The following is a 72,089-nucleotide window of genomic DNA, read 5'->3' on the forward strand; positions in this document are numbered from 1 at the left end:
CTCTCTTCTTGTCAGTTTGCATTTAAAGAAAATCCAAACTGGATTGTAGCATTGTTTGCAATATTTCAACTCAAGGAAAAAAATTACTAAAAAATATTTCTAAATATGTTCTGTGGTTGGCATAGATGGGTAACCATCAAGTTTTTGCTTGGTAGTGTGCATCTGAAAAGAAGGATTAGAACCACAGTGAACAGCAAAATACCTCAGCATCTCTTTAATGCAATTTTAAAATTAGTTTTCTCTTCAGATTTTTGTATCTTTTCTGCAACAACAACAAAAATCTCTTCGTCTTTCTGTATAAATGTTTGTATTTGCAGGAACTTCAGACAATATTCTAAGAAATATTTCATTGCATGGGTATGAATTAATTTGGACTGGGTAGAACCAAGGCCCATGTAACTACTCCTCGTTCAATGCTTGTTCTGTCAGCTCAGGATCCAGTCTCTCATCATCCTCGGATACATCCTCTGGTCATCCTATTTCTTCTCTCATTTCATTTTGTACTTAAAATATATATTTTTAAAAGGAGGATGGAAGAAGTATGCAGGATTTCAGCTCAGGTACACTTCTTTCAGCTCTGGAAACATTTTCCCAGATTTAGATTGATCTTTCTTTTCCCCATTGCATCACACTAACAGTCTTACTCACTCTGTAATTGAACACTGCACTCTTTCTTTAGGTCTTTAACAGCTTGTGATTTCTTGGCTTATAGAATTCATTCCTTTTATTTGTGTTTGTATTCAGGACCTTTCATTTTTTGCTGTTGACTTTACACCATTTCTGTTATTCCAATCCCAGGAGCCATCCCTTACCCTGTGTTTATGATGGCTCATAACCTTGTGCCAGGCTCTTTCTGCCAACAGCACAGATGAGACACTGTACTTAAACAGGCCCTAAGGAGCTGCTTTAGGAAATTCCCTTGTACTGTCTGCTACTCCTCCCTCCTCTTTTAACTAGTTAGTTTTTCACCTAACTCAGACATCTAAACCTAAAGGTATAAGGTCTACTCCATTTGTCGAGAAAATGAAATAGAGTTTTCCATCTGAGCTAACGAGTGCACTTATACCCAATGTTATACTGAGTTTTAGTGAGATATGATCTACTTTATTTGCAGAGAAAATAATTTCAAGGAAAGGCTCTGTATTAAGTTTGGTCTATTCTACCTTTGGTGAGGACATATTTCAGTTTTTTCTATCTTTTATTTTTCATTCACATGTGTCTACATCATCTTTCTTTCAGAATTTGTATCTTTGGTTATGGCTGAAATTGAATAAAATGTTTGTCAATAAAACACAGACACTGTATTATCTAGTCCTATAAATATGATTACCTATCACAAAAGATTTTGAAGTACTGGGATTTCTTCTGTAGCTGTAAATAACTTCTGCCTGTGAATGGATAATCTCTTCCCTCAAATTCTGATTTTGCTAAAGACAGTCCAAGGCTCTAGGTAGGGATGAAGTAACTTCCCAAATATTAAAAACTATGGGGTAATCTGTCACCTCAGTCTGCTTTTGGCATGCTGTGTGCTGTCACAAACCCTTTGGGTAAAACAGGAGAGAGGGAGAATCCCTAGGGATTAGCAAAGGCCCTAAAGTGTTGTTTGCCACAACCCAAGCATTAGCCTTCAAAACTGAGCTATAATGTAGTGTAGTCAATTATCACTTCGGTGTCTCCAGGAGTTTCAGTTAAAAGTAGAATTTGAGTCCCTTTCCTGCTCCACAGAACCCTCCAAAACACAGCCAAGTCTCTCCACCTCCCCACAGCAGTAGCTGTGTTTCAGTAGTGAGCAATGTACAACCTCTAGAGAACAATGTAATACTATGCTGAATAAAAGTCACAATTGATCATAAGGGACCTATGGCTCTATCCATCCTATAAATGTCACATAGCATCAAAGTTTACATGGAAAACAATGAGACTAGATATACGTTCCAATTTGTTGAAGTTAAATGCTTGTCTGGTTGTAGAAAATACCTAGATTATGACAGATTTAACTTTTCACTTTTGATCTCCACAGGGGAATGTAAAACAGTGATGATTCTTTTTCCAATGCTGAAGTTTCTAGATCCTAAATTTCCAGCTGCCCGTACTGACACCTTTTGAAGGACTCTATGAGAACAATTTAATCATTTCTTTCAGCAGAAAAACTGACTCCATTAGATTGCAGTGGCCCAGAGGACCAAGGGCAGCTGTTAAAATGCAATCACTGCTGAGCTCATATAAATTGTTATAAAAGTTCTTTCAGTGTTTCTCTCTTTAAACTTGCTAAAGTACATCCAGTAAATGCATCCAACCTCTCCTTTAGATGCTTGCTCCTACTAGGGTTATGAAAGAGGGTCTCTCTGTAGCAGTCTTTGTGTTAGTCTTTTATCCTTGGTAATGTTCCAACAGCTCTGAAAATGGCAATTATTAATTCACTGTGAAAAAAGCACCACTTCTTTCTTGATATTCTGATTCATTTTATTCCAGTTTCTAACCTGCTGTTTCTGGCAAAAGCCTTTTTGATAAAGTGAAGGCTGAGTACTTTTGAGGCAGACTTTGACAAAATTAGGTGTCATATGTGACGAGTTTCAGCTCGTGTTTGTTTAAGCTAGGGGGTAGACCACAACGAGTCCATTTGGTAGCTCATGTTTACATCGACAAAAGAGTATTTAGCTGCTTGACTCTTCTCTAGAGACTAATCACCGCTGGGAGTTTGGCACCTCATAGCTCCACTGAGCAGGCCAAAGCATACACAAGCATTGCACTCATCTCACTGAAATCACAAAGCAGGGCTGGAAAGTGCTTAAGAAGTTTCTGACAAATGTAGGCTATTACCCCAAACTGAGTTTGTTCCCCTCATCAGGCTCTCCAAGACTGTACAAGCTGCATTACAGCCTGACCATATGGATGGGTTGCAAAACTGTAAGAACGGCTGTGAATTTAGGCAACTTCCTAAGGAAGAGGTTTTCTTTGTCAAGACTAATTCTAGGTTAAATTTGAGATAGCTTATGTTTCCCTTGCTGGGTAGGTAAGATACCTGGAATTGCCTGGTACTTACCTGAGGCTAAGAAGCATGGCTGGATGATTGCTAGAAAGCTGCTGACACACAGTAACTTGCTCATATACTCAGAATTGCAATTGTTATCTATTCATTTGGAGTTTGACTGAAATAAACATAAAACTATTTTCACAGGAACTAATGGGCTACCTTCAGGTAAAAGTCCAGTGATGAATAAAGAAGATTTCTTAGGCACCAACTTTGACTTGGGAAATTCTAATTCTGGCACTCTCTAACACCTGAAGTGATCTTAGGCAATCATTTTCTCAGATCCTCAGATGTACTCATCACTGATTTTGAGGTTGTAAATAACTGGCTTTCAAAAAATCTGAGCAGCATGCCTCTGTGCCCAGTGCCAACTCTGTTAAGCAGGCTGTGAGTAAAATCTTGTTACAGTAGTCCTGCAGGAATAATAAGGTGCTGCGTTGCTGTGAATAGCTAAGAGAGATAACCAAGCAGAGTATTGCTCAACTGAGGAGTACTTGATAGGAAAGTTTCTTTGTAATTTAGAAACTCTCAGAGCGAATCCAACTGGTAAAAGCAATTCTGAAATACTTTAAGTTTCCTTCCTTTGTATCTTTCAAAATTCAAGTGCTTGTGTTATTTGTATCCTACCTCAGTTTTTGATAGAGTGAATTCTGAGACTCTACCTGCTTAATGACTGCCTGATTGTATTAAAATGTGGTGGTGAATTCTGTGTGCCTCTGCTCAGGCTCAGAAGAGCTGTTCCATTGTAGACTTCTACACACAGGCTATAATATCCTTATGGTATATCACAGGGTTTCTGTTTGCTTGCAGGTAAAGGAAAACTTTTACATTTCTATTCTGAGGTTTACTGATAATCCCAGTGAGGCAAAGGGCATTCCTGTATATAACTTTGTTCAAAAACAATTGCATAGCAGTCCTGACACCTGTGGGGATTGATTTATCAGATCAAAGCCCAGAACAGATCTCATTCTTTGTGGTTGCTTCACTCAGTCAGAAATAATTTGTAGAAAACCTTTAGGGTACCTTAAGTGGAGCACAACTGCATTGATTGGGAAGATATGCATGCTTCTGTGAGCATACTTGTGCAGATTTCAAAGTGCAAGGTATTCAGACCAGCAGGGTTTTCCTGGAGGAATACCAGTGAACTACGTGGGTGTGCACATTCCTGTATATCTGGAGAGGCATCTATGGGCTGTGAGCACAGTAAAAACAGAAAAACTTTCAATATTGTTAGTGGAAAATGAAAGGCAAAAAGTAGGAATCTAGCATGAAGACTATTAATGCTGCTTTTAGTGGGTAACCAGGAAGGCACAGGACAGGACAGGGTGTTTCCTTTCTTCTCTATTGATCATTGCTGGCTTAAACAGTGAACATTTTCACAAGAGAAAGGAAAGGGCTGGTAACGGTGCATGGGACAGTCTGTCTATTTTAGTAATAGAAATCCACGGTCGGGTGGAGAGGTTCCAGATTTCCTCATTTGTTGAAGTGTTACAGTACACCTAGAGGAGCTGGCAACAAAAAGAAAGAAACTAGCAGGCACCATTCATTTCATCCTGCCTTGCACCTAGTTGCCATGGACTAAAGGGAGCTATTGTATCAATTTTATTAAAGGAGGGAAGTTCTTCTGCAAAACTCATCAGTTTTTGAGCTTTTGGGGGTTGAGAGGCGAGAGGTACTTTTTAAAGGATGGGGAATCAATTTGTAATTGTGTAGCTATTTTTCACTAATGAAAGGTATGATTTATAATGATAACTATGTACGCAGAGCTTGGAGTGAGTGATTAAAAGACTCTCTAAATTGACATAATTACATTTGACCTTTTTCTAATAGAAACATTGTCCAATAAAATAAAAGCATGGTTGTGATATGAAAGCATTGCTTATAAAAATTTCTGATTCACAACATAAGAAAGCTAAAAGAGAAGTCTGAATAGTAGAAAATACAGAAAATGTATATTTTTCACAGGAATGCCTCAAATATGAGAATACTTAAATTACTACTCCAGCACATTTGATGTACATGATGTTCACTTTAGAAACTTCTGATTTCCTTAGTAAATGGAAATTTAATGTAAACAAAGCAGACAGATCATAGGCAATAATGGCTAGAAATAGCATTCTTAATATTTTAATAGTGACATTCCAGAGATGTTTACCTTTGTGAAGATAAGCAGAACATATACAAAAAATGAATGAACAACAATCTGCATTCCATCATTAAAATGAACTTTACAGATGACTTACTCTTGGACTCTGAGACAAGTTCTTTTTTTAGAGCACAGTCTGCAGAACCAGAAAATAAAGACAAAACCAGCCTGTTTGCAACCTCTCAGGGACCAAATACCACACAGAAAGTGTTTTGTATTTTTGTATTTATTTTTAAATGCTTAGTTTAGTTATTAGAACACCAGTTCTTTGTTCTCCTTCTCAAGTATTTCACATCAGCTCTGTGGTTTAAAGTGATACTTAAAATGTCTGTAACTTCACTACACTTACAGAGAAGTCATGCCAAAAGCCTTTTGGATATATATACTGTGCCTCTTTTATACCACTGCTGCATGATAAAGAGGAAGCAGGACACTTTTGAAGCATCTGCATTATCATTCTCAGATGCTACTTTCATCCATCCCACCCATCACTGCAATCTTTACACATCTGGGCTGCTGTACACCAGAGCAAATTAACCTGATATCTCTTGGCATTAAGGCCCCTTTTATTACATTTTATCAATAAATATAAAATTGTATCAATAACTGTTTCAAGGAGTCCAGACCTTGGTAAAGTATCATCCAGAGGATCTAAGTCTGGTCAATGTTATTTCGCAATGTCACGGAAAGTCAAAGTCAACAAAAGCAATGTGTGAATGAGGAAGTGAGAAATATCAGACTCTCAGAGCTCCAGCCATATTCTAGGTGAGATATAAGACTGAACCCCTCGTCAGTGATCATTAGGCAAGTATCTACACTGTGCTGGGCAGCAGCTGTCAGTGTGGCATAGATGACAAAATTGTGCATGCACAGCACCAACCACCATGCCTGAGTGACCCTGCAGCCAACTCGGGCGTAACTCTGAAGATTTCCCCCAGGGAAATGGAAAATTCACCCAGTGAACATGATCCAAAGAACTGCCCTCACAGTACAGGTGGAGCTCAGCAGCCTCCAGCTGTGCCTTTTGGTTGGACCAGGAGGAGGCAGCAGGGAATACCTTGAGACCTTCTTAAGAGGAATCCTGTTCCAAGCAGCCAGCATCCACAGGGAATCTGAATTCAGCTTGAGTTTAAGCAAGAAGTGTCTTGTGTCTTGTTAACACTCCAGATACAAACTACCTTGCTTTTTGGTTTATCAGCTAAAGAATTATACTTAACCTACAGAATTACAAAACCTACATTTTACCATGCAGAAGAAACCAATTTAGAGCAAATACAGAACAGTATTTTGTCATCTAGCCGAAAGCAAGAAGAGATATAGACTGGGCTTCAGCAACCTTCTGTGTTACAGCTCAGCACAAAGAAGCAAAAAAATTTCAAAAGAGTCGACATGAAAATATGGAAAAATTTGATAGTGTCCTTTGAGAGTATCCTGAAGACTATACTTCCTTCCTTCCTTCCTTCCTTCCTTCCTTCCTTCCTTCCTTCCTTCCTTCCTTCCTTCCTTCCTTCCTTCCTTCCTTCCTTCCTTCCTTCCTTCCTTCCTTCCTTCCTTCCTTCCTTCCTTCCTTCCTTCCTTCCTTCCTTCCTTCCTTCCTTCCTTCCTTCCTTCCTTCCTTCCTTCCTTCCTTCCTTCCTTCCTTCCTGTTTGTTGTTTGTTTGTTAGCTGTTTGCATTTTTAAAATTTTTAAATTTTTATTAGCTGACAAATTCAGGAGAGAATATAAATTCTAACTTTGTTTTGTCAGTGAAAAAAGACTACAATACATAAAAATTCCGTGTGGAATTCAAAATAGCCTGTCCTCAGGCCTCATCTGTCTGCTCCCTTGCTTGGGCACACAATGTGCATACCAGCAGACTGTGCTCCTCAGTGGCTTTGGATTAATACTTTCACTAAAATAACATAATAATGCCTTAGGTGTCAATGGGTCACTTTAACCAACTTCAGTAAGTGAAAGAATGAAACTTGTCATGTTCCAAAATAAAACCGAAATTCTTTGAACTGCTGGCAGCACTGTAAGCCAGTGCAGTTCATAATGGATGTGTATGCAAAGCCCATGCAAAGGCAGGCTCTGAGACGTGCCCAACTGCAGTGTCAGGTAGCAATGCTGTCACACTGTCTCCCCTGCCTTCAGTATCTGTGTTCTGCCTCTGAGTATCTCACAGGTCTGTACCCAACCTTAGGAGATTCCTGGAGGCTCCCAAAGAGAGTTGTCTTTCCAGCTCTTGTGTTTGTGCCTTTGACCTTCCTTATTGCTTGCTGTTGCCTTTCTCCATCTGTGTTTGTGTGTGTGTGCCCGTGCACAAACCTCTCACACAGTCTGGCGAGGGCTGTGCTGTGGAGCTTTCATGTGGAAGGAGCTGCCAGGAGTGCACCAATCGAGCAGGCTGGCAAGGGACAAGAATTGGCTAACCCCAAGTGTTCAGCTTTTTTATGGTTTGCTCTTCCACCTCAGGAAAAAAACAGACTATGCATTAAGAATTCAAACCTCCTCTAATAGACTTCCTCTTTTTTTACCTCGTCTTCATGGACTCAGGAATAGTCCACAACCACAGACAGAGAAACATGGGGCTACATCTGGCAAAACTGTAAAAAAAAGTCCTTAAAACAATGTTGTATCCATTATATAGGGATACAAGTGTGACAGTTTGCAGAGAAGGCTAATATATTTTAAAAGATCCATTTGTACTGTAAAGAAATCAAAACACTAAGAGCACACAAGCTTCACTTTTGATACACAATAGAAGGAACACAAAATTAAGTATAACTGCTCTAATTTAACTGTGGGAGTACTTTAATTACTGGACCAATTAATTATAAAAATCTGGATATTAATTGTGGTCAGAATAAGATAGGTCAGAAATAGGGAATTATGCAAGTTGCCACCTCTTGAGAGACACACAAGGAAAACTTACTGCTTGTGGAAATCTTAGAGTTTATATCGAAATTGATTTTCATGTACTTAGAATCTTCTTGACAAATTTTCTGCTGATTTTGTGTATGTACATTTTCCTCCTGATAGAAAATCATGTGTTTTGTTCACTTAGAATGGTTAAATGGGAAGTACTTTAAGGAAACGATAAAGCTTTACATAGAATCTTATGTGACAATATAGGTAATTTAGGACAAAGTAGATAATCTTGATAGATCCACACTTTTTCATTTTAATTTATTTTGTGTTATGACATAATATTTGCATGTTCTCACACTGGATCCGAATCAGATTTCTGATGCATTCAGGCCTGAGTTATTAATTAAGGAGAATTATTAAACATAGCATTATTAAAGTAGATCATAGCAAAGTGAGCCCTAGGACAAGGAAACTTGCTATGATTTATGTACCTTCTGGCTTAAGTTACTTTTTCTTTTCCAGATTATCATGTGAAAGTTTTCTCTGACTCCTTTTTTTTTTTTTTTTTTCTGTGCAAGCTAAAACTTCACTTTTGCTTTTGAAGATTCTCACCATGGGACCATTTTTTGCTGTAATTTGGCAGAAGTTCTTTCTGAGTAGGAGGCTTGGACTTGTTTTCAGGAAAACTGAGATTTTTTTTTTCTTTTGTTAAATTTTGGTATTTTGCTAACCTTTTTGATGAGTACATAGGGACTTTCAAGAATAGCTTTTCTCATGGAAATGGAAAAACTTCTGTTCTCTGCCATACATGGGAATGGGAAGGAAGAAAATTATTCTTTTTGAAAAACAAGAAGTGAAGAAATGAATTTCTAGAACTGTCTGGATTTCATATCCCTGAAAAGTAGTTGATTTTAGTTTTATAAACTTCTTCTCAGACACTTCTTATTTTTCTAAACTATGCTCAGTCATTCCTAGAAAAGACTAACACTTCCTAGTAATTTAAAAATTTGCTATCAGTCTCATGAATTAAAACCTGAACTAGTGATAGCGTATACAGAAATTCTGATATAATTACATTATTATTTTTAATGCATATACTAGAAAATCTACCCAAAACAAGGAAGTAAATTCACGAAAATATATAGATGGATGTATCTAATTATTGGATGCTCTTCTTGTTGTTGAATCAGAGGTTAGGCTTTCCGTTTCATTCCTCGACAATGTTATGCTAATATGGCCTTAGAGATTTCTTGTCTTTCAGCTGTCTCTCCTGAAAAAATGCCTGTTGAGGAAGTTATGAAAAATGTTCTCTAAACCATATTGGAATATTTCTATGCGAAGTAAAATACATGAAAGAACAGCCTGTGGTACAATAACTGCATTAAAAGAAAAGATCCATTTCTGTGGCACAACAGAATGAAAATATTACAGTTGGTGATGGGGTCAGAAACAGATAACCTTTGCTCATAGACAAATTCCTTGTCCAAGTAATTGCACTCTGCTTAAATTTCTGTCACTGGGATCATGTGGAAACTCATTCTTCAAAAGCTCAGCAAACTATAAGCCTTCTCTAAGACCTTGTGAAGGGTGATTTTTCTTTTGACAGCTTGATTTGCCTCAGATATGAACAGAGATTATTCTCCTTCACTGACCAAGACTTGCTAGATGGGATTTCAAATTCAGATGACAACAATAGACTAACTTTCCAGGTATGCCTCTTATTTTGGAATTAAGAGCATTACTTTTACCTATCATAACAAATGATACCCAGAAGAGTAGGGTATATCAAACTTTTCCTTTATTCACTTTCCAGATAACTCCTAGACTACTAACACTACTTCTGTCATTCTGTGTGTTTTCTGTACAGTCCTGACTCAGATTCCTGGAGTTCACAAAAGACAATTTTAATTTGAACTTGTACATTGTTCAAATTCATATAAATTTAAATGTATTCAAATTTCCTTCTGAAAATGTTTAAACTGTCTGACTTTATTTCTAGAGGAACAGTAAAATACCTGAATAATACTGATTAGAACTGAGGAACTCCACTCTGAGGCACTGGAGCATCAACACCTTGATCTACAGTTAAAATACACAGCTTAAGCATTCTTAGCTTAAACTAAATATCTTTTCTAATATAATTTGTAGGTTTCCAGCAAAACTGTCCCAGAGAAGCTTTAATTTCAATGCATTTTTAAAAAAGTAATTTAAATCAGGACATCAGGGTTATTCCAACATTTCTGTAGAATGTGTAATGAAATCATTAATGTCTAGATAGATATCTGAGGCAGTGACAGAACATTTCATTGACTGTATAGTAAAAAACAGAGTTTTCTTCCATTTACACTGTTAGAAATTTTCTATATGATGTAGAAGAAATAATGGCAAGATAACTTCAAAGAAAACAAACGGAATAATTTCTAATAGACTAACACCTAGTCTGTTAGAAAAAGTAAATTTTTTGATGTTTGAGGCTGGGATGTGGAGGCAAAACTGTAATTCTGCAAATCCTACATCAGTACAAGCTTGTACTATTGTACTGAAGTACTACATCTGAAAAAATACATTGTAAATGTATCATTAGTAATGCATTAAATCTGGCATCATCGTGTTCAAACCTTAGTGCTAAATATGTAAACTTTTATCTATAATGGAGTGGAGCATTTTTAAAACATGACTGACTTCTAAAATTACCTTCATGCATTTATGCTTGGATTCATCCTTTATTGGTTATCTAAAGTATGTGCTATTGACTACTTTCTAAATATGTTCAGAACTTGTTTCAAAGTCTTTGAGTTTGGTCTTGAAGCTGTTGTGTGAAGCACACAGCACTGTCATGGGGAGCAGGGCCTGCTGCCTGGGCTTCATTTAGGTGTCTGCTCTCTCTGGGCACAGCAAAGCTTTCTACAGTCTCATCCTTCTTTTTTGTTTAATTGTGATGAGATATGTTACCTGACTTACCATAATAGAGCTACACTGAAAAATCCTTGTGGTACTTAACTGTTTCCAGTCATATGACATCTTATTGGAAGATGTTCCTAAACTTTTTCAACATCACTGTTCCAAAGAAAAATAAAATATATTCATGGTGTTACAAGAGCTCATATGTTTTACAATTATCCTTCAAAGCTGTTTGTACATTTTGCCCAAAATGTATTGCTTGGCATTTTTAGCACATACATATTGCTGCTTTTTTTCTTTTCTGTAATTACTTCTTCATGTATAGTCGTGAATATAAGTTCTATTATGGAACAATGATTTTCCATGCTGCAGACTTACAGGATGTGAGAGAGGTTCTTACTTGTGAACTATGATGTATTTCAGGAATGTTGGCTACCAGCACAGAATGTGTTCACCTTGGAGCTGGAGGTTTTCTGCAGAACACATCAATAAAATGATCTTTTAACAGCTGCCCGTTCCAGCACCCAGGTGTGCTGTACATGCATCCTGTTTTGCACACACTGGAATAGTTTCAAGTATCTGGGTTCTTTATTGAAATCATGGCCAACCATATTAAGATATAATTTCAGGTAATTATAAATGGAACTGCCTGACTAAAGGCCATGCTGCTGTACAAAATCCATTTTTTCACACGAGATCAGTCAACTCCTTTAGTTTAATGAACCATTTGTCAGCAGATTTCTGAAGTGATACTGGTTCTGCAGGTCCAAGTAGTTTTCTGCCAAGGAAATAATTTCACCGTTTCAGATTACAAAAATTCTTAACCAAAATGTTATTTGGGAATGCCAGCCTTATCAATTTCCTGCATTCTGCTTGAAACACATCTACTGTGCACACTTTATTTGCACCAGAGTGCAGCAGCTCTCTCTGCTCTGTCGTTTGCAGCTGGCCAGCCCCATCTGTGGTCAGTGGTCCAGGATGTGTCTGAAGGAAAACATCCTGTGATTGGGTCAGAGCAACCCCCGGTACCAGCACAGGCTGGGGATGGACAGATGAGAGCAGCCCTGCCCAGAAGGACCTGGGGCTGCTGGAGGAGAGGCTGGACATGACCCAGCCATGGGCACTCCCAGCCCAGAGAGCCAAGGGTGTCCTGGGCTGCATCCAAAGCAGCGTGGGCAGCAGGGCCAGGGAGGGGATTCTGCCCCTCTGCTCTGCTCTGTCAGACCCCACCTGCAGGGCTGCACCAGCTCTGGGGTGCCAGCACAGCAAGGACAGGGACCTGCTGGAGAGAATCCAGAGGAGGGCCATGAAAATGATCAGAGAGATGGAGCATCTGTCCTACGAAGGCAGGCTGAGAGAGTTGGAGTCACTCATCTTGAAGAAGAGAAGGCTCTGAGGACACCTCATTGTAGCTTTTCAGTGTTAAAGGATGCCTAGAAAAAAGATGGGGACAGACTTTTTAGCTGGGCTTGTTGGGACAGGAAGAGGAGAAATGGTTTTAAACTAAAAGACAGTATATTTGGACTATTATTCCTTTTAAGGAAGAAATTTTTACCATGAGGGTGTTAAAACACTGGAACGTGTTTCCCAGAGAGGTGGTGGATGCCTCATCCCTGGAATCATTCAAAGTCAGGTTGGATGGGTCTCTAAGCAACTTGATTTAAATGAAGCTGTCCTTGTTCATTGCACGGAAGTTGGACTAGATGGCCTTTAAAGGTCCCTTCCAACCCAAACTATTCTGATTTTCTGAATCTATGATTTTATGAAATTTATCTGCTTGGCCAATAACAAATTGAGCTGGAAAACTTTCTGAATCAGTATTTGATTTTAGACAACTGTTAAAATATTATTTTAGTGAGCCCAGTTTTCTGAAGAAGTATTGCTTGAACTGAAAACTGTTGTTCATGCTTAAACTTGAAGCAGATTGTGTTCTTGCAATACTGTGCCCTTGAGTTTAGCATCACAAGATTAAAAAAACAAACAGCAGCTTTGGACCACTATGACTGAGATTTTGAGTCATTGGCAGCCTAATTTTGTTTAGCAAAGGAAAAATGAAGCTTCTTGATGTGGTTTATATATTTTCTACTGAAATACAGAGTTGAGTAAGGGGAAAGATTGAAAATTTTCCAGTAAGATAGGTCTAATTAACCATCACTTCATAACTAAGACATGAAAGCAATGCCAGAGAATGGTAGCTCTGAAGTACATGTTATTTCCAAACCTCGTCTTAGGATTCACAGCTGAAAATTCCTGTGACAAGCGTGACCAGACATGGCATGGACAAACGTTCGCCAGGCAGGGAGCAACAGCAGCTTCCTCAGCAGAAGCATCGGGTCAGAGGAAGTGAGTCACAACTCTCTTTCCAAGGATCAGTCTGAAACAAAAGGGCCAGCAAGTGAGGTTGACAGCTGCAGCTATTAATGTCAAGGGCCCAAAACATCTTCTGTTTCCCAGGATGGCACATTGCTTGTGTTCTTTCTGCTTCTGATGACTCACATCTTTGTCTTCTGAGGCTTACAGGTTATCTGATAGAGCCTAGACACAAACCAAATGTTTCAAAGCAGCTGGAAAAGTGAAGATCTGCTAGATTTGATGTTGCTGATACTTACAATTGCTTGGTAAGGAAAACAAAGTTAGCCAAAGATACATCTAATCATAATCACAGAAGAAAATCCCATCCTCTGTCGAAAACCACAGCACCCCAAAGACTAAACAACCCTCCTGACAGTCTCCTTGCTACGCAGTATTGTGTGAAATGCTGGACTTCAGTACCAGACAATCCTGAGCCTTCTGTATTTTGTTACCTGCCAAGTGAGAATGAATGAATGAATTTCAGCTTTTTGTGTCTTAAGTATGTTGTTCAAAAATATTTAGATTTAACCCTGCTGAAATTTTCATTATTTTTACCTTTTCATTTTAACTTGTAGATTTGTAATCTTTTAGAAGGAAGATATAATAAATATGAGATGTTTGGTCCTGAATGAACAAATGTTTTACACTGAAAATAATAGATTTTTCCTTCTTGGTTCTAGTTACTACACTGATTTCCTGTAATAAGTGAACAAATTGATCCAGCTCACAGTACAGTGGGATATGCTGGCACCGTTCAGTGACCATTCAGAGTTAGCATAAAATGCTCATATTAGTTGTGGAGACAGCCCAAAGCAGAGCTGGTGAGACAGGATGGAGAGAACCATGAGAGTGACTTCCAGCCATGACTTCAAGAAATTTCTATTGAATTGTTGTGATCAGATTTATTTTGTTTTTTTCACAGATGAGTTCTTTCAACTTTATCTAACATTAGGTGAATATTTTAGAAATGAGGCCTTCTGAAAAACAAACCCCAAACCAAAGCAATCAACCACACAAAATAAACCAATCAACCAAAAACCATAAAAACCCTCCCATGTGGTTTTAAACCCTTATATTTGTAAAGAGTATGGAATGGCTGTAACTAATACAAAAGTACTTTCCTGAGCTGGTCATGTGCTGCAGTTCTCAGTACATGTGCCAATGGATATTTTTTCATCAATTTAGCTGTGACCTAATATTCCCATAACTTTGTTAACCTTACAGGTCTTTTAAAACAGCTTTCCCAAATATATTTATTTGGAAAATCCACACTCTTTACAGCAAAATTAAAAACTCTAAATCCAGATGATTTGCTCTAGCTTTCTGTTTTTCCTCATCAGCCCAGGTAGTTTCTTGACTGTAGCCAGCAGTTCTAATAACCAGGATTCATTCTGTAAATTGTGTTTGAGTTAAAACTTTAAAGTGCTTCCATTAGCCATGTATCTCAGGAAATATTTTGAATATAAACGTCTGAGATTTTTGATTTGGATTTTTTTTTTTCAAATTAATGAATCCATTCATTTGGGATTCTCTTTTAAGTCTTCATATTTCCTTTGATTACAATGGCTCAGTAAAAACCTATAATAATGGCTTTAGTTACAGACATAAAAGCTAGAATCTTAGTGCTATCACAACATTGATAAATGGGTGGGGGCAGCCCCAGAGCTCCAGTCAGTGCAGGTAAAGTGTACTGATGTGCTCTAGACACTGACATCACTTGCTTTAACAGAATATGTTCTGTTAAAGTCTGTTCAAAGTCTGAAGAATCAGAAAATTATGTGTGTCCTATAAAGGTAAGAAAGAACCTGGCTTTTGGATGATTAGTGACTAAGCATTCCTTACTTACCAAGCTTAGAAAAGAAGGCCAGTTCAGGGAAATATATTGGGATTTTTCCAAACCCTTTCCTTTCCCAGGACCTCTTAGGCACTCTGATATCTTTGCCACCCAAGTTTTCCATAAGGTTTTCTCATTTCCCAGTGTTTAATAACAGATCAAATGAGTAGAAAACCTGTGACAGCTCAGTTTGGAGAGGAGACAGATGAGAGAATCATCTGGGAAACTTTCAAAGAATTATGAAAATAATGAAGATGTGACAGACATGGTCACTGATATGTACAAAGCAGAGGCCTCTCAAAGGAATAGTAGGAGACTGGTTTCAAGTAAACAAAAAGAATTTTAAAAACACTTCTTTACACTGTAGGTACTAAATTACTGGCCACTGACACCACAGACTATTGTGTGGATACAGAGAGCATTAGCTGGTTCTGTAAATGGCCAGTGCATATGTGGAATATGGGGAGAGGTGACAGTGTGGATCCTTGCTTTATCTACTCTGGATGTTGGGAGATTGCAAGAGAAATGCACCCCACAATATGGCATGGTGACACCTCTTCTATTCATACTCACTCCTGGAGCCACAGCTGGGGAAGACTTCTTTGCTTTGCCCAACACGGCACTTCTTATGGACTGATTCTTTCATTCCTCTCCTCTCCTCTCCTCTCCTCTCCTCTCCTCTCCTCTCCTCTCCTCTCCTCTCCTCTCCTCTCCTCTCCTCTCCTCTCCTCTCCTCTCCTCTCCTCTCCTCTCCTCTCCTCTCCTCTCCTCTCCTCTCCTCTCCTCTCCTCTCCTCTCCTCTCCTCTCCTCTGTCCCACTACAATTAATCTTGAGGACCATAAAAACTTGAGGTCGATCATCTGGATTTAAACTCCTCAATTAAGTTAAAAGGAGCATGCACACTTTAAGCATTGACAACATATCACAGAATGATAGAATGGTCAGGGTTGGCAGGCACCTTAAAGATCATCTGATTCCAACTCCTCTGGCATGGGTAGGGACACCTTCCACTAGGGCAGTCGAAGGTTATTATTATGTGATCAGATGTCCACACTGAAACAGTGCTTTGTGACCAGCTCTCACTGCTCTTAGTTCTTCCCTAACTTCATACAATGACTGCTAAAGTGACACAATGACCTGCTGGAGCTGTGTTCCAGGTAGGTTCTTCAAATCTAACTCTATTCACATATCCATAATTATGTGAGACAAATATTCATGACAGAGAGCAGATAAAAGGTGCGGGAAAAAAGAGCAAGATATATTAAAGGAAGACTTGTGAACTGCAGCAAAAAAGGCAAAATGAACTCTGTTCACAAAGAGCAGAGTCAAGCAAAATAAGGAGGATGATGGAGCAAGCAACGTCTACCTGAATCCATGGGAGATCTTTTCTTTCCAATAAGTGTCAAAGTGTCTCTTCCCTACACATTCTGGCTCTGCATAGTGGAAGCTTTAGTCTTTTCTCTCTTTTAACCTCAGTCTTTGGGAGGTAGGATTAGACAGTGGCCATCATGTATGAGCTAAACAGTCGTGAGATAGGAACAGGACCTATATCCAATCCTTGTTCTCATTATGACAAGTGGCAAGTTTTAAAAAGTACCCCTTCTTACAAGTATTTTACAATAAATTACGCTAGACTAAAATGAAAACTGATGAAACAACTATTGCATTAAAGGAAAGTTTATTTATGGGTTTCAGATAAGAATAATAATTCCATCTAATAATTTCATGCAGAGCACAGTCTGTGCAGCATCCTTTTTTTGGGGAAAAGAATCCCATCACAAACCAACACCGAGAAACTCAAAGAAACAGGAAAAAATAAAAGTCTTTAAAAGTGTTGTATTTAATATGGACATAGCTTTTAGCTTATTTAAAACCATTTTATTAACTTGCTTTGATTAGATTGAGGAAAAATTGATGAGTGTTTTTTCAGTTTACTCAGATGGGTAAGCGAATGAATGAACCAGTAACATGGCTGCTTACTTTCTCAAACTGCCTTCTGTAATGGGCCAAAGTGGGCTTGCTTTAGGCTGAAGGAAAATATTTGCACAAAGAATTAGTGGTCAGCCACTGCATGCAATACCAGGAGTCAGCCATCTGGATTTTGCATCAGGTGCCCAAAGAAAGAAGAGAAAAATTCTTTGTCCTACATAAATCTCCGGAGCAAGTTTCATCCAGATCCTGAGTCGGATGTTGCTTTGGATGCCACGGAAAGCTTACCTTCAGTTGTTTGTTAGTGTTGCCTGCTTCTGGATTTGCAATGATCCTGACATTCTGTTCCTATGGTTGGTTAGGGTGTTTGTTTTCTCTTCATTTGTCAAAGTAATAATGTCAGGAAATACTAACCTTCAGTGACCTACAGACATCTTTAAATCTTTCTTGTCAAGCCATACACAATCTCAGAGAACAAAGAACCCTCTCTTCAGCCCCATGCCTTTGCCAAAATATTTCTATGTTTTCTGGGAGGGACCGGCAAGATATTCAAGGAGAAACTGCCAGATAAGACGAGCTGTCACTAAACACAGATCTCACTGATTCAATCAGGAGGGAGGATTTCTTTTGTGTCAGGTAGAATTGCTGCTTTCAAATCAAAAGTTTTAATATGTCAGGAGCTATTGTCCAAGAAGTATCCACTAGAGACTAAGCACTGAATGGGGACAGTCCACTAAATCAATTAATGCTGCTGGACTCTCTGGCCATCATTCCACAGGCACTGAGGGGCCACACATGGTAAAATAAAGTTCAAGCACTATAACAGAGATTCCTTACTAGGATGACAACACAAAAGTATTTTTTTTCTAATAATATTACCAGAAATAGCTGAGTTGTTATTTTTATCTTTTTTTTAATGCCTCTAAAGTTATGTTAAAACCATATGACTTGCAGACATGAACCTTAAAGACTAATTGCTGCCTTTTTCCAAATGCACTTTATTGAAATTACCAGTATAACTAGGGAAAACATGGAGTCCCTGTTCCTTGAGTGGATATACACACTTTTAAAAAATTGCTAATTTATTTCTTTCTTCCTTTTCAGAGATAAAGTGCAGCATAAGGCAGATAAACAGTGATTAGGAGGCAAATTTTGTGTAAGATTTTGCATTGCTTAAGGAGAGATCACACAACGCTATGGAGTTTGCACACAACGCTATGGAGTTTGCACATCTGTCTGCAAATCTAATTTCACACTTTAAGATCAAGCTGTACTTCAAGATTTTATGTGTATAGATATACATGTTTACATATTTATTATTACTGTTTTGATTTCCAAACTGATAATCTCCCTGGAATGTTAATTGATGACATTCTTGCTACTGCAGCCTTCAGATGATCTAAAAATGTAATGGATTTTGCACTGTTCTCATGTATAACCAGCCACAGAATAGAAGAGATATATGACTGTGCTTTCTAAGCCTTGTAGTACAAATATCAGAGTTTAGAATAATCACAAACATAAAGTTAATAATTTATTTTCTTGAGTACAGCTTGAAATCTGGCTGCTTTTCTGGAGCAGGTAAATAACTATAAAAGAAAAATGCATGCTTTGTCAAGGACCCAAGTTAAAGTATTTTCTTTGAAATATATTGCATAAAAATAGTAATTTTCATATTGTACAGTTAACATTTTTTTTTGGCATAGTGCCAGTGCATAACGTTTCCCTTGGAAAGGCCATCAGTCTGAACACCTATTAGAAATCTCTTTCCTGGATTACTCACACAACTGAACAGTTAGTTTTCTTTTGTTTAGATGGGTACCTGCATTTTCAGTGTTTATAAATATAATTCAGGGCTGGCACAATTGAGTTTTCCACAACTAATTACTTTGTGGTAGAGTAAGAAACGTGGTTTATTTAAAGAATGTACTCTGTAAATGAATCCTAACATGGAAAATCCTAATATGGAAAATCAGTCTTTAGAATGGCATCATATGCTGCCACTGAAGTAAGACAAAATGGTTTTCATGCCAGCTTTATACTGTGAATTTATTACATCTCAGTTAACTGAGATTTCTTCACCATTCTGTTTCCATGTATGAATTGCAGGGCAATCCTGTTTTCACACCTGAGGAGCAGAATGACATTAATTTAATCATCCAATTCTATAGATATAAAATATCATTTGATCCCTTTTGCAATGGTGCTTCCAACAGTTCCCAGCAGCAGGTAATCAGTGAAAGATAAGAAATAGCAAGGTTCTGTAGGATATTGCTTTACATAATGATTTCTCAGAAAGATCAAACACGCCAGATGTTGAACTAATACACATTGAACTATTTCTTTTTTTTGAGAACACTTAAAAGATTAGGCTGCAGAAATAATTTACATTTCCTGTAATCTCATTTGCAGTGTATAAAGTAATGCTAGAAGCTCATTTTGAGCTGAACACCCAGAAGCAAAACTTTACTGCAGTATGTTTTCAGGTCAACCAAGGATGAAAGAATAAGGAAAGCACGCTCCTAGAAATAATGCTCAATACTGGGCAGGTCCCATCTTGTAGATTTCTTCCCTCAACCTAACTTAGAAGCAGTTGAGGCAAAGAGAGACAGCAGAAGATTGCCTGTTTTGTTCCTTATAATTACTGCAGTGTGGTTTGCTACTCTGTGACTGGAATATACTGTCCTGTCCGACTGTCTCCTGAGCTCGGGCATTCTGTGGAAGCGTGATTTCTTTGCCATGAGCACTCAGCTGTGAAAACATGACAACACAACATAGGACACGTTGATTTTGGAAATTACTGTCTATGATAATCACATATCTTGTTCTACATGCAGTATCTTGTTCTATACTCATGTTAGTGAAGTAGACAATTTCAGTCACTGGAGGTGCAGTGATGCTTTGGAATTACTGATGCCTAACTACATAAATTTCCTCAGGTATGCATTTCCCTGAGCCCTGTCACTTTGTGCCTCATGTAGACATTGACTCTATGGTTTCTAGGCAATAAACATGATTGAAAATCACAGGCAAAGAAACATACATTTAGTGGGTGAGAATACATGGAATTTTTTCACCATTACATGGCTATTTAAAAAAATCTGCAGCATGAGTTGTAGTGTTTGTTTTCTATTTGTTTCTGGCTCCCATTCATTTGTGTGATCACAATGAACAAATTCCTTGTTCCGGGAAGACACTTCTCCCAAATCCCCCAAATCCAACATATTCTTGAAGAAATTGAAAGAAAAAAATTAAAGCCACAGAGATGGGAGTTTCAGGCTGCTGAAAACTAAACAGTCTGAAATGCTACCAAAAATGTCCCCAGTATTTACAAATACTTACAAGGAAATATTTGCCTACATGAGAGCTCAGAGGATGTCCTTTTTTTCTTTTCATGTCTCCTCTAAGTTAGGTAAAGACAACATGGAGAAGGAAATGCATGTTTTGGAAGCTGAAGCAAGCAGAGGCCGGAAAAGTTTTAGCAGCAAATCAATGCCTGGGGAGTAGCTGGCCAAGCAGTCTGGCCCTATGAATTACTGGATGAAATGTAAGAATGGAATGATGTTGGTCCTGGAACCTAGAATTGACTGGGAAAACACACCTGGGATGAGGGTAAGGTCAGTCAGGGAAGGAAGGCAAACAAAGAGACAGGAGAAGAAATTGAAGACATGAAATGGTAAAAAAAAAAGGAAAAAGGAAAGGAAAGGAAAGGAAAGGAAAGGAAAGGAAAGGAAAGGAAAGGAAAGGAAAGGAAAGGAAAGGAAAGGAAAGGAAAGGAAAGGAAAGGAAAGGAAAGGAAAGGAAAGGAAAGGAAAGGAAAGGAAAGGAAAGGAAAGGAAAGGAAAGGAAAGGAAAGGAAAGGAAAGGAAAGGAAAGGAAAGGAAAGGAAAGGAAAGGAAAGGAAAGGAAAGGAAAGGAAAGGAAAGGAAAAGGAAGAGAAAACACCAAAAGTGAATGGGATGACCTGAAGTGCAGGGAAAAGGACTGAAGCTTGCCCAATTGATCCTCATTGAAATCACAATATTTCATTCCCTTTTCTTCTTCCTTTTAGGAAAGGGAATGAAATCTTACAATTTAAATGGGAAGAAGTTGGAGAAAAAGAGGATTAAACAAATGAAAGTCAGATTTGAGTTGCAGGGGAAGATGTGTCATTCTGCCTGCCTGGTGTTGTGATGCCTGCTCCCAGCTGCCTCAGGCTCCCCATTTCACAGATGGATCTAACTTTGATTTTCTCTCCTAAGCCACACGGCTGATTTGCAGCCTTTTTAGTGTCAGCAGGAATATCTAAGTCTCATCTGAGCCTTAGTCCTTGCATATAAATGTTACTCAGCAACCTTTTGGAAGCTGAAAGGATAGAAAGCCATTCTCCAGGGAAATGCGTAACTCCCTTTGTCAAAGGACCTTCTTTTGTTAATTTCAAGGCTTCTGGCTCCTTTCCCAGTCTTTCTTCTTATTGATGACAAATTATGCCGAGGGCTCTGCATATGAGGTGCGTCACTTGTGACACTTTAATTCACTTCCTTCCTCCATCCCCTGCAAAAAGAAAGAAGGATTCTTCTACAGGTAAAAGGTATTGGGGGAAGTGGGGTGGGAAATTGTGTGGTCTTGTAAGCAAAGTCTGAATCCAAATAAATGGGATAAAATTAACATTTTACAGTCAGATTTTAAATTTCAATTTTAATTTTTTATATACAGGTTTACAACTTGAATTAACTTGAATTAACCCATGTTATGTGTGCAAAAAGGCTGGGATTTGGTGAGAAGCCCCAAAATGCTGATATGAACCTTACTGCATACTTCATATTGAATTTAAATACTTGTGTCCATTTATGTATAGAATCTCACCTGTGCTGTAAGAATGAGCAAAAGAACCATCACAATCAAGCAACTACCTTGATTATATAAAAATACTAGTGACCCAAAATTTCCTTCAGCATTTTACAACAGAGGACTTCATCCTTAATTCTACAAGCCACTCCTTCCCTGCTGAGGCTTATCTGGTGTTGGTAGTGAAAAACAGCAAAATGCTAAATGTGAAAAGATATGACTGCATCTACCAATGTGCAGTTTAGACCTATATGGAATAAGGTAACTATTTACAGAAAAATGTTCATTGTGAACTCTGTATTTTTAATTCCATGTTTGTTTCTCTTTTTTTTTTTTTATGACATCCCTTTGGTGCTATTTATATTCCTTGAAAATATTTTTATTACCCAGAATTTTTTTCTTTATAATGTGTTATCTTTTCCATTTAAAAAACCATTAAAACAAACATTCTGCTTATCATCTAGTTTGTAGTGCAACTTGGAAAATACAAGAAGGATATTGTTCTCTTTTCACACATCCCCTTCTCATTTTCCTGCAGTATACTGGAAATCTGTGTCAGAGTCTGTGTATTTGGCTCACTTTCAGGAAAACAACATTAATATGTTCTGGTATGGAAAGCTGAAATGTATCTATGGCATGAATGAAGTAGTAATGAGGCAAACTCCTGAATAATTAAAGAGGAAGGAAATCAAAGGGACTTGCTCTGAGACTGTAAGACATTCTCTATTTGTCTTGGTGCTTGAATTATCTGAACATATCACAGAGACCTGCAAATATCCTGATCATTTTTGCTATTTTAATTGAGTATTCTACATACCAGAGAATGATCACCCATGTTCCACCATGCAGACTATATTAACAACTTCTTAAATGCATCTTCTATTTGCAAAAGTTCTGAATGCACAGTTGTTCTTAAGAGTTCAATTAAAGAGCTTGCCTGTAAATCAAGAACAAAACCAACACAAAAAGCACAACTCAGCTTCTGTGAAGGTATGCTGCTGCCAGCAATAAATGTGGAAAAAGCCATTAAAACGGTTATGGAGCCCAATAAAGGCTCAGGATTATTGGACTGTTTGCACTGGCTGTACATACAGTTTCAACAAAATCAATGCCTACATCAAACAATTAGGCTTCAAAGAGTGTTTGATTACAAAGTAGGTGAAAAACTGTAAATTTCAGTGCACTGCTATTAGTGTGAATTTTCAATTTCTTTGCTTGGAAGAGTGAAGCTTGATTATCTTTTGGTTGAATTATGGCTAAATTATTTTCACTCCTAAAACAAGGTTTTAATTCCAAATCCACATATTTACATTTAGAGGTTATTTTCTGTAAACACTTATTCAAACACTCTTACACTGCTTTTTTTTCCTTATCAATAAAACACTTAGCTAAAATATTGGGTAAAAATGGTCATGCCTGATCAAGAGGAGCCTACTGACCAAGCCTTCTTGTTCCATCTACAGGAGGCATTGTGCTCTTGGGCTCTCACCCTGCTGAGGGACTTGAACCACCTAGACATCTGCTGGGACAGAAACACAGGAGCTTCAGGTAATTCAGGAGGCTCCTGGAATGCATAACTTCTGGTTATTACCTGACCCTAGCAGAGAGGGTGCAACCTGTTAGTCACAGACATGAGGAGCTAATTGGGGATGTCAGGGCTGGAGGCAGCCAGGGCTGCAGGGATCATGTGCCAGTGGGGTTCATAGTGCTGAGGAATATGGGTCAGGTAAAGAGTAACATCAGGCCCCTGAACTTTAGGAAACAGACTTCCAGCTCTTCAAGGAGATAGTCAATAAGATCCCATGTCAGACTGCTCTCAGTGACAAGGAGGTGTAACAGAGCTGGCAGATTTTTAAGGAAGTCTTCCATAGATGGCAAGAGCCTACAGCTTCCAGGAGCAGGAGATCAGACAAAGAAGGCACCAAACCAGCATAGCCAAGCAGGGATCTGATGGTCAAACAAAAGTGCAAGAAACAAGTGCACAGGCTGTGGAAACGAGGACAGGTAAACCTGGAAGAGGAAAAAAGGTGAAGTTTGGCTGTGAAGGGATGGAGTGAGAAAGGCCAAGGTGAAGCTTGAACTGAACCTTGCAAGGGATGCAACAAATAACAGGAAGGACTTCTACAGGTATGTTAACCAGAAAAGGAAGATCAAAGGTTTACCCACCTGATAAGCAGTGCTGGAAAGCTGGTAACAAAAGACGAGGAGAAGGCTGCGGTACTCAAATTTTTTGCCTCAGTCTTCAATGACAAGCTCTCTTCCCAAACCTCTTGAGTGGGTGGACAACCTAGTTTAGTGAAAGGTATCCCTGACCATGGTAGGAGGGTTGGAAATGGATGATCTTTGATGTCCCTTCCAACCCAATCCTGTATAAAAACCCATTCAATAATTCTATGATTAGGACATATATGGAATAAGGAAACAAGACAATATAAGAGGGATTCAATTGCCTAAATGAAGGTGTCCAGTGTCACTTAGGATGTGTTTTACCACTCAAGATAACTACACAAGTCTGACATGGTACTTAGGGTGACTCTGACATCCCTATGCAGCAGCAGGAGAAAGTGCACAGTGCCTAAAAAGACAATGTTTGGTAAGGAAATCTCATGCTGTCAGTCCTGTTAATGTACAGCCCCTAGTGCTAGCACCTTAATTCTTGACATTTTTCATAGGCTTCACACTAGCCAAAAACTGAGGAACTGAAGGATGGTACCAACACAGCTTTACAGGTTAGCACGAGACAATCCTCAAAGCAGAATGGGAGAAAACAGAAAGAGTGCTTGCTTTAAATTCCAGATTATAATATAAATGATCATCTGGAATGGGTGATAGAAGGAGCTGATCCCTGTTTTCAACACTGAATGAGAGATGGCAGGTGGGGCATAATACTTAATGACTTATAAACTCCAAAAAGTATAATATGACCAAAAGCACGGATGAGGAGAGTCTTTATGTAGGAGCATTCAGAAGAGTCAAAATGAGGAAAAAGACTGCATTTGAAAAGGAAAAAAAAAACAAAACCGTGATACTTTCATGCTGCAGACAGAAAATTAGAAGCTGAATGAGAAGTTGTGCAATTTTTTGTTTCTAAGGTACTTTGGTGCATGTTTAAGATGCTGACTGGACTTAGAGATCTGACTGAGATCTAAATCAAAGATGCTGCCTACAACTCAGGCAGATGCAGGCAGGCTGGCAACATTTCCCTCTGGGAATGAGAGGACGGGGAAGTATGTCAAATGCTGCTTAGTAAATCCCTTAACAGTGCACTCAATGACAAATTCCTAAAGATTAAACGCTTTGATATTTGCAGCCCTTTACTTTTGCAACAGTTTTATTGGACAGTTATAGCTGTGTAACCCTTCAGCAGGGTTTTACGTGGCAGCCATGCCTAAGGTGTAATCCTTCCTCTCTATGCTATTCTGCAAGACATTTTGTAGCTTCACTTGCACACTCAGCTCAGGTTTTTCCCATATGTAACAAGGAGGTAAAAGAAAACCAAAAAAGTTATTTGAGACCAACAGAAGTTGATTTACCTCAAAAGGTTTTCTATTCTCCAGAAGATAGCACATCTAAGATAGAATGACATGGGTGCTGAGTCAGCCTGATGGTTTTCCAGTTCAGCACAGGCACCTACTGATGCTGTAACACCGCTGCTGTGTAGAGTGATCTTTTGGTTACCTCAAGAATTTTAGACACTTGTCTCATGCATTTTGCAGATCTTATTTGTAACAGAGGACTCTCAGGAGTCAAAAAGCTATACACATTAGCTTTTCGGCTTCAGACAGAAGTTCACTATTGCATTCTTTTGCACTGAATAGAGGCTTTTACAGTGTAAATGTGGCATTATCTAATTCTTAGGGTTACTTCCAGCCAGCCAATAAAACTGTGAGTAACTGTGTAGCTGTTAAGCAGATATTTAATTTCATCTTGAACAGGTTGGTGTTTTCTCTGTTTTTATCTCCCACCAGGGTAAGATGAAAGAAGTCTGGAGCCATGGGATGTGTACCAACTCACTTAGGTCTCTCTTTAACCTGAATCTCTACATCATTGAAGTTGTTGCATTTGATCTTCTCATAACATCTTTGTTGCTTATTCTGGCCTTATGTTTTCGTTGATGATTGATTATACACCTTTCATTCAGAAAAACTGCAATGCACTATTTTATTTACGTTAGAGTTCTCAATCTAAGCACCCAGCTGAATGCAGTCTTTTACTGAATGCTGAGATTATTCTAAAGCACCGAATTATCTATTCCATTTGCTCCACTACTCCTTCCTCTGTGCCCAGCCACGTGGACACTTTCTCACTTCTGTCAGCTCTGCCTTACACTGAATCCCCAGTGAAAAGCTAATTCAGCTTCTGACGGGATATAAAACTCATCCAGCAAAAGAATGAAATTTTTTTAATCTGGTTTTATAAGCCGAAGTGACTCAACAATAAGTCAGAGCTGGCGCAAAGAGTAGGACAGGACACTGCACCTACAAACAGGTCCTAACCTGATGAAGGGAGATGAAGAAGCTGAACCACCCCTCTGGAGATGTTTTGATTGCTCAAATGTTTTAGATGAGCTCAGCTGTCTAACAGCAGACAAAGGTTAATTAATGGCAATTGTCTGAGCTGGACTTGTCTTGGACTAGAGTTCAGAGACATATGCCCTTTAATGCAAGCAGCCACGTGTGCAGCTTCTGCCTGTTCTTAAGAGTAAAGCAAGTTCACTAATGCTGCTTCTTGTTAAACCCTTCAGGCTAGTTCAACACCTTGGTTTAAATGAGAAGTTATCAAAAACAGCCCCTCCTGCATCAGTCTATTTAAAAAGAAATTCTTGCTGTTATTGACAAATCCATCAATATGACATGCTACAAAAGCAACTCAACGTGATATAGCTGTAAGTAGTGTATTATATTGGCTGCATATTTGGGACTTCATTGAAATGGAAAGATCTGGGAGAGTGTTGCCTGGATAGGGTAGTGAATCACTCCAATAGTGAGCTCTGCCTCATTTGTTGCCTCATTTCTATCGTGCAGAGAGCAATGTAAACAGAGAGAAAGGAAGCATTAAAAGAAGTGTATTTCTGTAGGTTGGTGGTTTGGCTACTCATCAAAACAGTGTCCTGGGATCTGATTCTTTCTTGCTGGTCTGCTGATGCAGATGGATACTGAGGATCAGTTGCAGATAGAAGTCTCAGGCACAGAGGCTTGGACACCAAACTCCCCAACCTTGTCCATGGCTGGGATGGATTGCAAATTCTTCATTCTTGGCTGCCTACAAGCCCAAGTTCATTAGCATATTTGGAGAGTCCTCACGTTCCCTGGCCCAACCCAGCTCAGCCTACTGTCTGAGGATGAGCACACTCTCCAGGCAGCGTAGGCTTGGGTGCCCTTGGGCAAAAGATTCCAGTGTTTGCCACCTGGGTTGTTGCAAGGCAGTGAGCAGTATTTGGGACAAAGTGGATTCAGTGCAAAGTGCCTCTGACAAAGACTGTGCATCAATCTTCCTCATCCTGGCACCCCTGTCTTCTCTCTTATCATATGTTTGTGATTCCCTAGCTGTCCTCTTTCCCTGGCCTGAAACTTTTGTAACAGCAATCATGACAGTGCATTGCCAAAAGCAGGTTCAAAAGAGACACCTCTATGACTGGCCTCATCTCTCTACATGCTGTGTATATGGTGCTCAGTAATGGGATAAGAATAGTGGGATATCTCAGGGTGGGGGGTATTAGTGTGGTATAACCTCCTCACGGGTAGGAAGAAACAGAAAAGGATAGGCCAAGACAGAAAGGAGCCCCCAGGTTGTCCAGGAGCGCTAATGAATCACACAGGGCTCACCAGCAATGACTGTGAGACAGCACAGGACTCACTGAGTGCTGCTAGACCAGATCTGAGCAGGCAACACACCAAATACATACAGGCAAAGGAGCTCAGTCAGCTGAGTCAAAGGTCCTTCTTTCTTCCTAAAACATAGGGTATTTTTGTCTCTGGGTGTTCAATTTAACAGCACCCCTTCTACTCCACCTTTTTACAGGTAGTACAGCTACACATTGGTATACCCACAACCTACAAAGCATTGTGGTTACAAGCCTTCTTATGGGAGATATAGAGACAGAAATAGAGCACAATTGAGACAATATCTCTAGAGGAGAAAATTCAGGAATCAGAGGCACGACAAAGTCACTGTGACATAAGAAGTTAGTAGCTGTCGAGTTTGGGTCTGTAGCTGCTGGTGTCTGTCTCTGTGAATGCTCCCAGCCAACTCCTCACATGTCAGACCCTGTGTGAGAAGGGCTCAAACTGTGGTTCATCCTTCTACAGCCAAAGCTGTCTGAGTTTCTGAACAGGGATAATTGTTTTGCCTTAACTCACAGATGGAAACTGGGTAATCTACAGTCTAGGCCCTGAGCAAGGAACTCTTGTAGCACTCTGCAGGACCTACCTTTTTGATAAATCTCTAGTCTTTGAAAGGCTGTGTGTTCATAACACTTTGTGACAAGCTTGTCTTAGAAATTATGGAGCATTTTTCTTCTGAACATAAATAAGAATACAGTGCAATTCAGTGAACTTCACTGAAGTACTTCTGGATTTACTTTAGTATAGCTGACAGCAGAATCCAACTCTATATGTGTTGGCATGTACTGTATAGGACATTGTAAGAAAAAACAACAAAGTTAACCTTCTTAAACCATGTTTCAGCTTGCTGGTGGATCTGAGCTTTAAACACTACACTCTAGTCTAATGCCAGAAATTTTACCTGCTTTCAGATCTCTCCATTTTAAACTGTTTGCCAAGGCTTGAAAACCGTAGGTGTAAAATACAGTTAAGGAGTTTTACACCCTGAGACTTGCCAAACAAAGTCCATGTCTCCCTTGCATTAATAACTTATATTGTAGCATGTCTGGAAAACTATGACTTTAATTAGCAAAAAATTAGGAGACACTTTAAAAGGTAGCCAATTGCAGCACATTAGTGTTGCTTCTTGGAATTATAAGTTAGAAAAAGTTTTCATTTACTCTTCCCAAAGGAGAAAAAAGTAGTGTAATATCACGTTGAAAGTTTCAATTCCTTCTGGTTAGTCAGAGAACAGGTATATGGACATGAAAGATTTCACATGATGGAACTGTGCACACAAATATCTTATGTTGATGTAGCCTTTTGTGAGTTAGAGGCTTGACCTGTTTGCCAGCTGAAAACTAACCATATACTGGCCTTTAGGAACAGGAGCAGAGCCACAGCAATGGATTATACTCCTTTGGCCAACACTCATTAACTCACATCTGAAAGAATTCATCCCACTGTGAGCCTCCAATGCAAGAGAGACATAAATGGCAGCAAGCTCAGCAGAAAGCCACCAAGGCTGAGGGATCTGGGCTGGTTCAGCCTGCACTGCTGCCTTCTAACCTACAAGGAAGTTACTCTGAAGACAGAACAAGGCTGAGCTGCACAAGGGGAGAACAGGAGACAATGGCGACAAATTGAAATAGGTAGAGTCCAATTAGATATAAGGAAATATTGTCTCCATCGGGATAGCTTTTCATTGGAAATGGTACACTAGAGAGACTGAGGAGCCTGATTTGAATCCAATGTTGACCTGCTCTGAGCAGGAGACTGCCCAAGAGAACTCTCTCTCATGTTGTTCCCAGCCTGAATGGGTACAATGTTGTCATCTGATAGAGTCATTTGCATCAGTGAAAGTGGATGTTGCAAGCTACCAAAAGAAAATGGAAGTTTATTGTCTGGGTGCAAATCCAGATCCATTGTGCAATTTAAGCAATACTAAATGTCTAGGCATCATCTTTACTTAGTTTTCTCTGCTCTGAGTCATTAATGTCAAGCCAAACTAAATGAGAGTAGAATGAGTTCATTATGTTACTTCTCATTTACTATGCAAAGTAAATAGCTGTATGAGCCTAAACAAAATTATATTGCCAGCTGAAGGAAAAGCATTAAAAAACCCCAAATGCACAAGAATGAAGAGAGCAGAAAATATGTAAAATGAAGTGTTTATTTTATTCTGTGATGTTTCAATACATTTTGGGAAAATAAATGGTTTTCTCCTCTCTTTTTTGGCCCATATTCAAACTTCAGAAGTTGTATCTACACCATAGCTGCATTATGAATTTTAGAATGCTTGATGTACTCTTCTAGCCTGGTGTCTGGAACAACAGTCTGCATTTAGCTTCAGCTCAGATTGTCTAAAATTTAAGTAATGTCTGAGCTAGAATGGACTTCAAGTATTCTGTGGGGCATTACCATCCTTAGCACTTCTGCTTGAGCTTATCTTTGAGAAATGGGATAGCTCTTACAGCTGTGTTTTGGCAGCGCTGTAACTGAGTTTGTGGCTTTCCTGCATTCTCACTTGATTCTACCTTGATTCAGGTAAGCATCATACACAGAAATTTATTGCAGTCTTTGGTCCACCCCTTGGCATAGTTTACAAAGCAATGCAGATGCAACAGTTTAAACATCAGTGGGTGTTCAATATTCTTGTGACAAAATCTCCAGTCTCATAATTATGTGATGAACCAGTTGTGTAAGTAGATGCACATTTGATTCATAGTCACCTTCACATTTAATTGCCAGAATTGGGCTGATATCCTTTTAAAGCTTGCTTAGTATGGATTCAAATGATATATCCCTATTGGTCTTAGCACAACAGAGAATTCGAACCAAGAATTAAAGTCTGACCCTGAGATCTCCAGTTGTGTACAAGTGCTGTACATGGATTCCACTTCTAATTCTGAGGAGGAAAATAGCTTTGAATCACTGTTGGTCTTGTTAAGAATAGCAATGGATAAATGGCTGGGTTAACACAGATTTCTAAGATGGAACCTTCATTTAACTTTGTTGATGTGGAAATTATTTTAAAAGCAGCTAGATAAAAAGAACCATTAATCTACTTTCCTTCAGTATCTTCAAACGTGCTGCAAAATAAAATACCTGATAAAATTATTAAGGTTATTTATTTCAGTCTCATTGCCTTTACATGTCTGAATGGCACCCAGCCAGAAGTCTACTAAGTTTAGCGTTTAATATGTGCTGACAAAAAAATTCCCCTCTTTTTAAAATTAACTTGCTAGAGTGTTCTGGTTTGTATGTTAAATCTAAATACATAAATTTCATCAATTAAGTGAGAAAAAAAAGCACGAAATAATTTTAAAATTCCAATACAGTTTTCTTTTTTATTTTATAACATTTTAATAGGTAATGTTTTTCTTTAGGCGCTCCCTGTAATCAAAAGATGCAGAAAAGGGTGGGAAGGGAAATTGACTTTTAAAACATAGCTATTTTGGTGAAAAGTAGCAGTCCTGAACCAAAACACAAACTGCATATGTTTCCCAAAAAATGAGCTGCTATATAGTGTAAAGCTGATTAGCCAAGATTTTACTTCTTGGTCTTTTTGAGCTTCATTTTGCCCCTGTGGCTCAAACTGAACTGTACCTTCCTCATCGAGGCACGCCTTCAATTCTAATTGCTCTATCTAGACTCTAGTCAGGATAACGAAAACTTCCAGAATCTGGCTTCATTTGTTATATTTAACATTTTAAAGATAACTGCAGGCTTGGTTTTAGTTGCCAAGACTTTGTAGCAAGTAAATTTTGTAACCAAGAAAACAGAAGATAAACCACAGATAAAACCACAACAATTTCTTAATTAACAGAAAACACCCTCAAGTTGTGTTTTTAAACTAAAAAGTGTTCTCTTTCTTCCCACTTCCACCACTGTGGCTGCTTTAAATCTCCTCATTCTGGTTACCTAGGGTATATGGCCAGAAAAATACAAATAAGTCTCAGTGTTGGTGTTGAAAATTAAATTATGCTACAGGTTGTGATTCTACAATGCTTGTGTTGTGAATCCATGCACTTAGGCTGCAATATAGTAGAATTGATTTAATTACTTTGGTTTAGTATACCAGTGGTTATGGTACATTTTATATAGTTTCTCAGAATACTATGAATACTTGAATACTATGAAACATAGAGGTGTGTTTTTCAAGAAGCCAAACATTATAAAACATCGATGTCTGAATTGCTCTGTAATTGCTCTGTATCTTACAGCCCTCTCCAAATGGGAGCCACAGGAGCTTAAGTAGAAGTAATTTATAATAGTCAATAGGAGATGCTGAAGAGAAGAATATATCTTATTGAATCATTTAGTAATCTATATTGGAATCTCTCTTTGAGATTGCTTCTCAAAGCAACTCAAAACTTGTTAGGGCAGATTGTCCAGTGTCATATGCAGCTGAACTTCGAAGGTTTCTAAAGGTGGAGATCCCATAACCTATCTGAACAACTGTTTCTGTGGTTTATCACTTTCACTGAGAGGATTTTTTTCCCTTAATTGTATAGAGAATTTCCTGTGCTGCAATTTGTGTTCATTGCATCTCACTTTTCCACTGTATACACCTCTGAGAAAAATTTGGCTCCATCTTCTCTATAGCCATTCCATTCCCCTGCAAGTAGAATACAATTAGATTTCCCCTTTGATCTTCAGGCTGAGTAAAAGTTGTCTCTGATTCTGTCTGTACTTCCAAGAACTCCTGATAATCTTGGTGGTCTTCCACTGGACTTTAACATTTACAAGGAAGACCTCAACTGGACATAGAGCTCCAAACCCAATTTCAGATGTGTCAAATAGAGGGGAATAATCCCTTTTCCTGAATGTTGCACATTCTTGCTAGTAAGTCCAGGATGGTGTTGATCTGCTGCTGGTTCCTGTTCAAATTGCCATCCATGATGTCTGCTGGTAGTTTACTCATCTGACCTATATGTCTCTAAAAGGGAGCTATGGGAAACTGTCTATAAAGCCCTGCTAAATCACCACTTTACATATACCAAAAGCAATGCAACAAGAAAGGAACCTTCATCTCTGTATTAACACTGCAGTGCTAACTGAACCTAATTGTAGTCAGATACCATTTTTATCTGGGAATGAAGCAGCTCAGATGCTGAATGCAGACAGTGAACTATTCTGATGACTGAGAAGATGCTTTTCATATAGTTATGTCTCATAGACAAGATTCACTTAAAGCAGTAGATTTGTACTAATGGCTGGCAATGACTTACCAGAAAATTATGTATGTCTCAGTGCAGGGATGGGATTGTCATGCACCTATTTTTGTCAGTGTTGTGGTGTTGTATTTTTGGGCATGACTCACACATGCAATTCTATTTCTGGAATGAAGCTGGTAGATTACTTTGCAATTTTTGTTTTAAGTGGAGATGCAACATATGGTTGTGTGAATTCATGAGCTATTTTTCCACCATAACAACATATTTTTAAAATATTTGGTTTGATACGTGTAGAAGATGCAACAGTAATTTCTGAAAGGTTATTGTATTTAAAGGCACTATTGGTGAAGCTATTATAGTCCAAGGCCTTAAGCAAGATCAGATTTGTCAGTAGTGATAATACCTCTTATTACAGAAACTGAAACAGATAGAAATATTAGACACATAAACCACACATTGGATCGAAACAGAAGTAGCAGATGTCAAAGCAAAATACAAGCTTAACTAAATTTTCATTAATGAGACAAAAAATTAGAGATAAGTATCTCTTATCTTGCAGACAGGAACTCCTTACTTCTTTTTCTCCTCTTGCCCATATAACCATGAACTTGTTCTCCAGAGGAAGGTTCTGGAAAAATGAAAACTGACAAAGCTGAGGACTGTTTCATATTAAAGACCTAAGTCAAGGGGCCTTGAGGAGAAAGCTACATAATGACCTATAAAGACAATGAACATAGAGCAAGCCAAAGACATTGCAGCTGTAGCCAGAAATCAGAAGTTCTGTTTCAAAACACCGACAATACCAAACAGACTTAATCATAATGCTCACATACTTTCTTGATAAACTAAATCAACCTAGAGAACACACAATATACACTACCTGTACAGCAACGCTGTGGTCAGTTGTGTGGGATGTTTTTTATCTAGAAATGAGACTTTGTGACAAGATCTTTTTACAATAGACAACAAATTGCCATAGCATGGCTGAAATGATCTTCCATTGACTGGGAACATTTTGAAGACAACTCATAAAAATTTAATAATCCTACTGTTTTACTTAACTAAAATAAAGGTTAAGACACTTGTATAGTTGATGAAGAAATCAACATCTCTGCCATTACCCAGTAACAGCCACTCGGCAGCCTTTTGAAAAAAAACAAACAGGTAAGGAGATAGTGAATGTTATGCTTATCATTTATTTGCCAAGTCAATATATAAACAGATTTGGGTTGACTTAGTGGTTTCTCATGGCTTCACTAAACCCTGAGAGTAGTAGAGAAATCGAGGAAGCTTGTAAGAGTTCAGTTTGACAAAGAATTGAGGGGGAGGAGGTCTCCTCTCTCCAGTTGGAGATCTTCTCTATCAGCTTCTAATGACAGGGAGAGTGAGTAGGGGAGTTAGGTTAGGGCAGGTCAGGAATTCATCAAGGGGCAATAGTTAGCTACAACAGAAGAGTTCAGAGGCAGGAAAAAACAAAGACTGAGTCGACCTCCTGTTTTCAGAGTTCTTCTTTCATGACTTCATAGGCCAATATTCTCATAGGTCTGCTAATGGTGAAAGACAGAAAACTTTTTTCTTAAGTTAAGAGCTTTATCTTCTTTCATGTGGGTTCAACATTTTTATCAGCCTTAAGGAAAGCTTCATTCATAAGAGATGAGGAGACCAGGCTCTCCCTCAAATTCCCTGTGCAGTCAGAAGGATATAACTGTGTTTATGCTAAAGATAGAGGGACAGAGTACACCATGTTGTGTCCTACTTCCTGCTCAGTCAGCTACTGTTCCAGTAATTTGAAGATTAAACAAGAAAAGGAGGATTTCCCAAGGCAGTGGCTATGCCATAGCACAGGTATCAGTCAGTTCAGTAGTGGCCTTCAGTGCTCTTCTGTAGATGCATTTCAGACATGCACGGAAAATTTCTGCTCTTCATGAGCAATAGAGATAAGCTGCTGGTGGTGGGTTCTGCTAGCTTACCCTTGAGTCTTTCTATTATTCTACTCCTTTGAGGGTATTAGAAAGTGTCAGGCACATTCTGCCCTCAAACTTGTCCCCTACAACAGTGAAAAGGAATGTCTCCTGTTGCCTGAAGAGGCATTGTCTCTGACAAGAATCATAGTTTCAACGTTGAAATTATAATAATAATTGACCAATTCTTTGATCAGAACAGTTATTTACAGTACTTTCTCCTTCCTGCTAGTCTTTAGGCACACTGAGATCATTAAAGAGCTAATTTATGTAGAAGTTTCCTAAAACATGGCTGCTTGTAAAGACTTAGAGTCTTCACAGACAACTGAATGCTTTAGAATAATTTGCAGAAGAAACTTAAAGCACTGATTAATATCAACTGTAAAATATATGTGGAGTAAACATCTATTCCTAGCTGTTTTCAAATGCAGCAAAACTAAAAGCAGAAAAACCTTTTTACAATATGGTCCTGCAGAACCTGTTCTAGTCAAGCTGGAATGGAATATTATCATGGTTTCAACTTTAAAATTAAAATATCTTTTTTCTTCCTCTCTTTCATTTTTTAATTTAATTTTTTTTCTTTTCTGACAAACTATCAGTCAAAGCTTATATGATGATTTCATCAAGCAGTAATTCAGCATGTATTACTGTTTATGGGAAAAAATACAGGTCACAAGCAGCTTTTTTCTTCCCCCTTCACTTAAAAGTGCTCTTTCTCTCATAGGTCCTTAGCAATCTGAACTACTAGAAGCATCTTCCAAAGAATGAGAAAACAGACAAAGTAACAGGTCTGTTTCCCAAACTTTTTTTCCTGTTCCACCTAAAGCTGTCAGAAGTAAAGCTTTTATTTCTGTGGAAAATGTTTTCAGTGAGAAGTCTTAGATAGCATAGACTTTATGGCTCTGATTTGGTGCAGAATGCAGAGAGGATGGGCAGCAAACCAGCTAGACTGAAATCTTTCTCTCTGCTGCTCTAGTGCAGTATCTATCATCTCACTGTGGCTGACGGGCCACATATATATCTTGGAACTGGGAGGTGTCTTTTTCATAAATATGTCTGTTAGATAAGGGAAGATGCTGCTCCTTTTCAGATCAACAAAGATATAAGCTTCAGAATGCAAGACCGGGCCTGCCCCTTCAAATTAAATCTTGGCTCTCAGGAATCCTGCAGCAGAGGAAATCTTTACCTTTATGGAGGACAGTGTTTATAGAGCCAATTATCTATGTTTACTGTAGCTGGCAACAAAGTCACCATGAAGTGTTTTTCCTAAAAGGAAAATTGTCCATACTGAAGGTTTTTCAATAAGGTGAGGAACTGGAGACTGCAAACTGTGGGGGGTGTTAGTACATTTCTTTCCTACAAAAGCAGCAAACACCTTGCCAGCTGTACTACTGTCTTCTCATTAGCTTTTTTGACTTGTATTACACTACTTAACCCCATTGTGCCAGCTGATGCAGAAACAAAGGATAAAATCCAACACATTTTTGGCTGAGCCCCCTTAAAGGTGGGGCATTCTCAAACATGAAAAATATTTGCATAAAAGAAAGATTGCTATATGTCTTTGACAGCAACCTGAACTGCAAAGAGAAATTACATTGCCTGGAACTAGAAGTGATTTTACCTTAGACAACCTCAACACCCAACAGTCTGAGTCAGCAGGAAAACTGCTTCTGAGTTCTACACACACTAGAACAAAAAGTGCAGATTAGTCTCCAAAGAAATACAGTAATAAGGCTGTTCACCTAATGAACTCTCATAACTTTGGGAAGAAATTCTGCTGCTACTGAAGTTTAGTAGGATTTTCCCATCAACTTCTGAGCAGCCAATAATCCACTATCAATTCTTAGAGCTATTTGTGCCTTGCTGTCTCTCTTCCTGAGGTGAATGAAGAACACCTGTGCAATGCCTGATATTAAGGTCCAGTGCTTTAGATAAAATTCAAGACATTTTAATTCTATTCTGGTCAGAGAATTTTATGTCAGCTTTCATATGTTGTTGGGAGGATTTTTGAATGTTGACTACAGTATATTTTTCAGGTATATGGTACCATTACTGCTGGAGAAGGAGCTGGATGACTCTCTTACTACCTGAGGAAAATTAGACCATCTCAGCCTTTTCAAAATCCCCAGGTCAACATCACAAAGAAGAGAAAAAGTTAATATTGTTTATTGTTACTATAGGCATATGATTTCTACTGTCCAAAATCGATATTCACTGATCCTTCCCAGTTTTATTTTAATAATAAACATATTGAATATTATACGTCTTCCCATTCACACACACACAGACACAGACATAGACACAAGTCACAGATTCAAGCTACAGATCCTCTTGAGTCTCTTCAGGAATGGCTATCCTATTTCTGTTGGTATCATGCATAATTTCTGATTAATGCCATGCTGGTATCTCAGATGTTAAAGTAAGTATGGTAACCTTCAGGGAAGATGCCAGTTTCTTTTAACTTCTCTTTAATCTCCACTGTCTCAAGAAACTCTACCTTCTCTATTTAATGTACAGAAAATTTATTATGAAAAACCTGGATTAGGGAAAAAAAACAGTTTGGCTAAGCCTTCCAATCAAAACTTTTAGGTCTTTTTGAAATCTCAGAAAAGGAACATGTCTATCAGATATAATCTGAAATGTTTAAGTGACACAGAGCCTTCTGTAGAGTTCAGCCAGATTGTAGAACCCTTCTTCCTGTGACTCTTACCAAATAGTCCTCAGAATTATTGAGTGTCTTCAACTCCCCTGGAAAAAGTGATTCAGTTTTATCCAGGAAAAATATAGCTTGAGAAAAGATTGTGTCAAACAAACATCCGAAACTCAGGGTTTTTGAGACTTCTAATGTTCAAGAACAAAACCTGGGGATATGGATTTCTGGTGTTTCATTGTTAGAAAATAAAGAAAAGATATGAATATGGCTGAAGATGTGGCACTTTTCTAATTGGTAGGCAGACGGGAAGTGCAATTTCTGTGATACTGAATCTTCTGAGAATTTGTGGTTTTGTCCAGCTGAGAGTCTAGTCTGAACTTGGCTAGATGATAAAAAAGAAGATCTAATTTTTTGGCCCATGGTATCACAGAAATTGTTCAGCAGAAACATGAAAGCCTGCATGAGCTGAACTGGAAAGCAAGAGGATATTGTGTAATAAATAGGAGTCGAGAAGGTGACTGGGGAATAACATTTTCCATTACACCAATTCAAAGCAGAAAATTCAGCCTCAAGTTTTTTTCTGCCTCTATGTTCTCCCTCTCAGTTTCTCAGAAAGGCACTCACTGTGTTCAGATATAGATTCATTTTTCATTTCTTACGCAAATATTAACAGACTGAATCATGAAGCTAAGCCCATCACAATGAGCAGTTTTAAAGGAGAGTATAACTGCCAAGAGTTCATGGTGGTTCAAGAACTTTGCTTTTACAGACTTCTGCAGAGATTAAAAGATAGTTCCAACACAAACAGCCCTTTCACTAGGCTCTCACTGGTGATGACAATGAAATAAACTTTTCAGAAAACACACCATTAATAACATCCTTTCCTTGTTTCCAAAAGAACTATCTACGTTAAAATAAGATGGATGTTAATTTTAGATACTTAAAACCAAAAATCATTGAGGAATAATGTCTTTAGAAGACAAGGCAGAAGGCAGTGTTTCTTCTCTCTTCTACTGATGACTCACATAATGTGTTGCTATACAGCAGCATCTTCTCAGAGAAGAGGAATACTTCTGTTTGATTCTAGTCTTTGGAAACTGCCTCTTTTTTCTGCTTCTGTTTCTGGGTACCCCCAATAATTAGAGTAGGCAGCCTCTGATTGCTTTGATAAATCACTGGATGTAGATTGACTTTTGAGGTGTACACAAGAAAGATTATAACTAGCAACTCTCACAAGCCTCAGAAATGGATTTCAATACTGAGTTGCTTCACTAAAAGTGCCAATAAGAATGCCAGTCAGTGGGAATTTTGTTTGAACGTTGTGTTTTTAACAGTTAGCAGCAGTTTTGGAACTATTAACAATTCTCCCAAAATAACCAGGCTCCCAGGTCAAGATGCAGCTACTACGTTTTGGAGATACAATTCTAATTAATCCAAGCCAAGACATGCTATTTCAACATGACAGCAAAGGTCTTGCCTGGTGAAGCCTTTAAAGCTCACTCATTTAGCCCTTGATCCCTTCCTGTCTGATATTACCTTGCCTCGCAGTGTCTTAATTTGTTTTTAAAATTTCTACAGCACCTTGTCAAAATCTGTTACATTACTTTTCTAATGTAAATTTTGAAAATTAATTTATCATTTTATTATTGGTGAGGAGTAGATAAGGGCATCGAAAAGTATATTTGGTACTACTCTGAGATTCCCTAGTCTAGACAGAATCTTCTAGACCAGGAATCAGAGTCAGCATCACCAGAAAGCTGCTGTGTTTTGAGGGCAGGACAGCAGTGCACCGTGCATGGTGGATGGTGATAATCTGGATGTCTCAAATATAACACTGCTCTATATAATGCAGATTTACTCTAATTCCATTTTCAATAATTTCAACAATTAGGCGTTTAAATTATTTACGTAAATCTTGATGTATCAAATTAGCTCAGATTATAAAATCACCATTCTGAAGGTTCATCTTGAAAAGAGCAGGAAATGTTCAGTCCTGGTGTTCTTTTGAGGGACTCAAGATGTTGATTTATAAAGCAGAATGGGAGCTGTACCCAGCTGTAGCTGTCTCCCATGCTGTCACAATGCTCTTCCAGTGCACACACTGCTCTCTGCTGGAAGGTTTTCGTGCATGTATTTGACGTCAGACACCCACTGGAACCTCTCAACCAGCCTTCAGTGCCATCCATGCTTGCTTCTGTGTTTATGCCAGCAAACTGTGTCTTTTAAATATGGGATAAGTAAGATTATGCACTGCTAATCCTTCTTCATCTACACCATCATCTGAAACAGTACATGGCAAAATGTTCCCAGGTGAGGTTCCTGTGGCCACACCTCACTGATTTATCCATGACAAGTCAGTTTAACTTCAAAGCATGTTGCAATTTTTCTGATCAGTTTTGCTCCTGTATGGATACCTCAGCATTTTCCTTCAGCTTAAAAAGTTTATGGTGTGCTGCTTCTGTGGAGTAAATGGCAAAACTCCTACCATTTTTACCAAACACAAGCTGATTGTCGGTAGCACTGCCAGGTTAAAGATCTGTTTCTTTGGTAAATGGTTCAGCATTGACTCAAGCCTTGGCAGCGGCGTCTGGGCCAGGTGCTGCCAGTGTGTGTGGGCAGACACATTGCTGCTTGGCATCCTTCGAGCACAGCTCTGTCTCTTGAGGCTGTGAGAGCAGTTCCTGCTGGGAGGCATTAGCAAAGAATGGGTTAAAATGGCTCTACAAGAGAAAAGAAGATGTGGGAATGGAAACTGAAGTGGTTTAGTTGTTCACAGGATACAGTAAAAAAACTGTGCCCAGTGTGTGGCTTCTGCTGCCTATTCCATCCTGTTTAACAACTGAAGTTTTGAAACACCCAAACTCCTTTTGTGTAGATTGCCATAGACTTCAGCCACTTTTTACTTTTAACTATTTTAAAGTGTAGAAAATAATGCATAAAATAACATTTTCTTTGTTACTGGCTAGCTTCATGAAACACTAGTGAGCATACTCGAATTCAGCCAAAGTGTCACTGCATGTGCTCAGGAAGCGGAACCTTGCTTTGTCTCAGGGCCACCTGATCTGTGCAAAGCAAATGCAAACCAAGTTTCTTGATTCAGTTGCTGTTTGCTAGGGGAATGTGGCATCAGCAGATCTGATGCATGGAGGAGAAGACATTTTTGGGCAGGGTGAGGAAGCAATCTTATCAGTACAATATGCTCTTTCTGATCAAAGTTCACAACTGGAATAATTAGTATAAGTTGGCTTTGGTCTTAAGCCACAGATTTCATTTTCAAAGAATTCAAAATTATTCAAGTTAGTTTCACTACACTGACTTTATATTGAACAAGTTAAAGATGCCTGAAATTCTCTGAAACTAAAAGCATCACTCAGTTTGCTGACAAGTGCTGAAAATACATTCAAGGACTATGGATCATACCAGATTAAGCACTAACATACTGAGTTTATCAAGAAAATTCCATTTCAAGGACATCATAAGGAAAAAGTATAATCTTAGGCCTGAATAAACGCTTCTGTTTGAGAAGCTGAGAGTGATTTTTAAAAATTGTATTCTCAAATCTGCCACACATGAGCATAAAGGCTCTGTGTAGTGGGTGCATGTACTTATTTAAGTACGTATGAACAAAAATTGTAATTTCAAAACTAATGCTGCTAATATTGAAATGATATTTATACAAATGTCTTGAAGTAGCAAGAATGTTGTCACTGGCATCTTTGTATGAGTGTAAATAATGTTTGCATCCAGACTATCTCTAGTCCAGTCGCCTCTGACAGTAACATTAAAACTTCTGCTACTCTTGGAATTGCATCAAAAGAAATTTCTTTTATGGAATTGTTTGTCAGTGTAAAGGACATGGAAGTGCTTGTGAATATGTGCATTTGCATGTGCCCAGTCCCTCAACTGCTCATTCCTGTAAGACATTCTGGTCTTCTTTGAAACTCAGACTTTAAATGATGTATTTAGTTCTGTTTCATCAGAAAATCCAGAAAATTCATACCAAGCTATTTCTAGGGTGAAAAAAATGTTAGTGATTTCCAGAAAATTAATAAAATTTTAAGTACCTTTTGCATGTGTGGTAGATTGGACTGGTGTCACCATCTATTAAAATTGCCCAGAAATTCCATTACAAAATCATTTTCTGTAGCTCATAACTTTGCCAAACTTTAACTATTTGGCCTGAAATTTTGCATACTGGGTAATCTGCCTCAGGCTGAACCTTTCTGGAAAATTTCAGTCAAAATTACTATTTCCAAGCACTAAATTAGGAGAAAATACATCATTCTGTCCGTATCTAAATGTTCTGGTTACCTCTTTTGTGTGAAATTTTAATGATTCGAAACAGAAACATGACATTTGGAAGGGGTGGTTGAAGTGTCCAGCCTGTGCTCTTTGTTGTTGACGCAGAACTGCATCTTGAACAACTTAAGACTTTTTAAAATAAAAAAAAAGAAAGGCAAAGATGAAAAAAAAGAACTAGAAAGCAAATATCTAAGTCTGCAAACACTGAGTAGAGGATTGTGAGGCTTCTGAAGTCACAGTTCTAAAAGGCTGTTACATGTACTGATGGAGATTTCAGCTTGAAGTGAGCTGAACTTTTCTCTGGAGTAGATCAAGTCAGGGAATGGTACCAAGAGTGCATGTGATGAGAGCTCAGCACTGTAAGTTCCAGGTGTCCTTGCTCAGGCTGTGCAAGGGACAAAGCTCTCTGTTTTCAGTACATAGATGGCCAGACGTGTTTGCAGGGGGAGTATGGTAGGACAAAGAGTTTGGTGGACCAGACTGAGACTTGAAGCATCCGCCTGTAAGGAGGGAAATAGAGATCACAAGAACTGGGATATAGGACAATGGGGCTGTGGGATGACCCAGTTCTTTAACCCCGATGAGTCCTGTGCAGGACTAACTTTTTGGGCTGGATGTTGAGTGCCAAAGGACCATGAAGGGAACTTGAAGGAGTCCTGTGAAATTTGTACTGTGCAGTCCTGTAAATAAATATTGTAAAATTTAACAGTGCTGCATTACAAGTACAATTTTGACATTTACTAATATGTGCAAGCTTATTACTGAAATGGGTATTATATTTTAATGTGCAATGTAAATTAATTCCATAGTTTCCAGTGTTAGGCTCTCATGGCCCTCTATATTTGAAAAACTGAACTTTATACCTCACTGGAAGACTGGTAGAATTTACTTCTCATTTATATAAGGTCCCATCATCATAACCCATTTGAGTGGCAATACATCAGACTTCATCTCACTCATGACAGAAAGTGCTATCCTGGGCTGAAATTCCAGGTTAATATTGTTTCCAAAGACAAAAGCTAAATAAACAAAATTTTTTAAAATCTAAATTTAAAGGCATTTATCTAGGCTAGAGTAGTGTTTTAATTAATTCATTAGTTCATTAATTTAGTTATTAGTTCATTAATATAGAAAGGGCTCCTATTGGATGCAAAAAATTTAAAGTGCTGAGATAAATTATTTATAAACCTCTCTTGTGGGAAGCAGGTTAGAACTGGATGGAAAAGTAAGTCAGGGTTAGCTCCACTCAACTGCTGAAATTGGTTCCTTCACAGCCTGGGGTGAATCAAGCAGAAAAGAGTCTAAACTAGCTTTAAATTCAACAACATTTATGGAAGAATTTGGGTTAGAATGGACATTGGAGATCATATGGTCTAAACCTCTGCTAGAAGCATGTGTTAGTAGAAATACAAGAAACCAAATTAGGTCCTTATGCAGAAAACTAAACAAAACTTTAGATATTTTAGCTAAGTACTGTTTTTCTTATAAGAAATTACTCCCTTTGCAAGAAAAACACATTTTTTAGGTCAGCAGATCAGTTTATATCTTATGTCATATGAGAGCAAACAATGAGGGAAGAATTAGTAAAATTCTTAATACAAGAAACACAAAGTGTGAGATTCTTGAAAACAGCTGTTGTGCTATTAACATTCCTCAGACGCTGAATGATTTTCAAAGTGGCTTTAAGCCTTGCCAAGTTAATTGACATTATAGCTGGGTTGGGTAGGACAAGGACTATTGGAAAAAAGGCTTTATTATTGTTCACATGGGTCAAACGAGGGCAAGTCTTAGCTGATCTGTGACCTGCAAGGTTAAATGTTTGACCCTGTCAGATTGTCAGGATGGCAAAGAGAGCAATAGAGACAGAAATAACTGCTGGGTTAAGCAGCAGCAGTTCACCTATACTGTCTTTTGCACAGTTGCACAAATATAAAGGGAAGATTCTGTTTCTAAGGTATGATAAAATAACATCTGAGGAGAAGTTTTGTAACAGATCCAGGCTCTGTCTCTGAGAAGTTGGTCATACCATCCAAATGCTCTATATATGGAGACACCTCTGTGCAACTTAAAAATCCTTCCCTACTATTTGCTTCTGCTTTGTCTTTAAAAAGAATGTTAGCAGCAGCATGTAAGCATCAAATAGTGTAATATAAACATCATAGCATACAAGCCTTCAAAAACATTTAACTGTTAATAATGCTTAAAAACAAATCTCTGCTATGACTTATCAGCTGGCCATGTAGCAAAAATTATGGGATAGTTTAAAACCCTGTTACCTTTGTGATAACCATAGTTTTTAAAAAAATGCTAGTACAGTATGAAAGCAAGCATAAACATGAAAGTTTATGCTAAAAATTTCCCCAGGTACTTTCCTATTGGTCAGGCACAAATAAATCTGTGTGGCCCATGTTTTCAACATGGTTGATTTTTAAATAATAATGGGTCTGCATGCACCCTATTCTGCTGCAAACACTCAACAGTTTATAAAGTGGGAATCTGGAGGTTGTGTTAGCAGTGGGTGCTTTGCACTGTGGATATTGGGCTGCTGTGATGGTATTAATGTAATTTAGTTCCAGATTCGTCAGATGCATCCATTAGTTTAGATTAGAGACTGAGGGGAGACCTCGTTGTAGTCTTCAGCATCCTCACGAGAGAAAGAGCAGGGAAGGTTCCAATCCCTTCACTCTCATGAACAGTGACAGGACTTGAGGAAATGGCATGAAGCTGGGAGGGGAGGGGTTGGGGTTGGATTATCTCAGATATCAGGATAAGGTTTTTCACCCAGAGGGTGTTTGGGCACTGGAACAGGCTCCCCAGAGAAGTGGGGAGCAGCATCCTCAAATTTGTGTGAATTGCTGTTTTCCTTGGCCCAGGACAATCCAAACATCAATATCCAACATCCATCAAATTTTCCTGTTGCACAGGAAGGTTGGAAATTTCAGCAGAGAACCTGTTTGGTTAAGCGAGAGATCCTTAGTCTGTCAGTGAAAGGGATCTAAATGCAACCTACAGCAGATGAAGAGGAATTGGGAACAGTCAAAGTCTTCTAGATAGTCGCAGTCAGTGTAGAAAACCAGCACAAACTGAAGCCCAAGAGGCTCAGACCAAATGGAAGGAGTAACTTTCTAAATCAGGTAGCACAGTCCTGGAACAGGTACCCAGAGAAGAGGATGCAATATCCCTGGAGATTTTCAAGATTTGACTAAAATGAAACCAACAGCCAACCTGAGCTAGGGGTGTGAGAAGGAGGTTGGAGTAAGCAGAATTTTTATCATTTTAGACGTGTCCTCAGACAAGCAAAAAGAACCCATTTCTCTACTATATTTGTTGAGACTTTAATTTAACTAAGCAGGGGATTTTGATGCTGAAGAGGGAATGGGAATGCACTTCTGCCTCCTTGGTTCTGACTGAGAACCAAGTTCACTCCTCCTGCTGTGTGAGACCTAGGCAGCAGCTCCCTGTCCAGGCAGAGGCTGTGCTGAGTGTGCTAAGGAACAGATGGCCAGGCAATATGGGGAGCACCATTGGTAGGTTCTTCTCTTGGGGAAGAGATGCACAGTGGCTTGAGGCTCTGCATTGGCAAAATTCCTGTAAATTCCTAAGTGTTTTGGTCTATCTAGGGCAAAGGCACTGCAAGGGACAGTGGAATGACTGCAACTCTGTAACTACTGAGAGCTAGAAGTCTGTAGTTCCTAAGAAAAACAAGTACACTAAAACAATGAACAGCAACTGCTACACATCTACTTATTACCAAAATTTCGAAAGGTTACGGTTTTCCTAAAATTGTAACATTAAAAATATTCTGCATGTTGGCTTTTCAAAACTCCATCTTTATTACATCTACTCTCACCTGACAGCTCAAACTTTTCATCCATTCAATCTCTGATTTCTGACTGTACATTCCCTCATTATTTGCAGTACTTGCTAATTAAGTGCTATCTGCAAACTTGATGTCTTTGCTTTCCACGTTGCTGTTACGTTATATTTGCGTAAATATTTGAAATCTGGACCTTTAACACTGACTCCTGTCATCTTCTACTACTGGCGTTTCAGCTTGAATACTTTCCATTTATGACTACAGTAGATTTCCTACTAATGCAGCCAAATTTATGTTTAAGCATGCCAGTTTTCTTCCTCTCCTCTGACTAGAGCAGAGAAACTTAGTAGCAAGAATCAGCCGGATTTCATGCATTTTTAAAAATTAGTGTCAAAACCAGCAGGTTTTAAAGCTATATGCTCCTTTACTTCTGCTAAAAGTATTGATCGCTTTCAAATGATTTCAAACTGAGTTTGTGTCATGTGAAATACATTGTCTTTTGCAATTTTCTCATCAAGTTCACTATTATAAAAACTTTTTGTGATTTTTTTCATGCATAAGATTCTATTTACTTTTACATCTTGGTATGTACAACTGTGTATGCTTCTGACTGTATAGGAATACATACACAGCACATATGCAGGATGTAATAATTTTATTTGGAGGAACTATGTATTTTTTTTTCTTGGTCATTCCCTATCATTGAAATGCATGTCTTGAAGTTTCAAGTTATAAAAATAATCTTACTTCCTCTAAAACTCTCTACCATGCAGCTGTGCTTGTGTATATGCCGATGGATCCATCAGCCTTCCTTTCAAACCACTTCAAGAATCTGCACATCCCTAGGGATCTGTGGTCCTCCAGAAAAGGTGTTTTTTACACATGGAGCTTCTTCATGGCCTTGCTTTGTATTAAACATCCTCGTCTTATTTATTCTTCTTCAGTATTTGCCTCTAAATATACTTTTCTTGGCTTCATTATGAGTGTGTTTCTAAATTTACATTATTGATAATTTATGTAAAATACAAAAATTAATTTTCTTATTTGAAGCACCTATACCTGGTTTTCACCTTGTAGGGATCTAAATTAAATTCTTCAGAAGTACTGAGCAGTTTGTAATTTCCCACAGACAAAACCAGAAGTCACTACTATGATAAACAAATAGAATTATTTTTTATGAAGGATTGCCAAACACTGCACTTCATAGGCTATCCCAAACAGTGCATGAAGCATCACTAAAAAGAATTCTGAGGTGTAAATACTTACATATGCTTTACATATTGACAGAAATACTTCAGTACCTAAAGGACAAAGGATAACAGGACATTTTAGGCAACATTTTGAAATAAGTGTTGGAGACAAATTTAATTTAGAGTACTTAACAAGCAGTTCATGTTATACATAAAACATTCTGTCAAGCAAAGGTCACCAGTTAAACAGCAATTTTTCCTAAAATATCTTTTAACAAACCAAAACCATGTTCCTGGAAATGCCTTAACATATAGAGAAAATAGATTAAATATCTCTTTTTTCTTCTCCATAACATGATCATTTACATATGATTCAGAGGCAATTGTCTTTTAAGATTCTTATTAACTCACTTCAGCCAAATTTACATTCTCATGAAGAAAAGAGGTTTTTTTGTTGTGATTTGATTGTCAAGTCTGGCCACTTTATCTAGCTGCAGGTTATATTTGAAATTAAAAGATGATTCTTCAAACAAAGAAGTTATGAGCCCCTGAAAATAAGGGATCTTCACTGTACACCTCACAGTATGTGAATTAGTCAGAAATTGTATGAAATATTCTTGCTGCATGAATATCCTTCTGTATCTAGACTTTTGCAGAGCAATACAGTACAGCTGTACTTCACATTTTTTCCATATCATTACCAGGTGATCACGGGTCTCTGCTTGCATTCAATTCATGTTCTCAGGTATGTTTGACATTAAAAATAAAGAAACAAATCACATATACTAAGCTTACACTGTAAAAAACAAAAACAAAAAAAAGTCAGATTTTAAAAAAATCATGGAACTTATCCTTCTGACCCAGCACAGCAGTCTAGCTGCTGGAGGGCTCCCAGTGAGAAGTGTTTAAGATGATGCTGGGCACATGGAAACAGCACAGTTTCCACACTGGAAACAGCACGGTGGCCCCTTCCATGTCAGCATGTAACCACAAACTGATTCTGAAGCCTCAGCTTGAATGTCTAAGCATGACTAACACCTAGATAAGGCTTTTGACTATAATCCAAGTCTGTTCTCAGAAGCCTATCAGGAAAGCATGCAAAGACACTTCCAGTTAATATGGAGTGTGCCTTTTGCTACCAGAGTATTAGCTGCAGAAATATGCTCTGAAAAGGCATGTGTGTGGGCAGCACACCTCAGCCCATTGTTCTGCAGTCTGCTTCTCTGGTTTATACAGCTGTACACAGTGGCCTGAGCAGGCAGAATTCACATGGCTGTTATCTATCAATAATCAGCATCACTTGTTGCAATTACATGAGAACCTGCTGTCATGTGGAGTTGTGGGACAGCTGTCCCCTAAGGCTATGCCCTAGGGCTAAAGAGAGGTTATGTCTCAATACAACTCTCATATGATTAATTTAATAATGTATTACATGCCATGCTTCCTGAATGTTCCATTGTGTTCTCTTTTTTCCTATCAAAGAGCTATTCAAAGTAAACAGTGACCTCATCAATACCGTCTGAAACTTACAGTAAATGGAAATCTTCCAAAACCATAATAGAAACCATATTTCAACAGATGTAAAAAGCAAGATGAGGAGTGAGACTTAATTTGGATGTGAATGTTACATTACTTGATACTCGGTTTTGCTCAACCTAGTCTTTTTGCTAAATGTATTGGTCTTTTTTAATGTGAGGATCTAGATTTAAAAAAAGAGAAAGGAAACCACTACTTCAGCTTTCTGCAACATTCATGGCTTAGTGAAGAAGAGAGAAGGAATTTTACCTCAGAAGATAAAAAAACAAAGCAGAAAAAATTTGTCCTGCAGGAGAGAGGAGCACGAGTACTGTCATGACTGAGATTTTCAAACCTGCAAAGGTGTTTGAAAAAACATAATTTTGGAAAGAAGTATTCGTTAGCCTATTCATTCATGACCTCTAAAATGCCACCCTTCAAAAGCATGCAAGGACTGCTATAAGAGGAACAAAGTTGCCATTCAGGCATTTTTAGATTGATCACAGCCCACAAGCCAAGTAAAATAAAAGATCTTATCAGAACATCTTTGTGTTAAGCTGCAGGTGCTTGATTTCCAGCTTGGAGAAACGGTTTTCATTGCCTTGCTGACATATTTGGATTCTCTTAATCCCTGAAACTCAGTAAATTGTCCAGGCTATGGTAATTTTTATTTTCTAGATAGACAGGAACACTTACTAATTTAAAGGAAAAACCGCAGAGGTTTACACCTTGATTTAGGATCTACACATTCAACAAGTTTTTAAAAAGCAACACTTTAAAATAGTAAGGAATTAGAGGCTTATATTCCAGTTGGATGCCTTTATTTTGGTTGGATTTTTTTTTTTTACCTGTAGATTAGCATATCATATAATAAATTCTAAGGCTGGCTGCATTTTCTCTTGCAGTACTAATATGTTTAAAGTACTGAACACAATACTGTGATTTCTATCACATTAATAGAAATCTCCTATCAGAGTTGTCCATCACTGCTGTAATATCCTGTCGTGAAATCTGTGCTGTTAGGTGATGTAACAGTGCTTACACCCATTAGGAAAAAAATCTGAATAAAAAAGTAATGTAAAATATACTAAAGACATGGTACATACAGCAAAGCCCTTGTTTCCAGCATTTTGGCACTCTGATTTTCCTTATCTAATTTTAAAATCCAGAAGCTATAAACAATTGACCTGCAGAAAATAATATATAAAGACATAGTCTAATATATAGTCAAAAGTGGTTTCATTATATTTGCCTGTATTTCTATATTCATATTTCCATCATATGTTTTCTATCTGACAGCCACAGCCGTTCTAGATGGGTGAGATTTATCCCTCAGAGTCTGAAGAATGTCTAGTAAGTATGCAAGAAGTTTATCACATTTCTTTAAAATGTGTATCTCCCCTTAAGAAAATTATGGTTGTTTATGTTACTGGGAGAGTAGTATTTTGCTGCCTTTTATTTTTTATTTTTTTTTAATTGAAGATATCTCATTATAATAAACATGTGTGTTTCATTGTCAACTCATGGTCTGTTTGCTGATGTTTTTATCTTTTCTATAAGCTGTAATCCTTTGTGGACAGCACACTCCCTCCAGTGGACTCTGCATCCTTGAAGAAGATGCTAGTTCTGGTCTCAGTAGAATTTTAATTTTGGAATAAAATAAGAAAGAGGATTTCAGGTAGGTAGAGAAGGGGGTACAAGAGAGTAAGATTGTACAGTGTGATAAATAACTGGATCAGCATAGTTAGCAGCTATCTTGGAAATGAAGGCTACAAGTGCTTGTGTGTGTCTGCCTGTTTGTTGGCATTATTCACAAAAATCAATAGTATATATATTTCTAAATAATAATTTTCCTGACGACTAGAAAAATACTATATGCTAAGTAGCAAGATTTTAATTCAATGGAAGTGCAATTCTTTTAAAGCAGTGTAAGTTCACATACCTGTTCTCAAATTATAGTTGTTGCAGAATGGGGAGAATTTTGTTGTTTTATTTAGGCCTCACAGCATGAGAGTAAAAGGTTTTTTCTTGGAACAGATCCAAAGTGGTGTAAGTAGATGGTACTTTTTGTCACTATTCCGTGTTTTTCAGTATTTTCCTCTCCCCAGCTCTGTATCACAGGATAAGTGCTCTTCTGTGTGTAGTGGGTCTGGAGGGGAGTGACATGCCAAGCTAGAACACAAATTGGCAGATTTCAGTAAATAAGCATTACTTCTTCATTTTAGAGTCTTCCTTGGTTCATCCTGTGGGGTGGCTTTTTCCTCCCACTCCGCATTGCTAAGAACTTGTATAGAAACTTTCCTTTCATCCAATTCTGTCAGCATTGCTTTCTCTCAACAGAATGACTCACTGTTGATCTAGATTCCCTGTGTATGGTATCACAGTTCTGTGAACAAACTTGTTCTCATGTTAGCCTGACATCATCTTTATTACGTGGTTCTTGTCACTGACATTAAACAGGACTGGCCAAAGGAGACTACCTGTGTCTCGTCATTTCAGCAGCACTTTGACATTGTGCTTAGCACACTTTCTACCGTATTTTTCCTTTGACCTCATTCCTTGTCTGGCAAAGCTGTATAGTGAGTCAAGCACTTCATGGCTATCAGGCTTTTTCAGCTAGCTCCAGTTAGGATTTATATCCATCACATTTCAGCTCAGATGATCTCAGGGCACAGAGGCAAAATATTTGTGTGTTTATTAACTTCTGTGAAAGAAAACGTCTCATCTAGGTTATGTGATTCACAGTTGAACTTCTTTTCTCTAACAAGCAGGACTGCTTTCACTCACTTCTGTCATCTCCAAGCTCTGTTGTGCATGCTGGTCTGGAGGCCCATGCTGGCCTGAAGTCTCATTTTCAGTAAACAGCTATTGCTCCAGTATAATTTACTGTAAGGCAAGGAACCTCTCTTTCCTTTTAGCTTCATCAGGATTGCACTGGGATGCAAAATGTCTTTCACAAAACCTCCTCAGGAGGTCTTAAACTTCTACAGTGCAGTGTAGTCCAGTAATTATCCTGCTTTAGACACCACCACCAGTCCTGTGATAACTGTCCTTCTTGGAGTTACACCTCACCTTAAGCAGCTGACAGGAAAGCTCATGAGAAACAGCATAATGAGTACATTAAAAAGAAGTCCTGGCCATAAAAGATGTGGCAAAGTAATAAAGCTGCCAGTTTGGGTGAATGGTGGATTTACTATCTTTCTACCAAAGCCTAAACTCATCCCATCACCACCTCTAGGGAGACCTCAGTGCTTTGTGACATCAAACATGACACAGAAGAAGCACTGAATTGTTGTTGAATTTTTCCATCTCAGGTATGTAATAAGGGTTTGCTTAGGAGGTAAGTGACTGAACTCCATGGAAATTGTTCAGACCTTTCCCCAAAATTGTACACCTTTTTTTTCTTTATATCTTGAACACAAGTCCATGGCAGGTTGACAGGTTTTAGCCTGAATTTGTCCATTCTTTGGTAATAGAATCTAGTTATTTAGTGAAAAGCAGTGGATAGGGCCCACTGTTCTTCACTGGGCAAGAATAGGAGACATTGCTCAATATGCTCTCAAATGAAAATAAATCTGTTGTTATGTGGGTACCTCGAGGGAAAATGTTGAAACTAGTAAAACTTTGTCTTCACTACAGCTTCAGCCCTATCAAATCTAGGTCCTTGAAGGATACAACCTGACTGCTTGCTGTTGCCTCTTCATCCCTCCCTTCCTTAATACTTAAAAAGTGACAAATGTGGTCAAGTGCCTGTGGGGATCACTGAGTTCTGACCATGGTTAAACAAGTTACGTATGTTAGCAATTTAGCAATTAGCAAGTTAATGGGGCCCTATTTTTCTTAGTCTGTCTCAGTCTCTTGCAACTCTGATTAGTGTCCCACACTAAAAAGTCTTTAGAACAAGCTAAAATGTGTTTCTATTGTGACCTCACATCCACTGGCCAACTTACCAAGGGATAATATATAAACTGTTGTTGCAGAAAACAAGTTAATGCAATGTGCATTTTGGGAGAGCAGCTCCTGCAGCATCCTGCACTGAGATGCATTGTGCCTTTAAAGTATTTTCTTCTAGTGCTCCCTGTTTTCTGACTGGGAGGTTTGCTCACAGTATACATCTTATAGACGCCATATATTACAAATACCATACATGAGTTAGATAATGGCTATGAACTAATATTTTTTTCCTATAGAAAAATGTGACTTCCCATTCAGAAAAAAAAAGTCCACAAATTAAAAATGAATAATGTATTCCTGGAAAAAGACAAAATATTTCAGGTGTAGGAGATGCTTTTCACTGCCACATTTATTTGATAAAAAAATGTAATCTCCTATTTTAAAAACTTTTATCTTAGTACTTTTAATTTTTTGAACAGAAAACAAAAGAAATGGAGTCCATAAGAACTCCATAAGGGGTCCATAAGGAGTCTATTAAGCAGTCCATAAGAAATTTTGCTGAGTATCCCAAAGATATATGTTCTCTATAATGTATTGTTCTTTCTCTGTGCAATGCACAGGTGAAAAAGAACATGGAAGGAACTGTATGGTTCTGAAGTCCAAGTCTGGCTTGCATGTTTTACATCTGCATCCTATTGGGCCATGCCAATTTTCTAGTTGTGAGGAGGAAAAGCATATTCAAATTTTCATAACAATCACTCTTATATAACAATAAAGTGGCATAATAAGTTTGCAAAGGCATGAAAATTAGTTTCATAAAAGTTGTATTTAATTATTTTTGGAACAGTTCTCCTTCATCATTACAAGAGAGAAATTCTTGCCATATATTACACAAAGTTCTCTGCATGACCAGGGTCCAGGTGCTACCTGCCTGGCCAGGTCCAGACCATTATTACTCCTGCCACAGACTGATACCTTTTCTGCTGTGATTGCTTCACAGAATCCTGTCCCAGTGTCGAAGGTATTATAAGCAATTTTGACCTTCATTTCAGTTATGGGAAGAAATTCTAAAGCAAGAGGAAATTTCTTTGCTATTTTATGGTTCAAAGTTGGGATGGAGAGGATCAGCACCAATACCATCTCACCTCCCCTAATATCCAAATGACAGCACTGGTACCCAGAAACATGCTACACACAGCACAATAATCTCTTTTATAGTAAAACATGAGCCTTTAATTGCAAATGGAAGAGACTGGAAAAGTTCTGACAAAATATTTTCCGGTAGGAATTAGCTGGCTCGGGCAGATTGAAATCTGTTTCTGAGACACTGATATCTCCCCCTGGTTCCCTCAGAAGCCTGGAAGCTGGGGAGCTGCTATGGGTCTAGGGCTCCAGCAGCTGAAGAGGGCAGCTCTGGAACAGGTCTGTCAGGAGCAGCCTCCAGGGCAATCCCTTTCCTAATCTGTCTTAAGAAAATAGCACTCACACTACTAATGCTTTGGGGAAGCCCAGGGGCTGACCTGCTCCCATACTGAAGCTTCACTGCCTTTCACAGATAAATATGAAACGTTTGGCTTTTGTTACCAACTGGAACAAACTCAGATTTCGCAATAATCAAAACCCTGCATGAAAGTCAATTAGTTCTCTCTGCAAAGCTGAAACTATGACCACATACTTCCCACTTGTAGCACCTGCATGAAGATGTCAGTGCTGAACACCTGGCAATTCTGGTGAGGTTGTGTTCAACATAATTGGAGATCAACCTCTTGAATATAATCTGTTTCATTGCCTATTAGATGTTAAGGTCCTGTAGAGCTCCCTGATGTTAGAAAGAATAAACAAGAATGGCACTAGATATTAGATTATATGTAATATTATAACTTGGAATTTTCTTGCATTTAAGGTTTTAAGATGTGGCATTAGTAAAAACATGAATAATCTCAGTAGGGGGTAAGCAGAAAGATTGAAATTCTCTTCGATGAAATAATGAACTTTAGACCTCTGTAACCTCATATATGTAAATACGTCTGAGCTTAAAAAAATCTGCAAACAAAACATGAACAAAAAGAGAATTCATAGAATCATAGAATGGTTTGGGTTGGAAGGGACCTTAAAGAAAATTCAATTCAGCCCCCCTGCTGTGGACAGGGACACCTTCCACTAGACCAGGCTGCTCAGAGCTCCATCCAACCTCCAGGTTAAACATCTCCAGGGACAGGACATCCATAACTTCTCTGTGCAACCTGTGCCAGTGCCTCACCACTCTCAGAGTAAAGAAGTTTTTCCTAATGTTTAATCTAGACCCAAGCCTCATCTCAGCTTTTAGTGGCTGTCAGTCAGAACTTTGGAGAGAGGAGCTGGAGGTGGTAGCCTTGGTGGGTGACCATTGTCTAGTGATAGAGAGGTCTGTTCTCAGGCTGGTTATGAACAAGGTGTTTTCAATAGATTGCCCATCAGCTGATGCCATCTGCAAATGCCTTAAATTGATACATGGAGTCCTGTAGGACAGAGTTTTGTAGAAGAATTTTATTAAAACCACTTAATCAAATGTGGGAGGAATGCCTTAAAATTTAATTTTTTTTTTTGTGGAACAGTTCATTGAAACCCTTAGAAGGAAGATCACTCTGCACTAAATACTTGAAGTTTCAAACTTAGACAGCTGAACTTCAGTTTCTAAATGGGGCCTTTGTTCCTGAATATATCTGGTTTGTGTTTGAACACTACTGCATCTTAAAGTAGTTCCATTTCATAAACAGGAATTTTATTTCGTCACTTAATTGATACTGTTAAAAATAAGTCTATGGAAGACCCAGGTAAATATATTATCCTTTATTCTGTGTCATTTTTCTTCTAAAGGCTTTTGTGGTGTAGATTTAAGTTTTTGTATGAAGACAACTTTAGGAATGTTCTATTACTAGATTTCAAAACAGCAAAGCAGGACACTAGTACAAAAGTTGTTTTTATATATCTGAGAAGTAGAGTGACACAGATGTTACAGTAATTAACCTCATTACTCAATCAGTGACCCCTTGTATTGAGCCTAGAGAGCAGAATTAGGTGTTCACATTGCACAGTAACACTTCTGAAATATACAGAAAACTCTAATTCTGGCCAATAAGGAAGTTGAAATACTGTATTACAGTGTGTAGGAATTTGGAACTATATTTCATTATAGAAATCAGAATCCTGAATGCAGTTAAACCTATTAAACTTTGATCTGCTATGTGAACCCTAACCTCATAAAGCTACTCATCAGAAAAAGTGAGCCTTAGAGGAAGTGTACGGAACACACATGAAATATGTTTTTCTAGGGTGAATAAACAGCAACATTGTTACAAGGTTATTTTCATGTTTCCTTCTTATATGACTAATAATTTTTTTTAATATTATTGAATGGGGCTTTCATATTTCTCAAGATATTCAAGAACCTCCCCCTCTCAGAGTCCTCAGAGATTTGCAGCCAGCCTTACTCAGAGGACATTCCAGACTTGTCACTGCACAGCTGCTCTTGGCAGTCAGCCCTCCAAGCAAGACTGCCAAAGCATTGCTTGGACCCCCCAACCACTCTGCTCAAACAATAATTAGTACTATGACTTTTGCACAACGGCTAAATATTTTTTGGCTTTAAAATTAATTTTATTTACTTCGTTTATAAAATGCGCTTTATCTTTGACATCACAGGATTTGCTTCTCCAGCCTACCATGTTAGCTGACACTGATATCTTATATTCCAGATGTAAGCAGCTAGGTAGCATAAGCTTTAAAATCTGACTTGGTGAGAAACAAGATTCCTTACATTTGTATAGCTGCAAGCTTGCTTTTCCCACAGGGAGTTAACTACTTTGGAGAGTCTCCCCTTTCTAAATCTTTGAAATGCTTCAACTATCAATGATGCAAAGAAACAGAATAATAAACCTTACCTGAATAAGGTTTCTTTTCCTTTCATATTGAATTCCACTGTGGTAATTCCATGGATCTGGTCCCAAAGCATTCGATTCCAATCAGTGAAAGGCAGAAACGTGTGTACTTCTTTTTGTCCTCCTCTAGACTTCCTAGAATGGTTTGTGTTGGAAAAGATATTTGAAAATCATCAAATCCCATCCTTCTGTCATTGGCATGGACACCTTGGTCAAAGAGCCATCCAACCTGGCCTTGAACACTTAAATTTACAAAATTCCTGTTCTGTATGAATGCCAAGAAGATTGATGAAGGTTATGAAAAGGCATAAAAAAGAAAAAAAAAACAAACCAAACTAGATTGGAAATTATTTTTGAAAAAGCTATGCTAGGGTTGGATGTCCTGGGCATTTCCAACATCTATTCTTTGTAACATCTTCTAAGACTGGAACCAAAACACCAGGGATTCTTCCTCCACAATTAAAAAATTCCCTGGAAAAATGTGGCAATAATGCTTAGAGAATTTTCAACGTAGTTTAATGATAAAATTTATGATAGATTCTCCTTTTTTTAGTACAAAGCAAACTTTCTGGTTTATTCGTTTATTTTTATTTGTTTTAAAGTTAATGTGGTGAAAAGAGAGACCAGAAAAACCTCAGCCTCTAGCAAGAAGAGCCCAAGGCAATAACAGTGAAATATTGCCCCTCAGCAGTATGAGGTCAAGGAATTATATTTGGCCCTAACTGAACAACATCCCTCAATACACTATACTGATATACTACAGTAACTATGAGGGAGGGAATCCACGTCTGCCTCTTTGTTCCTTTTTTCAGCTGTCTATTTCTCTGCCATGGGTTTCATCCATGTCCTGTGTTCTACTCATACAGTAGTAGAGCTTTTTTAAGGCCAAACTTTAGTTAATATTTTAGGAAAAGATCAATTTTTATTGTGCAAGGATTTTTTATCAATACTGATTTAAACAGTTGTTCTAGGGGAAGTCTTAGACAATATTGGTTAGTGAGTAGCAAATGTTTTTATGGCAATTGCTGCAATATATGTGAGCTTGTGAAGCTGGAAAATAAAGTTCAAATTCTTAACAACTGCTGAGAGGTTGCATTAGACCTTATTCTCAATTGCTATGGTACCATTGTCTTTTTTTGTTCTTAGTACCTGAGTATCTTAAATATGGTTATTTTAGTTTCATGAACTATGAAAGGCAAACAAATTCTAAATCTGATTAATTCTATTAAATAATATATATTATTTAATAGAATTTTTGGTTTTAAGCATGGACCTAAAAAAGTTTACCTTCCAGTAGTACTCTACCTGTCATCTGGTCTTAACTAATCAGCTTTTGAACTTTCCTATTGTAGTAGTAAGATCAGAAACCTGGCATAAAGAAAATGATTATTTTTATTTCCTTTGGTCAAATTGCAAGTGCTATACGTTTATTCCCTAACTATCTCCAAATTGTCAGCTCTATCGCCTACTCTAATGGAAAACCATGATATGAAAAATGAAAAGACAAACAATACCAGGCACAAATTTCTCCAAAACAAACTTTAGTTCACTTAGAACAGGATGACTCAACTTTCCCTGATAAAAAGTTTAGTGACTCTTTCACAGGGGAATCAGAAAATTCTCAGAATGTACTTTTTTACCATCTCCTGTAATGTAGGGATTCTTTTTCCGTATACAACTTGTCCTGTTTGTCACTCACAACTTCTAACCCATGATTAAATATGCCTGTTTATTGACTCAGCCAGAAAGAAATCCACAGGCCTGCTACATAAGTGACCTTTTACAGCTGTGCTGATGTCTTTGTTATTCTGACTTCAAGTCTGAAATACAACAGATGTGTACTGGAATTCCTCTTGTGCTTTTAAAATATTATTATTATTATTATTATTATTATTATTATTATTATTATTATTATTATTATTATTATTATTATTATTATTATTATTATTATTTAAATTATGTATATGAAGACTTTGAATGGAATGGCATTCTAAATCACAGAAGACTGGAGAATTATCTGAAATGTTGCAAATTACTTTTCATTCTTTATGGAAAAGAGCACAGAGTAAGGCTATCTTGTCTATTCCAAATCTCAGGTGATTTTTTTGTGCTTTAAGACAGGTGAAGTTGGTCTCTCTTTTATGTGTTAAATATCCATAAAATTCCAGGCATTATTGACACGTTAGTTCTCACAATTTTTTAAGGAGCATTTTACAGGCTGACCCAGTAGTACTTGTGTGGGATCTGCTGCTACAGTTGGATCCCTACAAATCTATGGAGTCTGATCTGTAAATCCTTGAGGGGTTGGCTTGATGCCACTTTAAAGTCTCTCTCAATGATTTTTAATCGTTGTCCGCATTTTCAAGAAAGGCAAACAAGGAGGACTCACGCTTTCCATCTGACAGAGATGCTCCAGTCCCCTGATCTTCTCTGTAGCCCTCCACTGGACTGTTCCCAGTCATTCCTTGTATTCCTTATATTGAGCCCAAAAATGGACACAGCACTCCAGGTGAGGCTCACCACATGTAAGCAGAGGGGCAGGATCCCCTCCCTCGACCTGCTGGCCGTGCTCTTCCTAATGCAGCTCAGGATCCCATTGTCCTTCTTGCCCACCAGGACACACTGCTGGCTCATGGACAGTTTGTTGTCCCCCAGCTCCCCCAGGTCCTTCTCCACAGAGCTGCTTCCCAGCAGGTCAGCCCCAGGCTGTGCTGCTCCATGGGGCTGTTCCTGCCCAGGTGCAGGACCCTGCACTTGCCTTTGCTGAATCTCAGACAGTTCTCTGCCCATCTCTCCAGCCTGTCGAGGTCCTTCTGCAGGGCTGCACAGCCCCTGGGCTATCAGCCACTGCTCCCAGCTTTGTGTCATCACTGAACTTGCTGAGGAGGCATCTGCCCTTCATCCAAGTCATCAATGAATAAATTAAGCAATACTGGGGCCAGGTTTGAACCTTGGGAGACACCACCTATGGCAAGCCTCTAACTAGACCCTGTGCCACTGATTACAACCCTCTGAGCTCTGTTGTTCACCCGGTTCTCAAAGCACATCACTGTCCACTGATCTAGCCCACAGCTCCTGAGCTTGCCTGTGAGGATATCATGGGAGAGTGTTAAAAGGCTTGCTGAAGTCGAGGTAGACAACATCCACTGCTCTCCTCTATCCAGTTATCCCATTGTAGGAGTCAATCGGATTGGTTAAACACAACAGCTAAATCTCCAGGAAAAAAAATAAAACACCTAGGCAAATGTAGGATGTATTAGGAAAGGCACTTTCAAGGGAATGTATAAATTTATTTTTCCACACAGCCTGGATTGCATATCCAAAATGAAAAAATGTGTACAATTCTGCTCTCTCGTGTTTGTGGAAACTTAGGTAACTGTAACAAAATTACACAGTTTATCAAATCTAGATAAACAGAAGTAGAGAAGATGGACAGTTCTTTTCTTGAAACATAGCCAGAATAAGCATCTGTGAGAAGGAAAGAGACATACAACATGAAGAATAAAGCATGAATTTAGACTGGAATCTAAAAAGTTTTTCACTCTCAAAGAAGTGAGTTTCTGAAACAACCAATGAGAACATAAGAAGAATAAATATGATGCAGTTGTTTTTACTGCAGTTACATACATTTGCTGAGCTTTTAACTTTGTATTTGTGTAATATAAATAGAAAGCAAAGAAAAGGTTAAAAATGAAAATTTACAGGAATGTGCCTCAGAATTTTTTTAAACAAGCATGCTTTATTTCTTCGGAATGAGGAGCTACATGGAAAAGCTTTATGTAAATATGCGGAGTTAAACACTAAGCCAGTAGCTGTTCCTTCCCTGGAAACCTGAAAAATGGCAAAATTAACATAAATATTACCTGCAGGAAAAATGTATTAATCTAAATTTACACAGCACCCTTTATTTCAAAAGATCTCTAAAATCTCTTTAGACCTTACCAAACTAATAGCCTGTGTGAAAACCTAACTATCCAAACTGAGCTACACTCAGAAAAGGTTCTCATGAAGATCCTGGTTTCTGTAGCCATGAAGATAAAAACCACTCTGACTGTGTGCAGTCTAAAAACTTTATGAAACAGTTTGTATACTCTTCTTTATTAGACTTGTTATAATCCTGTAACTCCTTTTTTTTTGAGATGGAATATGAAGATTTAATCAAAATATGTAAATGAGGTTGTACCACTACTTTAGACCATAGAGTTGTCTATTTTCCCCCATTAATTCCTGACTCATTTCTTATAAACATCTTATTTCCATTTTTGTCAGCAGCTGAACATGAGCAGAGGTTATCTCTGACAATGCAGTTAAAGCTTTGAACGTTGCACAAACTTGAAGACTTTCGGTTTTAATGGAAATGTTACTTTTTCCCTTTGCTTTTCACTCCTTGTTTGTAAATGATACAAAATCAATTCTCGTTTGTCTTCGTATTCAGCTAAGCTACAAAAACAGGAGGGATTCTAGCATGGACCAAGGTTCCCTATCTATCTATAACACTCAATAAAAAACTTCTTAATCTCTCAGATTTCAAGTGTGTTCTAAACTCTGATTTATATCTAACTCATAGGCATGTAAGGCTTTTAAGAAAAAGTTTAAAAAATAGCAGCTTGTTTTTGACTCACAATGGAATATGATATATGCTATTTATTTCTTTATTTCTTTATTTAGCCATGGGTTTATCAGTGCTGCAGTAGTCCCAGGGAACACTGGTCAATTGCTAGCCAATGTATGTACGTATTTAGAAAACAAGGACCCAAATATCTCAGAAGTCAAAGGGTGGGAAAAGAGAGGCTGTTGAAGAGAGACTCCTGGAGAGCTGAAGGGGATCCATCTGCCAGTATCAGGACAATGGCTGTTGGCTGTGTACACACTTCCAGCATCTAACCAAGCAAGATGTGATCCATGGCAAAGGACATGAGTGCAGAAGCACTCCTAGGCCAGACAAGGTAGCTGAAAATTAGGAAGGGTGGTAAGACAGTATGGAAATGAGCACAGGAATGGTGAACAAGGCAGGATGTGAAAGGAAAAGTGTGAAGTCAAGTAATGTGAGAGGAAGGTAATAAAAGAAGGGTATGGAAATGGGATCTGGATGTTTTCAGCTGGGAGAAGACAACATTATTAAGATAAAAAGCATAACATGATCAAGCTTAAATTTCAAAAAATATAGGGAAACAGGGAGGAGAGAGTGGTGAAAAGAAACAAATGGGATCAGTATGGGGAAGGAAGCCAGAGGGAGTCTTTAAAAGACTGTCCAAGTATCAATTGTGGGACGTGTCAAAGAAATATGAGCACACTATGAAACTTTTAAAAACTGGGCAGCACAGTCAAGGTGCTCCTGTGCAGACCTGCTAGTAAGCTGTTTTTTCAAGCATAATTTTCCTGTCCATGACTGAATCATATTTTTCCAAGTTGAAGAGAAAAAAACTGAGATGTTTTCTCGAGACTCTAACTGATGACAACATATTTACTGAACTTCTCACAAAAATCATCACATAAATATTTGTCTCTGATAGTGATTTCAGCAAGTTTATTTCCAAGAGTTTGATTTATAGATAAAATTTCATGTACTGAGACTCCAAGCAAAACAACAAAACTGAGATTATATGAGAGGCAAAGTTATTAGGCTTTGTTATAACCTATTATTTGCAGCTACTATTTTTTATTTTTAGGATATAAGTCAGAGAAACTAAATGAAGCTGCAGAGGATCCTTTCGGCTCTAATGATTTGAATTTCAATATTGACTTCTGCTTCCTTGATAAATTCCTTGCTGTAGTTTTTAGATACAAAGTCCTGAAAAGCAATGCAAAATCTGAATACTGATGAATTTATACATTTAAAGTAATGTAAGACTATTCAGGACGAAATAAATGTAGAGTATTAGTTATAGTCTGATTTATGTGATTGCATAATGCTGAGACTTTGTTTATAGCTGTGGAGTAAATTCCTGACTTATAAATGAGAACTGAATCAATTGAAACATTTCTAACTTTTTCCACAGTCATATTTTTAGAAAATGAACTGTTGGCCATAACGAGAAATGCAAGGAACGGGTTCCATCTTCCATCATTACAGAGCTGAGCTGTCTGCTTGACAGCTGAGCTCAGATTTTACTTGTCACTGAACTTGAGGAAAATAAGTGTAAAATATATTAACTCTTTTGCTTTCTACACCTTTTGGATCAAAATCTCATTGCTTTAAATTGGTGTTACTGAAACAATTTGCATCACAAGCCTGCAATACGTGTCCTTGTTACTTGAAATCAGTTCTAATTCTAATAGCAGCTGAAAGAAGTGTAATTTCAGGACTCTTGAACTGGTGCAGATTATAAACTGGCACCATGCATGTTCTCTCTAGTGCATGAAAGCCAGTGAAAGTTTTCTCTGGCTAAGGACATAGTATCCAACATGTCAGGACCTCATCCGGGCTTTGCTCTCATTGCATTTGCACATTCTTTTTATGAGTTGACACAGAGCGTGTATGAGGACCCTATTCTTTTTTAAGGACTGAAAAAACCTTTCAAACACTGCTAGCAGGCTATATGTTTTCTTACTTCATCAAGTCATCTAATTTTAATATAAAGAAAATTTCTTGTAACTCATAGGAAATAAAGGGTGATAATATGTAAGTTTTGCAGCTCTACCATATAGGAAGCAGTTAGTTAATATGAGAGATGAGAAGTTTTTACTCTATTGCTCGATGAAAAACAAAGGTAGGAAAGTCTTTGTCCAGACGCTGGACTGAACAATATTTGGGAAGCAAGCTCTACATAAAGTAAACTGAATATACTAATGTACAAGCTTGGTAAAGGAATCCTAACTGTGTATATAAAATATTTCCTTGATGAATAGTCAGCAGCTCTGGTTTCTGTTTAAATTCCTCCTTCCACAGTCATGCATCTAGGAAACCAGACTGGAAAAGATTCATTTCTGGCATTACCAGATTTACTGGAACACACAGAAGCACATTTACTGTGAAGAAACTCTTTCTGAAACAGGCACTAATGTTGTCATGTCAGATGGGGTGGACACTGTTAGTCTGTGTCAGGCCCTCCAAAGAAAGGGTGGCTGAAAAGGTCAGGATGCACTGAAGAAGCACGATGTTTTGTTTTCCCAGAACATACCACCTACTTAACATGAAAAATTACACCAAGCTTGAATATCAGACATGTGCAAGTGGCAATGCTTGATCATTTAGGCACAAACATCTGATATATGTGGCCTGGAAATGTCTATAAGAGCTATTCCTGCCTTAAGAGGAACACTGCTCTCTACAGGGAAAATAAGGACATAGAATGGCCTTGACTGGTGTAACTGCAGTATGCTTACACATCTGTCTCATTTTGCCAACCTATTTTAAAAAATAAGCAACACGTCATTGAAGAAACTTCTTTTGTATTTAAGATTTTTTTTCTCCTTAATAACCAAACAAAGGGGGTGAAGTTTTAAAGAAAGATATCTAAATATATCCATTAATTGATGAACACACTCACTTTGTTGCTTGCAGGACAATAGACAACTGTTCATTGAATAAAAGCAAGAGTAAAAGGAGGGTTTAACTAGGATTTTTTTTGTGTGTGAAGATGTAGTTATGGTAGTAGAAAAAACAAATTCTTTGAATACACAAAAAAAATATTAATAATTGGCATCTAAAGAAGAAAAATTTTAGTTAGGCTTTTGAAGACATTGTTAAATGCCACAGTTTATTATGAAATGTGAAAGAAAACAAAATTCAATAAACCACAGTAAAAGAGAGATAATTATATCTTACATTACAAACATTTGGAAGAGCTCAGTTTCTGCTTCTTGGGAACAAGTATTTCCATCTTCAACTTCCAGTAGGACAAAGGTACTGCAAAAATAAGTCAGATAAGCAGCATTAAAACAGTACATAATAAAATCCCTGCATGCATAGAAAAAGGGGGATTGCTTTTAAACTGAAGAAGGGTGGGTTTAGATTGGATACTAGACAAAAATTCCTTACTGTAAGGATGGTGAGACACAGGCACAGGTTACCCAGAGACACTGAGGATGTCCCATCCCTGGAGGTGTTCAAGGCCACGTTGGACAGGGCTTTGAGCAGCCTGGTCTAGTGGAACGGGGCTGGGAACTAGATGATCTTTAAGGTCCCTTCTAACCCAAATATTTCTATGAGTATATGTATTTCAGTATGGAGCAAATGAATGGAACAAGCAGTTATTAGAAATCTACACAGAATAGTGGAGTAAAATTTTAAAAGAGATGTATTTGTTTCTTATATCTCAAAACCACCATTTTGATAGTCCTTATTTCCATATCATTGTTATCCTCCATTACATAATACGCTGGAGGTTATATAAATGTCACTTTAATATTGAAACCAGATGTATATATTTTTTTTAATTAGATGCTGACTACTGTATATTTATAGCAAGACCACTTACATTTCCGAGAAATAAGGGACAAATATATGGAAAATTTAAGACAAAATTTTCTTGGGTTATCTTTATCCTTGCAATTCTATTCATTTTAGCGTTTGAGCAAGTAGAAGAAAAAGTTTGACTAACCTTCAACTCTGGTCAGCTCTGGCAATTTCTGGAGTACAATCTCATATAAGAGCAGATGTTTTATAGTTTTTTATTATCTTCTTGTAGTCTTGTACCCAATGACGAGTTAAAAGCAATAGCCATTTTACTGATCTGTGTTCCAGACATTTTTGTTTTTGTCTTTTACGACGTGAAGAGCAGCAGCCAAATCTATAAAAGGCCTATAACAAACTACTATTCCATGCCATTTTCTAAGATCATCTGGATTTCTCCCATTAATAGTGTATCTCAAACATTCCAAAACAATGAAAAACGTTATTATTCTACCTCAAATCAGAATAGATTATTTTAGTTCTCTCAGCTAGAGAACGGATTAAGGTATCTCAGAAGCTCTCAGCTTCTATATTGTGGAATGGATAGATATTTTAATGTATGTTCTCTTGAACATGTCAAAACATAATTCATGTGGTACATGGGGATGCTGATATTACTTGGTTTGCCTGATGTTTTGTTTTCTAACAAACAGTAAGAGCTTCCATGTTTTTTACCGTTGGCTTTGATACTAGTCCTCTGCACAAGCTAAATTTTTGGGGTTTTTTTACCTATTTACTACACTAGCTCAGAAGCAACACGACAGCCCTAACAATTTCTCAGTTGTTTTACTCCTCATTAATATTCTAACACTTGAGTAATGTTCTTGTGTTCTCTGGATGGGCTGACTATGGGAAAATAATTTACCCTTTAATACTCTCAACAGAACTGGGTCTGACTTTTAAGTGCTCTTTAGATTTAAAGATGCCTTGCTGATGCTGCCAAAAGCTACTGTGCAATGGGCCTGCTCTGACTACAATGGGCTAGGTGAATTCCAGACATCCTTTCCAGAGTGCATAGTTCTGTATCTCTGTGTTCATCTTACAGTTACATGCATGAGTACTTATGGTGTGTGCAGTCCTACCTTTAAGAAACTCTGCAACTATTTTTAAACCTAGAGCGATTTCCAGTGTTCCTGTAATACCACTTGTTTGCTGTCTCAATTACACCAAGAATATGAAACAATGTTGCTCTCCCAAGAAAATGCAAAATGAAGCAGCATTTTTCTTGCTAATTTCACCTTGTTAAAAAAAATAATGTCTGGTGAGATCTTTGAAATTTATCAAGGCATAAGAGAGATAGTGATGACACAATTTATTACTCAGTTACTTTGGTTTCCTGCAGTTAAGATGTTCCATTAGAGCTACCATGCAAAACAGCACGTGGTATTTTATCTTTTCAAATAATTATCTTGCATTCTTTTCTCCTACTCTAAAAGTGGAGACTATGAAAAGAAAATTAATGAAAAGTGTTTAATCGGGATTTGTACTGTTATTTGGTAAAAGATGATGGCAGAGGCTGCTTCCAAAGATATATCAGTCTTTTTACTTATACGCTAGTGGTAGCATTTCTGTGAGTTTCTAAACCAGAAGATTAAAAACATGTGAGACCATTCTACTGTAAAGGAGTGTATGTTGACCCTTCACCATTCTATTACGAAATTGTAAACTACATTAATTTCTACCAATGAAAAGAGACACAGCAAAGATGATCTAACCTGGTTTCTAGTCTCATAATGAAATAAATAAAAAAATATCATCTCCCTAATGCCTCTTTTTGGTCTGTCAATCTAAACAGAATTTAACAATAAAGGAATATTTGATTATTTCAGTTGTTTGGTTAGTGAAACTTAGGCCGTTCATGACCTACTGTCCTACTTTTTTAGAGGAAACCCAGTGTAATTAGAAGAAACGGTGTATAAAAATCCAGCCAGGTGAAGATGAGTGTGAAATACATACTTTCATCCCAGGAGTAAGAATCATTTTCCTCAAAGTATAGACCAAGCAAAAATTGGACCTATAATTGCTATAGTCAAAAACATCCACATGCATATGTTTATGTATATTGTATTTTAATGCAATGCTGCTGATCAAAAGCCAAATGGATTTGTTTCATTTGTGTTTGGACATTTAGGCACCTTTTGTCTAATGTGGAAAATGTCTGGCTTCCAGTCAAATTATGAGGAACTGACAGCCTAAGTAAAATAGGTAAAATAAAGCTACTATCTGTGTATCTGAACATTCATTGAAGTTTTAACTCTAGGTCAGGTATTGGGTCATAGTTTGTATAAGCAGAGAATACAGTGTACTGTTTCTGTGGCAAGGTAAAATGTCATCTATCTCTTTTCAGCTGTACTCTATACACAGAAAAGGAAAACCCACACGTATACAGCCACAAACACACATCTATGTATAAATATAGGAAATAAATGTATGTAAAGGTGTGGATTACCATGAGTACATCTGTGCTGCCAATTTCTTCCCCAGGTAATACCTTTTTTTAGGATTTGAAGAAAACTGCTATCCCAATTAAAACATTACTGCTCAACCATAACAAGATTTTCTATGTTTGAACCTTCACTAGACAAATGTGGGCTCTCTTTTGTGTTTGTTTTGTTTTTTGCTTTTCTTTGTGTGTGTGTTTGTTTGGGCTTGGGTTTTTTTTGTTGTTGTTGTTGATTTTGTTTGGTTTTATTTCTGTTTTGTGGGGGGGAGTGTTTTGCTTTTTTTGTTGGTTTTTTTGTTGTTTTTTTTTCAATGTGTGTGTGCATGTGTGTGTGATTCAAAAGCAATGGAGGAAATACCTGAACTTGACACAAATTTAGAAGCTGCCGAATAAAGAGAGAAAATCATCCTACTTTTCAACAGGCAGCTGTGGTGGGAACCCACTTCAGTGAATATGGCTCTGCTCTGCTATTCTATGCATATATGCCAGTTGTCAAATTCATAATTAAAGATGCATTCAAGCAGAGATGATGACGGAGTACTATGTTTTGTTATGGAGAATCTTGTCCTTTCAGACATAGGATTCTACTTTCTAGACAACAAAACCACGAACACTGAAAACAAACCTCTTGTCATGGTAAGGAACAATATGCTATAAGTCCATGTCCTATGAGATGAGAAAAGAGCAATGTGTGTGTGCCTCACTAACCACTGCCTTTGAGTATGATCTTAATTCATAAAATGTCGCTGTGGATCATATCATCACTGTAAAGGACAGAAAAACTTGGTTTTGTCAATAGTTCTCTCTGTGTCCCAGGCTGTATACCAGCTGCTGCAAATGCTTGAACTTGCAAGGTGTGAAATCTTCGAAGAATTATGTAGATTATTTAGATTTGCACACAATTAACACATTGAAGTAAATACACTAGTGCCTTTAGGCTCAAGTGCACAGCATTTATAGTAACAAGCCCTGAGCAAGCTGGAGGAAGGCAGTTTTGTAAGACACCGAAAATTTATTTGTATTTCTTTGACCACTTCCCTAATGTAGCTGCTTAATGGCAGCCTCAAAATTTTACATCTCTTGTTAACTTACTTTACCCATTTACTGATACAGATATTTATTAAAAAAAGAAACCAAACAAACTCCAAAGTTAAAGGTTTATGTTTCTTTTCTCACTGTCAAAACATATGCACATTCTGAAAGGATTGTAACAGGATCTCAGAAGCAAATTTGTAATCCTTCTTCAGTACTGTCTGTCACTGAGCATTTACATGCATCATTTATTACCTTAACTTTTTTTAACAGCAAGCCAGTAAAATTTTGCTCTTTAAACCTATCACTGCTTATCATTCTTATCTGGCATTCCACCTAGGTAACTCTAAGAAGAAATTGTGACTATTGCTAGATTCAAATATACCAAAATCATTTCAGCAATACATATCACCTACAGTGGGGCCAAAAGTCAACACCAGTTTATATGCAAAAAGCAAACAGAAATAGGCATGCAAAAGCTGATCTCTTATTTAGAGCATTTAATATAACTGAAACAAATAATCTGCTACCCATTAACTAAGAAGCCCATCTCTATTCAGAAGAGACCCAGATTGCTTTGTTAAAGAAACTTATGCAATTGCTGACGTGTGACTTTAGCCAATAGCTTCCTGCTGAATAAATGCTGAGGGCATTCCTGACATTCCTCGAGGGAGGTTCCTGGCCAAGCATTGGCAGCTGTGTCCATCCCAGTTCTGAACTGAGTGCTGAGCTGCACCCATGCTCAGCCAGCTCGTGTCAGCACACGCCGGAATTTCCAGACATATATGGATAAGACTCATATGTGAACAGGGTGTTCCTCACCCCCCCACACAAACCGGGACTGGAACGTGCTGAGGTCTCACGTCATAGATTCCCAATGAGTCAATCACACGAATCCAGTGCTTTAATTTCATATCTACATCACCAAGGCAGGGTAGATGCCCTTTTTCTTCGTCTGTTTTTATGTTTGTTTTGTTTAGTTTTGTTGGGTTTTGTTTGTTTGTTTGTTTGTTTGTTTGTTTATTTTAAGATAGTGGAATTTTTTTTAATAAGGTGGAACTTACTCAAAAATTTTGATAATTTTATTATTTTTTCTAAGCTTTTGACAGAAATAGTCTGGATCTCCAATAAAGTGGTATTTTTTTCTCAGAAAACTGTCTAAAATTATTACTTGTGTTATTTAACAACTTTTACTTTCTTCAAAATGCTTTACCTTTGCAAGTCTGATTTAAATGGAATCAGAAAAATAAAATAAGCATTGATTTTACACCTTCATCTCACATGTCTGTGGAATTCTACAGTTTTCACAAAATTCCTGAATAGTCATAAAGGTATATTTATGACCTCTTTTGGCTTAGAAAAGTGAACATTCCCATTCAGAGTCACTGGTAAATTTTCTTTGGAGGGCAGAAGTATCAAATGTGCATGAAAAGCTCTTTATCAACAGAGCATTTTTGGCAGCCAGTTATAAATGTGTTGACACCCTTTTCTTCAACAAGTACTGACTACCCATTTCTTTCATTCCTTCCCAAAAGTCCTGCCTACTCTGAAAGTGCATTCATGTTACTTTGAGTAAGGAAGGACTCAAATAATAAAATTCGTCCTTCCTGCCCCTCTCTCCTCTTTTGCTGTCTCAGACCCAGTGTTGTTTCCATGTTTTGTTTGTGTATAAGGCTTACCTTGTTATTTATGCTCTTTCCCTACATTGCACTGACAGTATTTGTGCTGAAGGTCACTACCACTTTCTTGGTCTTCTTCCAGGGATTTAATTGTTTCTTATTTTTTTTCCAACAGCAACTAGTATTTGCGTTCAAGCTAGAGTATATATATAAATTGCCACTCCTCTTTTACATTGTCATGATTTCCATGAACTCTTGTATAATGTTGCATATGTGGAATAGGCAGGACCAATAGTGTGGACTCTATGGAATAATACTGAATGTTACTTGAATGGTCTGCTGCTGTAGGTGACTCTGGTCAAAATGTCAAGTAAAGAAAATAAAGTATCCCAGCATGGACCAAGCCTTGTCAAACTGGAGATATGCTACAAATACTGATTTTTCTCAAATGCATATCCTGACACTATTTGCCTCAAGCCATTGTTTATATGCAGAAGCATCCAGCTGCATTTATATGTTAGCTAAAGGAGAATCAAGGGGTTTACATAGCACACAAAAATTTGTAAATTACCCATGAAAGTATATCATTAGCATGACCTGTTTCTTTCCCTGTGTTCCTTCTGAATGGGTCATAAAGAGAGTCTATTAGTTTTGATGAGAAGTAAAACAGAAACATAGCGATAAAGTATATATAAAAGATGTTATGAGAAAACTACAAGTTTCACAGTTAAAACACCCAGAAACAATCCAAATATCTTTTATAAAATATGGCTTTACAATACTGAGCTTTTTGTTCCATTACAAAGTATTTAAGAACAGTAATTTAAATTAAAAATCTGAAAAATCTACACACACAAGGGTGAAACAATTGATTAATTTGTCTATTTATTATTATGCAATAAATCCCAATTCTTTGGTCTTTTTCTGAACTTCCTCCAGCAGCTCTAAATTCTGAGGCAGAGATTTTCTTCTCGCTATATATTTTTAGTACTTAGTATAGTGGGCCAATGGCTAAGATCAGGAGCCCCTAGGAAGACTAGCAGTATTTTAAATACAGAGAGGCAAATGAAATAATGTTTTCTTTTGTTATATTTTATTTTCTTTTATCTAGGTATACCTATGCATGAATCTCTATAATGTCCAGCACAAGTGTATATAACAAAACATATACCAAGCTACTGAAAAGAGAAAGCCTTTTCATGGAAGTGCTCACTTGTGTAAGGTAGGATAATGTGAGTATCTAAGAAAGAGAGTGAAAACAGGATTAAACTAAACCCCTTGGATTAACATAGTAATTATAGGACATCCCTTGCTTTTTTTTGGTCTCTATTTCTACTAAATGGAGATGAACAAGTCCAACCGGGGATTAAGTGAAACCCAGCAGAACATCCAACAACTGCTTTTGAACTACATACTGCTCTAGAAACTTGAAGCTTCCTTATTGGAAAATGCTAGGAATTATTCCAAACAAGCTAATGTCCTGGTAATTGAATTTTTCATTATTATACCTCAGGTTACATTAAAACTAAAAATGCTCTCTGAAGCGAAAAACTATAACTTGCTGTTTATTTAAATAAAATTTCATCAGAATGTCCTATTTGATCAGATCCAACTTTCAACATCAATCATTTTTTGTGACAACTTTGGTCTGAGGAAAAATGTCACCAGTACTGTCCCTCATTCCATTACCCAGTATACCTGTTCTGCTGTTTGTAATCTGTTACTATATCATGGATGCTTTTAAATTGCTGTTTAGTTAACACATACATTTCCTGTGTATATTTTTTGGTTCAGCCAGAGGAGTTTCTTTGAATCTTTAACACATTTTGATTTTCTATACTCTCCTGACATGTTTGCTTGATGGGCATTCCTGTGAATATTCCACAGAATGCTGCAGAGAATTTCACAGTGTCAGATAGATGATATAGGCAGCAGAGAGAATCAGTGACTCTCAGGCAAGCAGAGTTAACACAATAAACAAACATGGTGGTACTTCATCTCTCTTTGTGAGCATAATCAATAGAGGATCAGTAAACTTGGCATGCAAAAGTGGTTAATATGCTTTTCCTGTTTTTTTTTTCTGTAGCAAGTCTACCAAAACATTAAGGAAGAAAAATCCATGGTCTTACAGGTCCACGGTCTCCAGCCATCTGAAAACTTAAACCAGTTTTTATTACAGTAAAACAGGAAGATGAGACTTTAAACAACACAAAACCTGATGAAAATGTTTTACCACCATATCAATCTGATTTAATTGTTACTCTATATCCTCCATATAAGCACAGTTGCCCGCAGTTCAGTAGGGTATTACTGGTGCAAAACTAGGGCAGATTATCTTTAGTAGTAAAGGCTTTGTCCCCATCCCCCATTGCATTCTATGGGAAAGCTGACAATAGGTAACAAGCTGATGGGAAGCTCTTGCAGGGGTACTGAGGGGTGAACAATGAAAAGTTCCTGCAGCAGGTACCCTTCAATAA

At 37.8% G+C, this 72,089-nt stretch overlaps 1 long non-coding RNA gene across 9 annotated transcripts; it reads left to right on the forward strand.

The window, feature by feature from the left end:
- Nucleotides 1-20,979: 20,979 nt before the first annotated feature.
- LOC148223327 (uncharacterized) lies at nucleotides 20,980-50,102 on the forward strand. 9 transcript variants are annotated; one of them, XR_015804467.1, is made up of 4 exons: nucleotides 20,980-21,608; nucleotides 23,336-23,420; nucleotides 49,612-49,665; nucleotides 49,873-50,102. It is a non-coding gene; the product is annotated as an uncharacterized LOC148223327 (long non-coding RNA). The 9 variants fall into 9 exon arrangements; XR_015804470.1 differs by lacking the exons at nucleotides 49,612-49,665; nucleotides 49,873-50,102 and adding exons at nucleotides 35,560-35,623; nucleotides 36,872-42,342 and having other exon boundaries at nucleotides 20,980-21,615; XR_015804474.1 differs by lacking the exons at nucleotides 49,612-49,665; nucleotides 49,873-50,102 and adding exons at nucleotides 35,560-35,623; nucleotides 36,872-42,342.
- The last annotated feature ends 21,987 nt before the right edge of the window (nucleotides 50,103-72,089 follow it).

The sequence above is a fragment of the Sturnus vulgaris genome, chromosome 6 (assembly GCF_052056855.1).
Source record: "Sturnus vulgaris isolate bStuVul1 chromosome 6, bStuVul1.hap1, whole genome shotgun sequence".
Taxonomy (NCBI): Eukaryota; Metazoa; Chordata; class Aves; order Passeriformes; family Sturnidae; genus Sturnus; species Sturnus vulgaris.